The 72089-nt window shown below is 43.8% G+C and overlaps 1 protein-coding gene across 2 annotated transcripts; it reads left to right on the top strand.

Moving 5' to 3' along the window:
- Positions 1-49436: 49436 nt before the first annotated feature.
- Positions 49437-71615, top strand: smox (spermine oxidase). 2 transcript variants are annotated; one of them, XM_084155594.1, is made up of 7 exons: positions 49437-49530; positions 55005-55239; positions 56364-56590; positions 62419-62592; positions 65214-65964; positions 68578-68738; positions 70257-71615. In XM_084155594.1, the coding sequence occupies exons 2-7, from the start codon at positions 55032-55034 to the stop codon at positions 70404-70406; spliced, it is 1671 nt and encodes a 556-aa protein (XP_084011720.1). In that variant the 5' UTR covers positions 49437-49530; positions 55005-55031; the 3' UTR covers positions 70407-71615. The 2 variants fall into 2 exon arrangements, with proteins under 2 accessions (XP_084011720.1, XP_084011721.1); XM_084155595.1 differs by having other exon boundaries at positions 49442-49530; positions 68578-68822; positions 70257-70813.
- Positions 71616-72089: the final 474 nt, after the last annotated feature.

The following is a 72089-nucleotide window of genomic DNA, read 5'->3' as shown; positions in this document are numbered from 1 at the left end:
TAGACGATCTGTCTGGGAAAATAAAGTTAAAAGGGGGTGACTATTATTCTGGGTTACATTCTTACACTAAGGGATTTCAGGCTAGGCTAAAAGGTGTTTAGACGTTTGCCAAGTCTGTGTGTAATGAGTCAGAAGCAGGTGGGGAACTTTCCCAATCACATATTCTACAAATTTGGTGGTAAGGGATTTTGTGAAAATCAGGGGAAAAGGTTTTAAAGGTTATGAGAGAAAAGATCAGATTAAAATAAGTTAGGAGTAGATTAGGGTTGAAGGAACTCTGAGACAGTAAGCTAAGTTTCAAAGGTAGTAGAAAGAGAGAGAGAGAACAGTGATGAAGGACATTTTAAAGTTTAGTGGGAAGATATGGTAGGAGTTTAGATCTGATAGGGGCAAATGCATTGAGAAAGTATGTGTTGCTGAATGATAAGAGAAGATTGAGGGTGATGGAGTATCTATATTTACAGTTTCCAGCAGGGAGATCAAGGTCATTATAGGTGTATTTTGTGTAATCAAAAGTTTGAAAGTCAGGGATTTAGAGATAGGACTGAGATTTGGGGAAAAAGTGACACTAGTGGTGATGGATGGAAGTACAAGGAAAGAGTTCAAAGTCTTAGGGGAAAACTGGGGGAAAACTAGGAGTAAATAAGGACATTAACACTTCAGTCTATTAGAACAACAGGGAGAAGCAATTTAACTCTTTCAACATTGATAGGTATTAAAGTCATAAATATATTGCATTTGATTATAAGGGAACCAATACAGCACCAATTTTAGGGGGAAAAATACTTATTAGGGTTTAGGATGGGGACGTTTCTCCCATATGGAGAGATAATTATGGAGAATAAGTATTGTTATCAGGACCAGGACTAGAAGCTGTTGCACCTATATAAAGGAGGGATAGTTTGTACACCGATATGAAGTGGAAGAGGTTAGGAGTGACTGTTCACTTATTTGGCGTAATGTTACAGAGAAAGGTCAGGGAGAATATATGTGTACTTATCTAGTGCAAGCATTAGAAGTTGTTCCGGTTAGGAATTATTGGTTAAAGGGCTATGTAATTCATAAAGTGATGCCTATAATGGAAGATTTGAAATCTGTTGAAGCTTCCGCAGTCACCAAGGGAGTTCAGGAAGTGTAGATTATAGTAGTCACTCCAACAGTAGATAATACACAGAGGATAATGGGAACTTTTGCATTAGAAGTAATTAGGGTTGATACAGCAACTAAATCAACTACTTTAATGGTAACTTTGGAAGGGATTAATGATACGATGTAGGGAGTATGGCATCGACAACAACTGTTCTGAAATTAAAGGGGGTTAGCAAGAAGGACTCAGGGGTTTAGGTTACGGATGGAGAGTGCTGTCAATGATAGTACGAATGGGGTTAAAATAGGAGAACAGAGAGTAGTAGAGAGAATATAGATTCATCATGAAAGGACAGGATGAGATCTTTTGATTTTGATGACAGAGGGGGGGGTATCTGATCAGTACTGCTCGTTCCTCTGTTGTGAAAATTAGAGATAGATTAACTCATTCTGTAAGGTCAGTGAGGAATCTTGAGGGTTGATGTCTGTTGGGGATGCCAGCCCAAGACGTGTTAGACGGTCGCGCGGCCTCTATCAGGTGTGGGTAAGTCTTATGCTTTGTCATGACTGTGGTATCGGCAACAGTCATTGACAGATAAAATAATGTAGTTGTCAGAACAGTAGGGTTTAACCTCCTAGGGCTTAGTGGTCACATACGTGGACAGCACTTTTTAGCTCTTATGTCCACAATTGTGTAGAAGTTCTGTCATATTTCATGGCTTATTCTGATTTAGATATTTATAAAAGCCTTGTATATTTGTCATGACATGCAAATTTGAAAAAAAAAGTGTAAAACTAGCAACTTTGTAGGTCGCTAAACATAAAGTACACGTAAGTGTACTTATGGACTGAGGCTCCTCGAAACAGCTAATATGCTTGTAAACATGCACACACGTAAAATGGGAAAAAAGCTAGCTCTGATGCAGCTAAAAAGCTGTACATGGTCCCAATGAAATAAATAACAATTAAATCACTAAATACATACATACATACTTAAATTAGTTGTGTTGAAAATGTTAGCCTAATGCAATTCGGACCATGAATCCACATATGTGGACATCATTTTTCTCTAAAAGTACATCATATCAAAAGATGATACTTAGTTTTTATTCTAATTAGGTTCCAATAAGCCCAAATAGCAAAGAGAAATAAAAAATGCATGTAAAAAAACAGCTTGGGCCTTAAGAGGTTAAGTGTTCTTGGGTAAATGGATTACCCTATGGGAATTGTTAGATGGAAAGTAAAGTCAGGTAACAGTGGAAACTTGAAGTATTCAGGTGAAACATTGAGGGCTAAAAGTTGTTTTTGTTCTAATAAAACATATGAGGTAAAGGGTGTGTTTATGGGAAGATCAGATTGGGATGTTAGATGATAATTTTGGATAAGCATGAACATAAGGTTAGAGATGACAAATATAATGTAATTTTTAATATACCAGGGAGTAAGAAGAGCAGGACTTTGATGGTTGAACGATTAGCTTTTGACTGACAATGTAACTATGGAGAATTTTAGAGATATTTGGTGGGTTTGTGATGATAAAATATATATTCTTACATTATGGATGGAAAGGATTTTGTTACATGTCAACGTTGAAGCTTCCATATGAGGTTTTACCATTATAAGAGGGATAGCATTGGACACAGCTAAATCTAGGGTTAAAAGGGTGACATGGCGACATGTCATAGTCTTCAAGCTTATCATTGAAGGATAAGGTCGGGGAGAAGGGGGGACTTCATTCATGGTATGGTGTAACATTTGGGAAGATAATATTGATAAATATTAGTTATACTTTGAGTCCAGATAGTTCAGATAATATCACTGGGGTTATAGATGCATTATAAGGGATGCATTTGAAAGGATTTGGTTGCAAGATCAATTAGGCCCAGTAGGGGCAGTGATGGGTCAGATTTTAGTTTCAGCTTTGATAACACTGTGTGATGTTTGTAATTTGTTACTGACCTTTGAGAAAGCTATGATATTAAGATAGGTTGGAGAGTGATTCCTGGAGACAACACTCAGATGCCGATGTTGACTGTTCCTGATCTGGATAAAGATGGATGGACTACTGATGGATAAATATCATTTTTTTATGAGTTGATTATTTTTCAAATTTTTTTTCAATAGTAGGGTGATGTTGGTATGATTTATGAATCAAGGGGGGGATAGGTTAATGTGATTCATACATCATTTATAGGTCATTTTTATATTCTTAAATTGATGTTGAGGTTTAATTTGAAAATGTTGTTTTGCAAAAGATACTGTTTGGTCGTTTCTTTTCTTTTCATTCCAGAAGCATTTGGGGGAACATGTGACTCAAAGACAATATGAAGGGACAATATGACTGGAGGAGATGAAACAAGGAGGGTGTGGCTGATTCCATCATTAACAAGTCCATTGGAAGTCGAGACTACGGAGGAGATGAAGTGTAGTGGACTACATTCCAGTGTCTGCAATGAAATATAGACATATTTGATGTGTAATACATAATTGTGTCATATTCTTAGGTATTGATTTTAGTAGAATGATGTTTGATGTTATTGAATGCAGATGAGGATCTTAGATGCTTTTGTTTATTTCGATGGGGTTTAGGGAAAGGACGTTTAGGCAGGGAGAGATTCCCTTTTAGGTCCTATGGGTTGACCAGCCTGAGAGTGGATGTTTCTGGATAGGATTTTGTTTGCAGGGGAAACATGTGTATTTAATGGCATCATAGTTTCAAATGTATTTACATGGTTTATGAGTTTATCTGGAGTACCGCGGTGGTTGCCTGGGGCAGAGGGACCGTGAGAGAATTTTACAGTCTTGATGGATTTGGAACAAAGGTTGCCGGACAGGTTTTTCGCTCTCACACTCCATAAAGATTTATTCATAATTCATAGTAATGTGTTCACACTTCATGAACAGTTTGTTCATAATTCATAGTAATGTGTTAACATTTCATCAACAGTTATTCATAGTTCATAAGAAAGGTATTTACACTCTAGAGGAGAATGTTTTTGGGTTTAAGGTTGAGGATACTCAATAAGATAAATGGTTAATAGTCATAATCTTATTCTGTTTGTTTTCGAGACGTTTATTTCGTCTCGAAAGGGGGGAATATCGTATCTGAAGATTATGCCTTTGTTAAATGTTTTGGAGGAACAAAGAATGTTGTTTTATGATCTTAGTTCAAATGTAGCGTTGGGAGGGTGATGCCCCAGGGGAGACTGGTGATTGGCCAGAAGAGGGGAGTCACTCCTCTTTTTGCATTGTTTATAAATAGGGGGTAAACGATGAGACGGCAGAACGGCCATAGCAATCTGGGGAGCCGTTCTCCGGACATCGCGAGTCTGTACCTATGCTGTAAACTCGTGATTTTAATTAAAGCCTCTAACACGATGCAGCATAGCGGACTTTTTGTTGACAGCAATAATTGCCACCACTCATCATATACGACAAGATCATTGACAAGATCCTCCCGTGTAGTTCTGGGCTGATTCCTCACTGTTCTCATGATCATTGCAACTCCACGAGGTGAGATCTTGCATGGAGCCCCAGGCCGAGGGAGATTGACAGTTATTTTGTGTTTCTTCCATTTGCGAATAATCGCACCAACTGTTGTCACCTTCTCACCAAGCTGCTTGGCGATGGTCTTGTAGCCCATTCCAGCCTTGTGTAGGTCTAAAATCTTGTCCCTGACATCCTTGGAGAGCTCTTTGGTCTTGGCCATGGTGGAGAGTTTGGAATCTGATTGATTGATTGCTTCTGTAGACAGGTGTCTTTTATACAGGTAACAAACTGAGATTTGGAGCACTCCCTTTAAGAGTGTGCTCCTAATCTCAGCTCGTTACCTGTATAAAAGACACATGGGAGCCAGAAATCTTTCTGATTGAGAGGGGGTCAAATACTTATTTCCCTCATTAAAATGCAAATAAATTTATAACATTTTTGACATGCGTTTTTCTAGATTTTTTTGTTGTTATTCTGTCTCTCACTGTTCAAATGAACCTACCATAAAAATTATAGACTGATCATGTCTTTGTCAGTGGGCAAACGTACAAAATCAGCAGGGGATCAAATACTTTTTTCCCTCACTGTAGGTCTATATAAGTTGTTTGGCTACTTGAAGAGAACTAGGTCCTTTAACTCGCAGCCCACCTCTTCCAATGCATTGTGGAAAAGTGTGCATTGAATTCTACTACATGAAGAGCTGAAATGAGTATAACATCCTGGCATTTAAACCATACTTGATTTTTTTGAAAATTCACATGGGCCTACTCGATTTTTGCATACTGAGAATGCGTCATGCACGATTGGGTTGTTTCCCATTATTCGTGGATTTCGGTAGCGCATCCCTATATCTAATTGATCAGTTGTTGTCATAGCCAAAAAGAGTATGACATCCGGGCATTTAAAGTATACTTGATTTTCGAAATGTCACATACTCAAACTGCCTACTATTTAGGACCCACATATGGATATTGGGACATGACCAGTGAGTGTGAGTGAGAGACAGACAGACAGACTTTGTGTGTGAAAGAAAGGGAGAGACCACATTAACCCCATTGGATTTATTCAGAGAGATAGTTACGTTACTTACATTACTTAGGTTAAGGTCAAGAAAAATATGAGGTGGCATTTTGACCTTTTTCAGTCTCACTTGGCTTGTGTTTTAGATTCTTATCTAATGTTACTGGATGTGTGTAGTAGCATAACACCAACTGTCCAGGCCAAACCTATTTTTCTATTCAACTTGGAATGTATGGCCAATTTGAGATCAAATTACTCCAGTTTATTTGATGTTATACTGCATTCCTTCACACTCAAATGTGTGTGTGCGCTTTATGTGTGTTTTTATAATGAATGAGTGTGTGAGCCCACATGTGTGTTACGTGGCATGTGTGTACACATTTATAATATATGTACACTACCAGTCAAAAGTTTGGACACACCTACTCATTCAAGGCTTTACATTTTTTATTTATTTTTTACAATTTTTTACATTGTAGACTAATAGTGAAGATATCAAAACTATAAAATAACACATATTGAATCATGTAGTAACCAAAAAGGTGTTAAACAAATCAAAATAGATTCTTCAAATAGCGACCCTTTGCCTTGATGACATCTTTGCACACTCTTGGCATTCTCTCAACCAGCTTCATGAGGTAGTCACCTGGAATGCATTTCAATTAACAGGTGTGCCTTCTTACAAGTTAATTTGTGGAATTTCTTTCCTTCTTAATGCGTTTGAGCCAATCAGTTGTGTTGTGACAAGGTAGGGGGGGGGTATACAGAAGATCACCCTATTTGATAAAAGACCACGTCCATATTATGGCAAGAACAGCTCAAATAAGCAAAGAGATGCGACAGTCCATCATTACTTTAAGACATGAAGGTCAGTCAATACGGAACATTTCAAGAACTTTGAAAGTTTCTTCCAGTGCAGTCGCAAAAACCATCAAGCAAAGATAAAAAATAAAAAATATATATTGAAAAAAAATAAAAAAGATAAAAAAAGGAAAGATAATCAAAAATATGGAAAATAAACGATGAAAAACAAAAAACTAAGAACTGATCTACCCCCATAAAAAGAATATAAAAATATTTTAAAAAACATCAAGCGCTATGATAAAACTGGCTCTCATGAGGACCGCCACAGGAATGGAAGACCCAGAGTTACCTCTGCTGCAGAGGATAAGATCATTAGAGTTACCAGCCTCAGAAATTGCAGCCCAAATAAATGCTTCACAGAGTTCAAGTAACAGACACATCTCAACATCAACTGTTCAGAGGGGACTGTGTGAATCAGGCCTTCATCGTCGAATTGCTGCAAAGAAACCACTACTAAAGTACAACAATAATAAGAAGAGACCTGCTTGGGCCAAGAAACACAAGCAATGGACATTAGACCAGTGGAAATGTGTCCTTTGGTCTGGAGTCCAAATTGGAGATTTTTGGTTCAGACCGCCGTGTCTTTGTGAGACACGGTGTGGGTGAACGGATGATCTCTGCATGTGAAGTTCCCACCGTAAAGCATGGAGGAGGAGGTGTTATGGTGTGGGGGTGCTTTGCTGGTGACACTGTCTGTGATTTATTTAGAATTCAAGGCACACTTAACCAGCATGGCTACCACAGCATTCTGCTGCGATACGCCATCCCATCTTGTTTGCGCTTAGTGGGACTATCATTGTTTTTTCAACAGTACAATGACCCAACACACCTCCAGGCTGTTTAGGGCTATTTGACCAAGAAGTCCCCTGTAGCTCATTTGGTAGAGTATGGCGCTTGCAACGCCAGGGTTGTGGGTTCGTTTCCCACGGGGGGCCAGGATGAAAATGTATGCACATCTGTATGCACTAAGTCGCTCTGGATAAGAGCGTCTGCTAAATGACTAAAATGTAAATGTAAAATGATGGAGTGCTGCATCAGATGACCTGGCCTCCACAATCCCCCGACCTCAACCAAATTGAGATGGTTTGGGATGAGTCGGACGCAGAGTGAATGAAAAGCAACCAACAAGTGCTCAGCATATGTGGGAACTCATTCGAAACTGTTGGAAAAGCATTCCAGGTGAAGCTGGTTGAGACAATGCCAAGAGTGTGCAAAGCTGTCATCAAGGCAAAGGGTGGCTGTTTGAAGAATTTCAAATATAAAATATATTTTGATTTGTTTAACACTTTTTTTTTTGGTTACTACATGATTCCATATGTATAATTTCATAATTTTTATGTCTTCACTATTATTCTACAATGTAGAAAATAGTAAAAATAAAGAAAAACTCTTGAATGAGTAGATGCGTCCAAACTTTTGACTAGTACTGTATGTGAGTGTCACACCCTGACATTGAGATCTCTAGTTGGGTTGGTCAGGGTGTGAAATCTAATTTATATATTTCTATGTTGGCCGGGTGTGGTTCCCAATCAGAGGCAGCTGTCGGTCTTTGTCTCTGATTGGGGATCATACTTAGGAAGCCATGTTGCCTACCTTAGTTGTGGGATCTTGTTTCTGTTTGATGATTAGCCTCTTGAACTTCATGTTCTGTTGGATTTTGTTATTTTTGTCGGTGTTTATTAAAATAAACGACTGTACGCATACCACGCTGCACCTTGGTCCAATCCTTTACACAACGAACGTGACAGTGAGAAAGAATGTGAGTTTGTGTGTGTGAATGCGTGCGTTTGTTTCCCGGAAATCTGATCAGTATTTTCATATTTTAATGGTGTAGGGCTGGCTGGCGGTCTGGCTGGCTGTATACTCCACTGACTGACCTAGATGATCAGCCGTGTATTTACTTTATGGTATCAGTTTCCAACCAGACCTGGGTTCAAATACCATTTGAAATAATTTCAAATACTTTGCTTGTCGTTGATTGAGCCTCCCTGTTTCAATGGAACTAACAGAAAATATCCAATAATGTAAACCCTTCCCACCTGGCGCTCCAGGCAGGCTAAAGCAAACATTTCAAATAGTATTTGAACCCAGGTATTTTTACAACACGCCTCTCTTTGAGGAGGACTGGGAATGCAAGGCCTGTAGTTGATTACAAATTATTGTGTTGATCATTCCATGATTGGTGTGAATTTGAATACTTTTTAGTATTTAGAGTAAATAGAAATTCTGTCGATAACATTGTTGTGTTCAGTATCTGTATTAAATTTAGTTCTGATCACAATCTTATTAAGGAAAGGAAGCCACAGCTACGGTGTCCATATTAGGAGAGCCTCAGTCTCAGCAGAACTTTCATCAGTCTTATCATGTGAGACTTAGACCGTTCTAATATGGACATCGCATTCGTGGTTTTCTTCAGATTATGATAATTCAAAAATGATGCAATCATTATCATGCTAGGTAGAACTTGTCAAAGTGCAGCATTGGCAGAATGTGGACTTCAACTCTCACCCATCAATAATCTGGTCAGGCCTTTACTCCGTGGAGGGATTGTGATACTGACCTTTCCATTTAACAAATGTACAACCTTGTGTGTGTTTGTGTGTGTGTGTGTGTGTGTGTGAACAGCCGCCCTCAAAGGTGACATTTGTTCTCAAATGTGAAGGCTTTGGGAAGGTCATATGCTAATCATTTGTACACCGAGTCGACTTCATATGTAGCAACAACAGAACACAGTACACTGTGCCGTATTGAAACAGTACAGTGTGTGTGGATGCATCTATTTATGTGTGTTGCATTAGTTACAGAGAGTAATTCTTAATGTGCAGTCCCTGATTCACTTTATCACGTTAGTCTGACATCAGGCTTGTTTTTGCATCAAACCAACTCTTGAGGCAACAATTAATATGATTGTATCCTGTCTACCATAGTCCAGAGGGATGTTCTGTTGAGTTATGCACCATGACACACATTGAGACCCAGAGGTGAGGTCGCAGCTAGGGCCATTGCTCTATACGTTCAATTCTCAATTATACTGTAGTCAGTGACCTACCAACCACAACCAATTGGTCAAACACTGCCTCCAGGTCATCCTATGCCTATAGGTCAGAGGTTAGTCATCAATGAGGTGAAAGGTCACGCAAATCTCCCTTTAAGTCCTTTTCGGTGGCAGTGCCTGAGTCTGCACAGCTGAGTAACTTGGCGTACCCTCTCGTCCCTTCTGGGACATTTTGAATCAGCTGTGCTGCGCTAGTCTAGTCTTTATGTTTTGCCACCCGATAGCTCCACAGCCACAAGACCCCCTATTCCGACTGCATATAGCATTACATGGCCATGTGGCAAGGCTTAGTCTCAGATGGCAAACACAGAAGCAGACATTGTATATGGAGCAGACCTCGGTTCCAATACTATTTGAAATCTTTCAAATACCGTGTGTGTTTGCTCTAGAGTGCCAGATAGGCAGGGTTTGTAGTTCTGGGATTATCATCACTGTTTGAGGAAAACCTCTTACAGGTATCTCCAAAACAGAAACGTTTTAGGAAATTGAAAACAATTAACAAATTTTCCCATGAATTATCATACCATTTTTTGAATATTTTGAATACATTTTCTTGGTCCTAGAGTCATGAAATGTACTGAGTACATTGAGGGGAGTTACTGCTTTCAATAAATGTACAAAAAATAAACATTAGCAAAAATGCTACAAGATTTTCATCAGACAGCAACGCTATTCTATTGGTCTATTAAGCCAGGCAAGCTTAATCAAGCACAGGTAAAGTAAATGATTTCAATTAGTATTTGAACCCAGGTCTGGTGGCAAGGGTGGGTCTCGGATGACAAACAAACAGATGCTGGTCCTGTAGGCTATGTGGAGACAGACAGCCAGACAGGAGAGAGCCTAGGCTATACACAAACCAGATGAAGCCTTGGATGTACTGTACATTTTTTTTCTCCAACTGCTCTCAGTTGAAATTCAAAACCATCCTTGATGATGTATGATGCCTTTAAAAAGTCCCTCTTTTATGATTCGCACTCCCAGAATCCCTTCTTGGCTTCTGGAAACTTGAGGGAAAATCCTTCCTCTCTTCTTATGGAATATTGGCTTGCTTGCTTTGTTGTGCGTGTACAAACTGTTCCGAGCAGACTTTCATGTACTCAGTGATTTAAGCATTCTGACTGATGATCAGGTCTGGTTATTTGCAGTGGAATGGGGTTTCCCCACCTTTCCATTGAGATTCTAATTTACGACAACGGTTTCGAAACCCTCTGGATAAAAGCCATGCAGTAGCTTATTATTTCACTTACTTTGGAGACCTAGATACCAGCTTTGATTGAATATAGAGCTCTATAAAAAAGTGACTTGAAAATGAACGTAGAAAGCCAACCCACTGAGAGCATGTTCAGTAGGCAGATGTTGTGAAACGTTGCAGATAGAAATGCATGAATAGAGCTGAAATTCCTTGAATCTACATGTCAGAAAGAGATGTTTGGTCTGCATAACATTTCTATCTGCTAAACACCAAACCCCAGAAACACCAAATAGATCCCTGATGGTTGAGATAATGGAATGATGGAGTACTAAAGTGTTGTGTGTGTGTGTGAGTGAACGTGCTCAGGGACAGGGAAGCAGGGATCCTGGACAGCTGGGGAGTGGACCACCATGCTATCAGGGCGTCGCTCGCGCATCCCTTTCCTGGATGACAAACAAATATTAACCCCTGCATATGCACACCCGCACCCCTGAGACAGGTCAGTGGGTCATCTCCACCTCCTCCCATCCCCCCTTCACCCTCAGTCACCTCTTCACCATCGGATCACCGGACGAACGACATGAGGGATTGTTTGGAATGGGAAGGTCCTCCTGACGTTTTTGTCGTTTGACATTTTTCTTCCCCTTCCCGCGCCACTGACAGGACAGGAACCCAGGTTTGTTATTACAGTCCCTCCCTCCCTCCCTTTCACCCTGACTCTCTTCCCCTTCCCAACTCCCTCGCATTGGGGTCCAGCGGGGCAGAGGCCTTTCCTTTCGTTGTCCATTGGACAGAGGCTAAGAATAGCGTGCAGGGGTGAGGGAACAGGGAGAGGGGCGGTGGGCCACCCGTGCTGAATAACTCCCTGACCGGGCTGGGACAGTAAGACACACCCAGGGTAGCAGCCAGAGGCAGACTATAGACACCCCAGAGACACAACAGGGACTGAGACTGCTATAATTTATACGGCTCTGACAGCGTTAGATAACCTTTACCCCTGTGGAAAATCAAGATCAGGAACTACAAGAGCTCACTTTTGGATTGAGAACAAAATGAGAATGAGGAGAATCCTACTAATATGGCCTAAATTATCATTGTACCATGTTTGTGCCTTACTGACATTAGGGACATTAAACCAGTTTGCCGGTTTTGTCTAATTTCCTGTCCAAACTAATAGATGGGCTAACCTTTCTAATGTAGCTAAACAGCTACCTCACTTTTCTGTAGCAGGCAATGTTCTCTCTCTATTTGTCCAGTCTCAATGTATTAATCCTACCATCATCAATTAGTGTGTTCTCTCCATTGAAATGACTAAAAGGAAACATTAACATAATGACATAAACAGATGATTCAGAGCCGGAGAGGGTCATGTAGGGCCCTATAACATCTTTGATATGGAGAACGTGGACAGAATCACGGAATTTAGACAATAAAATGGAATTCAACAATATTCAAAAATGTATTGAACTTAGTAGGGAATAAACTAAATGTATTGAAAGTTTATCATAAGACATTAACAGAATGCATCAGTGATTTCATATTTCCTGCAACTTTCTGAAGAGGCAATGAGAATTCCCAGTCTGTGAATGTTCGGTGCACGCAGCTACCACTTTGTGTAGCCGTTAGCCATGATGCTAATGAAAAATCTTCTGGTAGATGGAAAGGCTTTCCCAAAAACCTTTTCAATTAAATATTAACTACAAAGTAGCCTATGCTTACCTGACAGAATGATATCATGATTATATGCATCAATCCAGTGGGTATTTGTTTTGCAAACTCTACCATCACATGTGTGCTACAGAAATATTGCTAAACAACTGCCTCTTGCTAGGTGCACACGGGAATTAAAGGGTAACCCAAAAATCTAAATGTCTCAGATTTTTCTCAGACCTCAAAAGTGGTATTAGAACATCAAATTCAGTTGTTTTTCTATTTAAAAAGTGTGATTTAGAGAGCAGGGGAAAACGGAAACCTAGAAAAACTAAACAAAGAAAATGGAATTTGGGAAACAACTAAATGGAATTAGGCAAAAAATCAAATGGATTTTATAGGGCCCTAGTCATGGTGAATAAATGCGTTGGAGGATATCGAAAGGAGAAGTGTAATCTAGTAGGGCAAAGCAGGCTGAAAGTGCTGAGTGGACAAAGAGACAAAGACAGCAAAACATACATGTGATTTTACAGGCAGATCAAGTTGGATTTTGTGTATATACCTCAGGGTGAAGGGTGAGAGAGTTTCATTGCTTCATGGAGTACTGTAACATCAGCTGGATACTGAGCAAACAAAACACATTCTCCTCACACTTATGTTGCATAAGATCTAGTGTCTCAGAGGCTGAGTCCCAGAGGCTGAGAGTCCCAGAGGTAGCTAAAAAGCCTTTTGGTCTCAATGTAATCAGTACATTTTTAAATATTAATTTTCAATATGGCTGCTACACATAATTGAAGTCTTCTGGAACTTAGGAATTTAAGGAACATCCAAATCCAACACTTATTATGCTTGTAAAGAATTTAAGATTAAACACTCTTTTATGACCGCATTTATAGCCTGCCACTAGATAATTATCTAATGTTAAGCGCCTCCCATGGGAATGTGTCCCAAATTGCACCCTATTCCTTATATAGTGCACTGCTTTTGACCAGAGCCCTATGGGCCCTGGCCAAAAGTAGTCCACTATATAGCGAATAGGGTGCCATTTGGGACACACACAAAGCCTCCCACAGCTATCTTTCCCCTGATCTTCTGTACAATCCATCCCAGAGACAGCCGTTTACTATCCATTGGTTGAGATGCATAATGCATGTCGAATTACAGTTTGTTACAGCATCAGTGGAACTAGGCCATCATATACTCTCCGATTAGCTGTGATGCCGTAACTGTGCCTTTTCGTGTGAGCTGCATGACTTCAGCTCACACGCACGCATGCATGCATGCACACACATACAGTTGAAGTCGGAAGTTTACATACACCTTAGACAAATACATTTAAACTCAGTTTTTCACAATTCCTGACATTTAATCCTAGTAAGAATTCCCTGTCTTAGGTCAGTTAGGATCACCACTTTATTTTAAGAATGTGAAATGTCCGAATAATAGTAGAGAGAATTATTTATTTCAGCTTTTATTTCTTTCATCACATTCCCAGTGGGTCAGAAGTTTACATAGACTCTATTAGTATTTGGTAGAATTGCCTTTAAATTGGTTAACTTTTTGGGTAGTCTTCCACAAGCGTCCCACAATAAGTAGGGTGAATTTTGGCCCATTCCTCCTGACAGAGCTGGTGTAACGGAGTCAGGTTTGTAGACCTCCTTGCTCGCACATGCTTTTTCAGTTCTGCCCCACAAATGTTCTATAGGATTGAGGTCAGGGCTTTGTGATGGCCACTCCAATACCTTGACTTTGTTGTCCTTAAGCCATTTTGCCACAACTTTGGAAGTATGCTTGGGGTCATTGTCCATTTGGGAGACCCATTTGCGAACAAGCTGACTGATGTCTTGGGATGTTGCTTCAATATATCCACATAATCTTCCTTCCTCATGATGCATTCTATTTTGTGAAGTGTACCAATCCCTCCTGCAGCAAAGCACCCCCACAGCATGATGCTGCCACCCCTGTGCTTCACGTTTGGGATGGTGTTCTTCGGCTTGCAAATATCCCCCTTTTTCCTCCAAACATAATGATGGTCATTATGGCCAAACAGTTCTATTTTTGTTTCATCAGACCAGAGGACATTTCTCCAAAAAGTACGATCTTTGTCCCCACGTGCCGTTGCAAACCGTAGTCTGGCTTTTTTATAATGGTTTTGGAGCAGTGGCTTCTTCCTTGCTGAGTGGCCTTTCAGGTTATGTCGATATATAGGACTCGTTTTACTGTGGATATAGATACTTTTGTACCTGTTTCCTCCAGCATCTTCACAAGGTCCTTTGCTGTTGTTCTGGGATTGATTTGCACTTTTCGCACCAAAGTATGTTCATATCTAGGAGACAGAACGCGTCTCCTTCCTGAGCGGTATGACAGCTGCGTGGTCCCATGGGGTTTATACTTGCGTACTATTGTTTGTACAGATGAATGTGGTACCTTTAGGCGTTTGGAAATTGCTCCCAAGGATGAACCAGACTTGTGGAGGTCTACAATTTTTTTGGCTGATTTCTTTTGATTTTCCCATGATGTCAAGCAAAGAGGCACTGAGTTTGAAGGTAGGCCTTGAAATACATCCACAGGTACACCTCCAATTGACTCAAATGTTGTCAATTAGCCTATCAGAAGCTTTTAAAGCCATGACATGGAATTTTCCAAGCTGTTTAAAGGCAGTGTATGTAAACCTCTGACCCACTAGAATTGTGATACAATGAATTGTAAGTGAAATAAACTGTCTGTAAACAATTGTTGGAAAAATGACTTGTGTCATGCACAAAGTAGATGTCCTAACCGACTTGCCAAAACTATAGGTTGTCAACAAGAAATGTGTGGAGTGGTTGAAAAACAAGTTTTAATGACTCCGACCTAAGTGTATGTAAACTTCAGACTTCAACTGTATATACAAAAATATAAACGCGACATGCAACAATTTCAAAGATGTTACTGAGTTACAGTTCATATAAGGAAATCAGTCAATTGAAATACATTCTTTAGGCCCTAATCTATGGATTTCACATGACTGGGCAGGTGTGCAGCCATGGGTGGGCCTGGGAGGGCATAGGCCCACCCATTTTGCAGCCAGGCCCACCCACTGGGGAGCCAGGCCCAGCCAATCAGAATGAGTTTTTCCACACAAAAGGGCTTTATTACAGACAGAAATACTTCCCACCCCCCCCTCAGACGATCCCGCAGGTGAAGAAGCCGGATGTGGAGATCCTGAGCTGGCGAGGTTACAAGTGGTCTGCGGTTGTGAGGCCGGTTGGACGTACTGCCAAATTCTCTAGAATGACGTTGGAGGCAGCTTATGGTAGAGAAATTAACATTAAATTATCTGGCAACAGCTCTGGTGGTCATTCCTGCAGTCAGCATGCTAATTGCATGCTCATTCAAAACTTGAGACATCTGTGGCATTGTGTTGTGACAAAAATGCACATTTAAATTGGCCTTTTATTGTCCCCAGCACAAAGTGCACCTGTGTAATGATCATGCTGTTTAATCAGCTTCTTGATATGCCACACCTGATGGATTATCTTGGCAAAGGAGAAATGCTCACTAATAGGGATGTAAACATATTTGTGCACAATATTTGAGAGAAATAAGCTTTTTGTGCGTATGGAACATTTCTGGGATTTTTTTATTTCAGCGAATGAAACATGGGACCAACACTTTACATGTTACGTTGATATTTTTGTTCAGTGTATTTAAGGAGATTGAGATTGTACTTTAGGACTAGAGTTTGGGAAACATCATCTGTGTGTAGATGGTTGAGTCCCAAATGGCACCCTATTCCATAGGGCTCTGGTCAAAAGTAGTGTATTATATAGGGAAAAGGGTAACTTTTCTGGAAGCATACGAAGTCTGGTAATTGGCCCTTCTGATATGATAGAGAAAGACAACAATATTTTATTGAGGAAGTCACAGCTATTATAATTCAACCCTATTACTGGGATCTCTTGTTCAAGTGCTGCGCTTTCTCTCTCTTATTATTTCTGTCTTGTGCTGAATATATGGATTTCTTTATCACAATTGAAGCCATGCACACACGCACAACCTAATTCTCTTTCGCTCTCTCTATCGCTCTCTCTCTTTCTCTCTCTCATGCTTTCTCATTTGACCCCTCAAGATTCACACAGTTGATTTAGTATCAGTTCTACATTTACATTTTAGTCATTTAGCAGACGCTCTCATCCACATTTTTCATACTTCTTGTGAGACAAGTTGTTTGTTAAGCTCAGTAGAACATAGTAAAAGCTAGTAAAACTCAGTAGAACACAGCAGGAACACCTTAATGACAGCATACTTTGATTTAAATCCGTTGTAATTCACCAAACAATTTTTCAATGTAGACCAGATCCAAATTAATCCCCCTAGACATGATGAAAACATTGCGGTCTAATACAGTGTTGTGGGATTTTAGTGTACTGGCATTACCATAATACAGGGATCATCAACTAGATTCAGCCGCGGGCTGATTTCTTTCTTGAGCGGAAGGTCAGGGGGCTGGAACATAACTATAAATAATATGCAAATTGACCCCAAAAAGCCCAAACAGATATAATATTTGACTAAAACATAATCATTTCAAACCTTGCTTACATTTGTATACGATCACATATTATGCGTGGGAATACTTTGGAACAAATTTCCAAAATTAAAATCACTTGGAGCTGATTTGCTGGTGTTTTTACAGTCTCTTATGTTCAACTACTTTTTTATTTTTTTGCTCAAAACTTTGGCCCGCCAGTTGGGGAACCCTACCATAATACATTCAGCGATCATAGGATGCGTTCCAAATGGAACCCTATTCCTTATATAGTGCATGACTTTCAACCAGGTCCCATAGGGTTCTGATCACAGATAGTGCACTTGACCTCGATCCGCTCTTAAGCAATAACAACATTATTCAAATGTACTGTAGGTACACTAGGCCTATACATGCAGTAATTCAATTAAACTGAAAAACTCCCAACTGTGAGTTATTTTGGAGTCCATGAGGAATTGTTGATATACAATGGGGGGAGGATCGGCGAAGGGAGGGGGCATATAAAAAGTGGCCTTAATTTTTTCCCCAGCCTGAATGACATAAGATGGTTATGCCCTTAGGTTCCCATATGCAAGCAAGGCAGCTTACTAGTCTGCACCTTATGCTCTTTTCAGGGTGGTTGGGAGACGTCACATTGTGTTTGCGCTCCAAATGGCACTCTATTCCCTACATAGTGCACTACTTTTGACCTGAGCCATATGGGCCCTATTCCCTATGGTATAACATTAGTGTGAGTTGCAAAATTCCCGTAACTTGAAAACAATCCTGGTTGGAAGAATTGTGGAATCAGGAGGGAATCAGTAGGAAATCCAGGATACCTCTAACCTTTCTGAAAGACAAGGAAATTTGGGAAAGTTATTGGAATATTGCAACCCTAAGTGCACTATATAGGGAACAGAGTGCGATTTGGGGCGCAGTATTGTGGGGACAGGATTAGGCGTTATACGGGTGTCACAGCATTCTGTGTATCCCAACACAACAACTGTCACGCCCTGACCTTGAGAGGTCTGTTGTCTTTAGTTAGTTTGGTCAGGGCGTGAGATTCTATGCTGGAGATTCTATGTTTGGTATCTAGGTAGTGTATTTCTTTGTTTGGCCGGGTGTGATTCCCAATCAGAGACAGCTGTCGCTCGTTGTCTCTGATTGGGGATCATACTTAGCCTGTTTGCCTACCATAATTGTGGGATCTTGTTCCGTGTTGGCTTGTATTGTGTATAGCCTTGGACTTCACGTTACATTGGTTTGTTGTTTTGTTTTGTGTTTAGTATTTAATAAACATGTTCGCATACCACGCTGCACCTTGGTCTGACCCGTCTCTCAACGAGCGTGACAACAACAGAGAGAGTGACTTCTGGCCAAGAGAATTGCGCAACTGGTGGTGTGACTGAGTGTAGACAAGGAGTGGGGGAGAGAGAGAGCATGAAAACAATAGTCTAGGGTTAGGTTGCCGATTTGTACTTCAGACAACGTGATAGCTATGACATATCTGTGCCCGTTTGTATGGGCTGAAGTGAAGCAGAGGTTGTGTTTTTTCAGGTCCTCACATCTAACCTGTCTCATCTAACCTGTAATAAGAGTTTATGGCAGCACTTTAAGGGCAATCTGGTTGGCACCACTTCGGGAGTGGTCGAAATGTACACAATTGTTACAATTTTTTCAATTTCAGTTAGGGGGAGGGTTTAGTATTTTTCAATTTAGTCCAGGGGAGGGTCATGTAATTTGTAATCGATGAAATGTCATATTGCTCAGGGTTTCAGAATTAGTTGCTTATTATAGTATCTTGATGTGTGCCCGACGATGCCCGTCATCCCTGATTCTCTGCACGGCACGCAATATCAAGTGCGCCTAGTGTGGTTTCAATAAAAAATGTAATAGCCTATACTATAGGCCTAAGCCATATGAAGAGCATGCTCAGAGAAGCACAGGGCAAAGTTATATTTCTAAGAAAATGTACTTCCTTCCCAAGTTTTTGCACTGCTGGGATGGTGTATATAAAACTAAGTTACACTGTACTACACACCGCAATGGATAGGCGTTAAATGGACCTGATTATATAAAGCGATCTATAACGACGCTTTAGTCCGCAATGCTTTATGCTAGAAACAAGTTGTAAAATGCCAGAGAATGACGTGACTCCGATGCAAATGGGATATATTTGGTTTGTCTCCATGACATTCAGAGGCTGCGCTACAACCTTCTATGTACTTTGGTTGGGAATTAATGTGTGATTCTGTCACTATCAATTGATATTCGACATTTCAACAGGCTATTAAACAACATACTAACTCTAAATCAGTCAGGGGAAAGCCAGGTGGCCTAAGAAGGAACGATTTAAGAAATCAATTGTGAAGCATTTGTGACACGCTACAGGCTGGCAGGAGTGTACGGCTTTTCAACAACATATCAACAACAGCAATTCAACAACATGCCTATAAATTTCGCATTTAGGCTGTATAAAATAATGATTTGAAGTAAATAATAATGGAATCAAAAATGCCGTATTAGGCTATACAGTGCCATTGAATTCACTTTTAAAAAACACGAGTTTGGCCAGTCTTTGGTTTGAGGATCATGCGGTGAGCTATGCATGCCTAGTTTGTTAATTTAGCCTAGCAGATGCCCTAATCACAATCAACACAAATCTATTTTGTAACAATAATATCATGGAATAAAATATAATAAATTAGAAAATAAGTTTCCCCAAATGAAAATAAGTTATAAGTGCTTATAGGCCTACCTGATGATATGCGGCTGATCAGATACTTCAGTTGTAACTGGTTCAGTTGCGCTTAATTTTTACAGTTGATAGACTACAACCCCTAAAGGCTTTAAGAACTGGTCTTCTAGTGCGTTGGGTACATAGAATAAAGGGGGCAGATTTCCGGGTGTTGTAGAATAGATTCAGGGCATTATGTACAGACAAGGATATGGAAGGATATGAGTACAGTGGAGGTAAACCTAAGCGTTGGGTAACAATGAAAGAGAGAGCATCACTGGAGGCACCGATTGAGTCGGTGTCCGCGTATATGGGGGGTGGGACAAAGGAGCTATCTAAGGCATGTTTAGCTGGGCTGGGGGATCTACAGTGAAATAGTACAATAAGAAATAACCGAAACAGCAATAAGCAAACCATATTGACATGGGAGAGAGGCATAAAGCAATCACAGGTGTAAATTGAGAGAGCTAAGACAACAGCTGGTAATGGCGACACAGTTTGGGCTGAGGCTAAACATAAACAGGATGCGGTACCATAAAAAGGAACAGTCCAGCAGGCATCAGCTGTATAGCTGAGTTATCATAAGGTCCGGTGAACAGCATTAGGATAGTTCGGAGGTAGTTCGGGGGCTGCTAAAGCACTAGCGAGCAAGAGGCCACGGCTAGCGTGTGCTAGCGGGCCGGGGCTAGCAGATGGAATCTTCGTGGTCGATGTCGTAACGTGAAGCCTGTTGTAACCACATCAGACGATTTCGTCGGCAGACCAGTCGTGTTGGATTGGCGGGGCTCCGTGTCAACACTAGGTGGTCCCGTCCGGTTTACAGAGAGGTAGATAGCCGGGAGATGGGCCTGGCTCATCTCATGGGCCTGGCTCAAAGCTAGCTCAGGCTGATTAGCCAAACCACAACGGCAATTTTGTTGCAGCTAGCTGATAGCGATGTATCCGGTGTTAAAGGTCCAGTGATTCAGTGATTCCGGCAGAAAAAACGATATGTTCTGGGTCGATAACGCGCTGTGCAGACAGTGCAGACTGGCCGAATAATAGTCCAGGCTAGAGCTGGCTAGGTGGTGCAGGCCACGGACAATGGTGAAAAACCGCTAACGGTAGCTAATAGCAAGTAGCTAGTTAGCTGGCTACTCCCGTCCGGTAGACCGAGAGGTAGATAGCCGGGATATGGGCCTGGCTCTAGGCTAGCTCGAGGCTAACTGGTGCTTGCATCGGGGGCAGTGGTGATTAGCCAAACAGCAACATCCATTCGGTTGCGGCTAGCTAGTTGCGATCCGGTGATTAATGTCCAGTGATTAAATTATTCCGTAGGAAAAATCCAATGTTCTGGGTGAAATGCCGCTAACTGTGGCTAATAGCAAGTAGCTAGTTAGCTGGCTAGCTAGTTTCAACAGGAGATTCTAGATAAAAGGTAAGTCAATAATAGAATCCGTTCCACATTGAGTGAGGCGGGTTGCAGGAAAGTATATTTTGTAGAAGGATGAAAGTCTGATAATGAAATATGTACGAAAAAAAAACAAAAAAAACAGAGTATTTACAGGCTATTTACAGACACACAACAAAAACAGGACTGCACTGCTACGCCATCTTGGCTAACAAGTTCTACCTCATAGTCCATTAAACTCTACAGTTCATTAATAATAATTCACCACACCACTCCTTTGTTGCCTTGGCCGTGTGTTTTGGGTCATTGTCATGCTGGAATACCTGTCCACAACCCATTTTCAATGCCCTGGCTGAGGGAAGGAGGTTCTCACCCAAGATTTGACGGTACATGGCCCCGTCCATCATCCCTTTGCTGCAGTGAAGTTGTCCTGTCCCCTTAGCAGAAAAACACACCCAAAGCATAATGTTTCCACCTCCATGTTTGACGGTGGGGATGGTGTTCTTGGGGTCATAGGCAGCATTCCTCCTCCTCCAAACATGGTGAGTTGAGTTGATGCCAAAGAGCTCCATTTTGGTCTCATCTGACCACAACACTGTCACCCAGTTCTCCTCTGAATCATTCAGATGTTCATTGGAAAACTTCAGATGGGCATGTATATGTGATTTCTTGAGCAGGGGGACCTTGCGTGCGCTGCAGGATTTCAGTCCTTCACGGCGTAGTGTGTTACCAATTGTTTTCTTGGTTACTATGGTCCCAGCTGCCTTGAGATCATTGACAAGATCCTCCCGTGTAGTTCTGGGCTGATTCCTCACCGTTCTCATGATCATTGCAACTCCACGAGGTGAGATCTTGCATGGAGCCCCAGGCCGAGGGAGATTGACAGTTATTTTGTGTTTCTTCCATTTGCGAATAATCGCATCAACTGTTGTCACCTTCTCACCAAGCTGCTTGGCGATGGTCTTGTAGCCCATTCCAGCCTTGTGTAGGTCTACAATCTTGTCGCTGACATCCTTGGAGAGCTCTTTGGTCTTGGCCATGGTGGAGAGTTTGGTATCTGATTGATTGCTTCTGTGGACAGGTGTCTTTTATACAGGTAACAAGCTGAGATTAGGAGCACTCCCTTAAAGAGTGTGTTCCTAATCTCAGCTCGTTACCTGTATAAAAGACACCTGGGAGCCAGAAATCTTTCTGATTGAGAGGGGGTCAAATACTAATTTTCCTCATTAAAATGCAAATCAATTTATAACATTTTTGACATGCATTTTTGTTGTTATTCTGTCTCTCATTTTTCAAATACACCTACCATTAAAAGTATAGACTGATCATTTCTTTTGTCAGTGGGCAATTGTACAAAATCAGCAGGGGATCAAATACTTTTTTCCCTCACTGTATATGTGGTTATTTTAGAATGTTTGGGAATTACCTATACTAAGGCATTTATGAAAACTCTAAAGCAAAATAGAGTGGGAAAGTGGCCGTCCGTTTGGACAATTAATAGACACTGCAGTAAATAAAACCGAATAATAACATCTGTCTTGTCCAGGACCGGAGTATACAAAGACCGGTGCGCTATAGCCAATCAGAGCTTACATACCTGCCATCATTTACCCCTACCATTGTCTGCGGTGGTCTGCGAATCCACAGCCTTCTGGCTCCCTTGCTTACAAAATGCTTACGAAACTTCAAAAACTGCATATCTAAAGCTCTGGTCTGTCCTAGGAGTGAGAGTAAACGTAGGCATGTTCTCTGCTATCCACTTTTATGTTTTAATTATTATTTTGTGTATAAGAGAGGGTCACTTGTTTTTTTTTAAGTGTTCAGGGAGGGTCGGGTAATAATATATTTTATTGCCTCCCGAGAGGCGCAGCGGTCTAAGGCACTACATCGCAATGTTGCGGCGTCACCCCAGGCTGTGTCATTACCGGCCATGACCAGGAGTCCCATAGGACGGCGCAAAATTGGCCCAGCGTCGTCTGGGTTCGGGGAGGGTTTGGCCAAGGGGGCTTTACTTGGCTCATTGCGCTCTAGCGACTCCTTGTGGCGGGCTGGGCACCTGCAGGCTGACTCTCGGTCATCAGTTGAACGGTGTTTCCTCCGACACATTGGTGCGGCAGGCTGGCTTCCGGGTTAAGTGAGAGGGTGTTAAATAGTGTTGTTTGGGAGGACACATGACTCGACCTTCGCCACATTATTCTGCAATGTAGAAAAACCCTTGAATGAGTAGGTGTGTCCAAACTTTTTACTGGTACTTTTTTATTTCTCCAGGTATCCCTCATTATAAATAATGTAGTCCCTTATTGCTGAGCTACTGTAGGGCTATTTGAAGTGATTGTCTCTTGCCTCACAAATCTGTAGCAGCTTGGCACAACTGTGTGTGTGTTACAGCTGTGCCTGAATTGGCTGGGCTTCCTTTATTTGTTCTAGATTTATTCCAAGATAAAGCCAACTACACACGCACTTACACATGTACACACACACACACACACACACACCCCCACACACACACACACACACACAGTGGTTGGTTAGCGGTGTTATGGTGCATTCGTAACCAAGTGGGAAGTTGGAATTTACCACATCTTACAACAATATAAACGTAAAGTTGGCTGTTTTGTCCTCTGTTATGTGATGACATTTAGTAATTAATTTAACATCTGAAAAATTCATAATAATAAAACAATAACTATCTTTTTATTTTTAAAACATTCTTTATTAAGAGCTGTATTTTTATTGTGAGGAACACTTGTTTTATCAGAAATGTTTTCAGTTCTGTCCTCTTATGTGAGTCACTCACACACACACACACACACACACACACACACACACATACATACTGTACAATTTGATTACATGGAAGTGATCTTTGCCTCCGGTCTGTCTTATGTTGGCAATGAGCTGACTGTCGACATCACAGGGTTCTGTGTCCCAAATGGCACTCTATTCCCTATGTAGTGCACTAAGTTTGACCAGGGTCAATAGGTTCCTGGTCAAAAGAAGTGCACTACTGGGGAATAGGGTGCCATTTGGGATGCAAACAGTGTCAATTTGTGTCCGTTGCATTTCGGAACTCAGCCAACTTCAGCAAATGATGGCTTGGAATTCTAGTGAATGAAATCTTATATCCAAGTTGTTGTAATAGAGAATGGAGAATACTAACTGTATCCTCTTCCACATAACGTAATGTAACACAATTAAGACATTATACTGCATAATATTAGAATGTTTACACCTCATGTTTGTTAGAACAATTCAAGTGGGCAGAACAGGTTGAAATTACATTATTATAACCAGATTACAACTGGTTGTAATGCCATTTCAACCAACTTTGCTCACTGCGTTTAAGAGACAATTGAATTTTAGACTGAAATAGAATAGCATTGGTTTGTGCTTTTCTACTCTAGTTGGAATTTTTTGATACGCCAGCCTGCTTGTTCGTCGTCAATGGGACATTTGCGCAACAAATTGTATTATGCAAGCAGATCTAAAGTAAGTCTTTGTTCCTCTGTTATTATCTGTCATTATTTTTGACCTACTTTTGTTGTTCTTACTGTATTGTACTGCCTTTTGACGGCTTGTCAAAAGTAGTGCACTATAGAGTGAATAGAGTGCCATTTGGGACGTACACTGAGGCTCCCTGGTACAGGGAGCACACTCAAAAAAGGCCCTTCCTGCATGTCAACCAATGCTGATTACGCAATAACAAACAGCCATCAAACACTGGCCCTCTGTCCGGTCCATTTCCCTCCTTCCATGCCCCCATGCCCTGATGGAGCTGGTAAAATGCCCAGGATTCACATCGGATGGTTCTGGAGAATCGCTTGATGGGCGTGCAAAAGCCAGTTGTAGCCGGCTAACTAACTCATCTTCCACCAAGTTCCTGCGCATGGTCCCACCAACCCCCCCTCCCTCCCTCCCTCCCTCCACCCCACCCATGAAAAGGCACTTTCTTTCACTCTTTTGTGTGTTGCATGAGCATTTGAAAAGGGGGGAGGGTGGGATGGAGAGAGTACAGTGTGTACCCAAACCGGGCCAGACTCACAATGTGTCGTCTATACACCCCACTGGAGACACAAACAGAGAGGCCATTATTCAGAATCAACGGCTCGACCAATCTCAAGCCAGCAATCCTCTCAGTTCCTCTTTACTCAGCGAACACATGCATATTCACATGCCTATCACGTAACACCGGCTACTGCACCTTCTGTAAACTAATGAAGATAACAAGGAAGCATTTGCTGCAAGAGGATGGAAATAGGAAAGAGAAAAGACGAAGGAGATGTGTTGCCAGTTAATTGTGTAACTGCTTCAATAAAATAATGTCCACAGGTTGTTTCTAATGGTGTGAATATTGCTGTGGGAATACCCCAAAGCTGTATACGTAGTCCTTTACTATTTTAGCTGGGAATACCCCGAGGCTCTGCACTGGGTCCCTTACTATTTTTGCTGATCTTAAATGAGACTAGGATACCCAGGCTCCATCTCATGTCAAACTGCTGATTACATTAATAGTGCTTCTCTAGTACTGTATTACTGTGTATTACATCCTGCCCTTAGGCCCCTTTGATTAACTCAAAGGCTGTGTCAGTCATGCAAATTGTTGTCCAAACAGTTAGAAGACAGGCTTCAAGCTTACATATCTGACAAAATAACACCATCCACACACCATGTCATTATATGATGGGTCGAGTGTAGGACAGTCAGTTCCCCTCAGCAATCAAAAAGTTGTAATACTCATGACTGGACATTACGACAGTGTACTACAGAGCTCGGTATTATAACGTGATAGAGCCTTCATAAAAACGTTATCTTTCCATCATACTACAGCATACTGCTGGAGGCATGATGTTTCACAACAAATATCTCCTTGGAATTCCAATGCAATTTCTGCCTTTGCCATAAGGTGAAAGTGACACTTCAACACTCTTTGGGGGTAATGTAGAATGTATGTAGTATAAAGTGTATACAGGTTATTTTAATAAGTATGTATGGCTGCCGTCTTGCGTGCTCCGACCCAACTTTACTATTTTGTGATTCTTTTGGCGGTTATCTTTAAATTTTTTGCACAAAATGTATCCTCCATTTCCTATGATCAACAAAAAACTTTGAACATCAGATCGGCAGTTACTAACCTCAATTCCGGCTTCAACTTTGACTTCGACTCATCTTCCGAGCTGAAAAAGGCCATAAGCAAACAAGAAAATGCTCATCCAGAAGCGGCGCTCCTAGTGGCTGGGGACTTTAACGCAGGCAAATTTAAATCTGTTTAACCTAATTTCTACCAGCATGTCACATGTGCAACCAGAGGGAAAAAAACTCTAGACCACCTTTACTCCACACACAGAGACGCATACAAAGCTCTCCCTCGCCATGCATTTGGCAAATCTGACCATAATTCTATCCTCCTGATTCCTGCTTACAAGCAAAAACTAAAGCAGGAAGTACTAGTGACCGCTCAATACGGAAGTGGTCAGATGATGCGGATGCTACGCTACAGGATATGTCCCAGGATATGTTCCAGGATTCATCCAATAGCATTGAAGAGTATACCACCTCAGTATACCAGTATACCTTCATCAATAAGTGCATCAACAACGTGGATTACAGGCAACATCTGCACCGAGCTAAAGGCCAGAGTTGCTGCTTTGAAAGAGCGGGACACTAATCCGGACGCTTATAAGAAATACCGCTATGCCCTCAGACTAACCATCATACAGGCAAAGCATCAATACAGGACTAATATTAAATCCTACTACTCTGACGCTCGTCAGATGTGGCAGGGCTTGCAAACTATTACGGACTACAAAGGGAAACCCAGTAGCGAGCTGCCCAGTGATGCGAGCCTACCAGACGGGCTAAATGCATCGATCGGTCCAAGCCAGGATAGCGCTGGTGATTTCGCTACTGAAGGGAAAGGCGCTGGATTGGGCCATGACAGTCTGGGAAGGAGGTGAGGCTGCGGCGCTTCCCTACTCCACCTTCCTCGCTCGGTTCAGGGCGGTGTTCGATCATCCCACAATGGAAAGGATGGGGGTGAGCAACTCCTCCGACTACAACAGGGAGAGGAGGCCGCGTTCAAGCGCGCCCTGAGTGTCTTCCGGTTGGAATGAGCGAGCTCTGCACACGGCCTTCAGGAGAGGCTTACGGGAGGCCATCACAATGGAACTCGCATGTCGGGATGACGAGATGGACCTTGATACCCTCATCGCCTCGTCCATTCGTCTTGACGACATGTTGAGAGACAGACCACGTTCCCAACACCACCCGGAGCCTCGACGTTCACCCCATCTGAGCTATGGAAGCCGCCCTGCCTCCGAGTCCTCACCCATGGAGGTGGGCAGCACCCCTTACACCACCACGGACCACAGATCTCCTGGCGGGTCCCTATCTCCCGTCGGCACTTCGTGAGTGTTCCGTCATCACCTGTCACCAAACCGTTGTTTTTAGTTCCCCTAACGGTGAATGGTTGTTCCTTCTCTTCACTTTCCACGGCAATGATAGATTCCAGATCAGCGGGGAACCTTATCGATAGGGAGCTGGTCTCTGAATGGGGGTTGCCCACCGTGCTACTGCCTTCTCCGCTACACGTCACATCGCTGGACAATAAACCACTTGGATCAGGCACCATTACGCACGTCACTCTCCCCATAACCATCACCATTCCCACACTACCGGAGCACCACAAGGAGCTGTCCTTCCACATAGTCACGTCACCCCTTCACCAGATCGTCTTGTGATTGCCCTGGCTCAGACTACACAACCCCACCATCAATTTGATCACCAAGAGGATCACAGCCTGGTCCCCCTCATGCCGGAGGACCTGCCTGCTGGTGGTTTGTTGTTCCACGTCCGGAGTCCGCCCTCCAGCCCAACATTCCACGTGCGTACGCAGATCTCTCCGATGTCTTCTCTGCCTCCAAGGCTAAGTGTCGCCCTCCTCACAGGCCCTGGGACTGCGCCATTGACCTGCTGGAGGGACAACACCCCCCGAAGGGTTGCATTTACTCCCTCTCCATAACAGAGGCTGAGGCCATGGAGAAGTTTGTGGCGGAGACCCTGAAACAGGGGTTCATCAGACGCTCTACCTCTCCTGCCTCTGCCAGCTTCTTCTTCGTGGCCAAAAAAGACGGAGGACTGAGACCGTGCACTGACTACCGGGGGCTGTACGCAGTCACCACCAAGTAATGCTACCCCCTCCCTCTGGTTCCATTGGCCATCGAGCAGCTGTGAGGGGCCCGGTACTTTACCAAGTTGGACCTGAGGAGTGCCTACAACCTGATCCGAATTCGGGAAGGAGACGAGTGGAAGACGGCATTTAGCACTACCTCAGGCCACTATGAATACTGTGTCATGCCCTACGGCCTCGCCAACGCACCTTCCGTGTTCCAGTCCTTCGTCAATGACGTGTTCCGAGACATGCTGAGTAGACAAGTGGTGGTGTATATCGAAGATATCCTGATCTACTCGGCTACGTTCGAGGAGCACGTCAGGGACGTCCGAGCGGTCCTACTTCACCAACAGGAACAGCCTGTTGGTGAAGGGGGTGAAATGCAAATTCCACCAACAGGCCATCTCCTTCCTGGGATACAGGATCAGTCCTCAGGGGGTGTTCATGGAAAGAGCAAAGACGGACGCCGTCAGTTCATGGCCAGTCCCCACCACCATCAAGGGCCTACAGAGCTTCCTGGGCTTACTGGGCAATTTTCTACCGGCTTTCTATCAGGTCCTTCAGCTCCATAGCCGCCCGCTCACCTCTCTCCTTAAGGGTGGGCCTCAGAAGCTGGCCTGGAACCCTGAGGCTGACGCCTCCTTCAAGAGACTGAAGGAGAGGTTCATCACAGCGCCCCTTATAAAACACCCAGATCCAGCTCGTCCTTTCATCCTGGAGGTGGACGCATCTGAGGAGGGCGTGGGTGGGGGTCCTCTCCCAGCGGCAAGGTAAGCCAGAGAAAATGTATCCCTGTGGCTTTTTCTCGAAAAAGCTTACCCCCGCAGAGAGGAACGATGGAGTTGGAGACAGGGAGCTGTTGGCAGTTGTCCTCGCTCTGGAGGAATGGAGACACTGGCTGGAGGGCGCAGTCCATCCATTCCGGATTCTCACTGACCAGCGGAATTTGGAGCACATACGGGCAGCGAAACGGATGAACTCTCTTACTCGCTTTAAGTTTATTCTGTCCTACCGCCCAGGATCCCAGAATGTGAAAGCAGACGCACTCTCCGGGATGCACCATACCGGAGAAAGGAAGGAGTCATATCCTGCCTCCTTCTCTCATCGTGGCACCTGTCGTTTGGGATATGGACGAAGACATTCTGCTGGCGGCTCAGGAGGACCCAGCGCCTGCAAACGCCCCTCCTGGGCACGTGTATGTACCCACCAGGGTCCGTGACCGCCTGCTGATCTGGGTGCACACCACCCTTACGGCAGGGCACTCCGGTAATACGCGCACCCTACATTCTCTCTCACAAAAATACTGGTGGCCCACATTAGCTACTGATGTCTCCTGCTATATCAACTCCTGTTCTGTATGTGCCCAAACGAAGACACCTCGGAACGCCCCGGCAGGCAAACTAGTTCCTCTCCCAGTGCCTCAGCGATCTTGGTCACACCTGTCCATAGAGTTTGTCACCGACCTCCCACGTTCTGATGGCTTCACCACAGTCCTGGTGGTCGTAGATCGGTTCTCCAAATCATGCCAGTTTTTTGCCACTAACTGGTCTTCCTTCTGCTCTCCAGGTTGCTGAGGTCCTGTTCCAACAGGTCTTCCGGCATTATGGACTTCTGGAGGACATTGTCTCAGACTGTGGCACCCAATTCACCTCCCGAGTGTGGAAGGCTTTCCCGGAGAAGATTGGGGCCACGGCCAGGGTATAGGCCTCAGTCGAATGGAAAGGTGGAGCGCATGAACCAGGAGCTGGGGAGGTTTCTTCATTGCCACTGTCAGGACCGGCAGGGGGAGTGGGTGAGGTTTCTTCCCTGGGCAGAATATGCCCAGAACTCCCTCGTTCACTCCTCCATGGGGCTCACTCCCTTCCAGTGCGTCCTGGGGTCCCAGCCGGCCCTGGCCCCTTGGACACCCAGCCAGACCAATGCGCCCGCTGTCGACGAGTGGTTCTGCAGGGCCGGACAGGTCTGGGATGCCGTCCATCTCCAGAGGGCCATTCCTCGGCAGAAGGACCAAGTCGACCGCCACTGCAGTGAGGCCCACAAATTCCAGCCTGGGGATCGTGTCTGGCTGTCCACTAAAAACCTCCCTCTCCGCCTGCCCTGCAAGAAACTGAGCCCCCAGTTTGTGGGACCTGTTGCATCACTGCCTGGTAAGGCAACTGCTCGGTATCCAACCGTAAGATGCTACAGAGGGTAGTGCGTATGGCACAGTACATCACTGGGTCCAAGCTTCCTGCCATCCAGGACCTATATACTAGGCGTGTCAGAGGAAGGCCCCAATAATTGTCAAAGACTCTAGTCTCCCAAATCATAGACTGTTCTCTCTGCTACTGAACGGCAAGCAGTACCGGAACTCCAGTCTACGGCCAAAATGCTCCTTTCTACCCCCAAGCAATAAGACTGCTGAACAATTAATAAAATAGCCACCCGGACTATTAGTGGTTTTGGATGTATTTTTTCTTTAAGGTGAAGAACCGGCCACCACTTCCCTCCATTTAATTGGTCAGTTGATAATAAGATGGTTGACCTCTGACCGCGGATTTACTATCAACGGGACTCTCGTAACTGCAATATTCTCCGTTTATAGCCCCCATGGCTATCAAACTTTGATGGATTCTCCGTTCACTGAGTGGACAGGACATCGGATTCAGGAAAATCCAGAGGGGGAGGGGTATGTCTCTTTATCAACAGCAAATGGTGTGCAGACTTTAGCGCAGTGGAAGTCTCAACCTATTGTTCACTCGTTTTGGATTACCTGATGGTCAAATGCCAACCCTTCTACCTCCCGAGAGAGTTTTCATCTGTTATCGTGACTGCTGTATATATTCCACCTCAGGACAACAACAACAACAAACTGGCACATGACGAACGGTACGATGCCATAAACAAGCAGGAAACCATGCAGACGGAGGCTCCTTTTCTTGTTATTTTAATTCTGAGTCAATAAGAGGTGATGTTCAACTTCTATCAACATGTCTCCATTACCACTAGGTGCGCTAAAGTCCTAGACCACTGTTACCCAACCCACAAGAAACCATACAAGGTCCTCCCTCGTCCCCCCTTTGACAAATCAGATCATGACTCCATACTCTTGCTTCCTGTTTACAAACAAAAACTCAAACAGGAAGTACCCATGATGCTTCTCCTTTGAAAAATGTTATACCGTAACAGAGACTATGCTGCAGGTCTGCTTTGCTACCACTGACTGGAATATGTGCCGATAGCATCAATGAGCTATCCACTTCCGTCACCGGCTTCATCAGGAAAAGCATCGCTGACGTTGTCCCCTCAGTGAAGGTTCGCTGCTTCCCCAATCAAAAGCTCTGGATTAACACTGAGGTGCGTGCTAAGCTAAAGGACAGAGCAACTGCTCACAGGGCTATCGCAGGTAACCCTGAGGCTATGGCTGAGGACACAAACGTGTACAAGAAGTCCCTCTACGACCTCTGCTGAGCCATCAAACAGGTAAAAGGACAGTATCAGAACAAGGCGTAGTCCCGTGTAGCTCAGTTGGTAGAGCATGGCATTTGTAACGCCAGGGTTGTGGGTTCGATTCCCACAGGGGCCAGTACTCTGGATAAGAGCGTCTGCCAGAAAATGACTGAAAAAAGGTGGAATCCTATTATACTGGCTCCGATGCTCTACGCATGTAGCAGGGGATACAGTACATTACTGACTACAAAGGAAGCTGTGATCTTCCCAACGATGCCTCTCTACTAGATGAACTCAATAACCTTTATGCACACTTTGACAAAAACCACACAGAGCCCTGCATGAGGGCCCCCGCTGATCCGGAGGATTTTATGTATTTTATTTTACCCTTATTTTACCAGGTAAGACTGGGTGAGCTCTCTACCGGGGCTGATGTGAGTAAGGTTTTTAAACGGGTCAACACTCTTAAGGCCACAGGGCCAGACGATATTCCATGGCGTGTCATCAGGGCATGTGCAGACCAGCTGGCAGGCGTCTTCACAGACATTTCAACCTCTCCTTGTCCCAGTCTGTAATCCCCACATTTCAAGCTAACTACCATCACTCCTGTTCCCCAAATATCTTAAGTCATCCTGACACAATGACTACCACCCTGTAGGACTCACATCTGTAATAATGATGTGCTTTGAAAGGCAGGTCATGGTACATATCAAATCCATAATCCCAGACACCCTGGACCCACTCCAATTTGCATACCGCCCCACAGACAATGACACTGCCCTCTCCCACCTAGAAAAGAGGAATACCTATGTGAGGTTGCTGTTCATCGACTACAGCTCAGCGTTCAACACCATAATAACCTCCAAGCTCGTCACCAAGCTCGGGACTCTGGGACTGAACACCTCCCTCTGTAACTGGATCCTGGACTTCCTGACTGCCCCAGGCAGTAAGAGTACACAACAACACCTCCGCCATGCAGACCTTCAACATGGGGGCCCCCCAGGGGTGTATACTTAGCCCCTTCCTGTACTCCCTGTACTCCCATGACTGTGTGGCCACGCACGACTCCAACTCGACGACACATCGGTGGTAGGCCTGATAACCAACAGCGATGAGATCGCCTACAGGAAGGAGGTCAGAGACCTGGCAGTGTGGTGCCAGGTTAACAACCTCTCCCTCAACGTCAGCAATACCAAGGAGTTCATCGTGAACTACAGGAAACGGGTGGGTGCACACCCCCATCCACATAGACGGGGCTGCAGTGGAGAGGGTCAAGAGCTTCAAGTTCCTCAGTGTCCACACGGTCCTCTCACACCAGCACAATCGTGAAGAAGGCACGGCAGTGCCTCTTCTCCCTCAGGAGGCTGAAACAATTTGGCATGGCCCCTCATCCTTCAGAACTTTTACAGCTGCACCATCGAGAGCATCCTGACTAATTGTATCAATGTCAAGTATGGCAACTGCACCACTTTCGACTGGAAGACCCTACAGAGGGTGGTGCGGACAGCCCAGCGCATCACTGGGTGTGAGCTCCCAGCTATCCAGGACGTACATGCCAGGCGGTGTCTGAGAAAAGCCCCAAAAATTACCAAAGACTCCAGCCACAGAGACATGGACTGTTCTCCATGCTCCCTTCCGGCAGGCTGTACCGGTGCATCAAGGCTCAGATCAACAGACTCCTAAACAGCTTCTATCCCCTGGCCATAAGACTGTTAAATGGCTAACTACTACTCCCCCTCACACCTACGCTGCTGCTAAAATGATTGTTGATTAGATGTATTACTACCACTATGCTGCTGTTCATTGATTGAGATTACCATTAGTATCTATCTATTTATCCTACTACTGGTGGTCACTGTTACTCCTGTTAAGATGTATATATTACCATTAGTATATTACCATGAGTATATATATATATTCCTGCTACCAGTCATGTTTCAGCCCTGTTAACATGCATATCTGCCTATCACGTCTACACTGACACTCTTGCACACACACACTCACACTTACATACACACACTCACCACCACACACACACACCCACCCACCCACCACTTATGCTGCTGCCATACTATTTACTATTATTATTATTATTATTATTATTATTTATCCTGCTACCAGTCACTTTCTCCTAATCCATGCCTACATGTACATATCTACCTCAATACTCCAGTGTCCCTGCACATTGCAAATTTGGTACTGGCACTGACCCTGTATATTCTGTAGCTTCCTTTCTTATGTATTTTTCCTTGTGTTTTTTAATACATTTTTTCTTATTAGTTATACTTTTTTGATATTGAATACTGCACTGTTGGGTCCGACAAGTTAAGCATTTCACTGTACTTGTGCATGTGACAAATACAACTTGAACTATAGATTGTATATGAATAGGTAGCCACTGGTTTGGTACTGGAGGTAATGAGGTTAAAAAGTGATGAAGTGTCCCTTTAAACAGACCATGGAAAAATGTAGATATGACAATGTGCTCTCCTGCTGATGTGGCGTGATGGAATGGCTACATTTTCCTTCACTGTAGCTTCACTATTTGAACATGATGTCCTACTTACTCACATGCTGTTATCCTCCTATCTTCCTATTCTGCCATAATCTACAAGTACTGTATCTTCAAGAGATACGCAACAGCTCCATATGTTTTTTTTCCTAGACTTGGAACTCCAGTTCGAAATGTGAACCAGAGTCACATCAAAGTCAAAAGACCATCTGGCGTTTCACTTAAAGTGGCCTTCTGTAGTTCAAACAATAACAAAGCGGCCACCCCACCATTGATTTGGTAAACATATGAGGGATGGGGCTGGTGGAAATGTAACCTCTCTCAAATTCATAGAGCTATGGATGCAAGGACTGACCATCCATGAGATCAAATGTATAGTTTTAACCATGTTTTGAGGCTATACGGTGTTTGTTTACAGTTACATTGTTTACAAACATAAAAAAAGCTTATATTTGGGGTTCTGATGGGGTACGACAGTTGGACTATGCTCATGAAGCATTCGTAAGTTATATTCTTCAAGAGTCACTGGTTATATACGGTAACATTAATATAAAAGTTCAAAGGTTGATGTAGTGTATGGAGAATTATGACTTTGCTAATGTTTTTAAGTGGAACCTGAGAGGATGTTTAATCAGTTTCAGAGGGAGCCGTTTTAGAGTGACACCTCATAGAACAGAGGGAGTCTGTTTGTTGGAGACAGGTGATTGGACAGTAGAGGGAGCCACCCATATTTTGGGAAAGATTATAAGTACTGGGTTTGAACAAAGAACATTAGAGCAGACATATTCTTTTCGGACACTGCTCTCCGGATGACCTTGACATCTGTAAACTTATGCTGAAATCTTGGGATATGAATAAAACTTATGATCAAAGCTCAGTATAAGCGGACTCCTTTGTTTCATAGCATAATTAGCAACATTAACTAGACACTACATTGACTTGCAATCGCAGACTGACTCTTTAACAGAAAGTTTTACCACAGAAAACGGAAGTGTTTCAACAGTCCTTTGTAGCTCAGTTGATAGAGCATGGCGCTTGTAACACCAGGGTAGTGGGTTCGACCCATCCATACGTAAAATGTATGCACGCATGACTGTAAGTTGCTTTGGATAAAAGCATCTGCTAAATGGCATATATTATATTATTATTTAGATGCTGTGAGAATTTCGCTCTTTTCAATGGAATGGGGGAAACACTTATTTCAGGATATCTTTGGCTCCAAAAACTGCATTTAAGTCAATTATACTGGTTAAAGGAATGGCAACTTACATGTGGTTAAGTTCCTAACTACTAATTTTAGCAACATTATAGCACAAGGGTGGGTAATGAAATAGAAATCTTTCAAGTTTTGCTGATGTGAAACAAGGGTATTTTAAAATGGGCATGGTTTATGGTTATAAATACGACACTTGAGCTATGATTATACTCAGCTATGTTGCTATGTTTGGGGCATAAGTACATGCATGAAAATTAAAGCTGTGTGAAAGTCTGAATGTCTGGAATGTACAAGCAAATCCTCTTGTTTCCTTTCAAAGCCTGACCAGAGAGTCGGCTTTTATCACATGACCCTGAATAAACCAAAGGATTCATTTAGATTTTAGATTTCCCTCTTCAACCTCTTTTCTCTTTGTGTGTGTGTGTGTGTGTGCGTGTGTGTGTTAAAAACCACAGCTTTTGCACTCTCCTCTGTCAGCCTTGTTTGAGAATCTGTGCCCCCTGTCACCACTGCCCACTACCCCTTTCTTCCTCCAGCTCTACAGGAGACTTGTCATGTGGTCGTCATGTTATTCCCTTTCCTCCTAAACTACCCAATGAAACACACTGACCTTTCCAAAACCCAGTGCATGTAAACACTTTTATGAAAACTCAGTGGCCGACCACTCAAATGGAGCCATATATGGGGCTTAATGTTCCACCACTGGGCTTTTCAGGCAGAGTGAACCTACCTGTGCAGACTTTGTTCAAGAAACAGCATCTGTAATTTCTCACCACATTGTGAGAATGCGATTTCTGGTTAATTTATTTTGGTCTATTGGTACACAAACAAGGGGATAGTACAGTCAACCTTCAGCTCCTTGCGAAAACACCCATAGAAATAGAAATAGCATCCGCCAACCTACATTGAGACAATTTTCGAAAATAGGATTTATTATTGAAGCCTTTCTTAAAAAATTGCATTAATTCAATTGTTTTCTTTCTTTAGAAACTAATCGGCTCGTTTGATAATAGCACACTTGGCTGTCACATTACCTTTGAATAAGTATTGAATTGTCACAGATTGTACCCTTTTGAAATTAAATTGTTCCTCTGAATGCATCCAGCGTTCTGACGAATGTCATCCGAGAAGAACAAAACAGGTTCAAATCATTCAATTTCATCCCAGACATTTCAATTTTCTTGTCTAATAGTGATCGTTGTTTGTTACAAGCTGTACAAATTCACTTTAACAAACACAATTGCATATGCAGCTCCTAGATCTGCTATTTCTGTGGGTGATGGTTGACTGTTTCCATGCCTAGGTTCTGATCTCTGCGCAGACAGACAAACAGACAAACACAGAGTGACAATAGATCACACGTAACAAGACAAAAAGCTGTAGGATAAGTGTAGTTTGCTTCTGCTCTGAGGCTGAACCTTCTGCATAATCAGATGCCATGATGAGAGAGAAACCAACAGAGAGGGAAAAAGATTGAAGAAGAGGAAGAAAGAGGAAAATAAAGTGATATGGCGTGAATGACTGTGACAGTTTCCAAGTCCCGTAATAGTTTTCAATGTTCAAAATCTGCTTTCCAAAACGAAAACAAAGATTTGTCTGCATGTTCTTCTTTTCAATACGAACACAAAGGAACTCAACTGTCATACCTGTGATGAATACTACCCCTATGATAAACTCTGAACAAAGGGACAAAACCAGGGCAGGATGGGAGTCGACCTGAGGGACCTGAGGGATGAAACGTTAAAGGGTCAGTTAGTACAGGGCACGTCCCCTACTACCTGAAGGCCCCAAAGGGGAGTTTTCTTCTCGTTCTCAGACACATGCATGCGCACACACACACACCCTAACCCTAAACAGAACCCTAACCTGGCGCTGGAGAAGATGGGTGCCGTTTTACAGCCCTCTGGATATCCTACAGACACCCGACAAGGCCCAAATCCCCGTCAATCGCATGAGAAAGAGACAGAGATATCGTGGACGTAGGTCGGGGTGCCTTGTTAGGATCCTACGGCGAACGAGTAAACTGCCTGTTCCATCAATCCTATTAGACAATGTTCAATCATTTGAAAATAAATTGGACGACCTAAGATTAAGGTTATCCTACCAACGGGACATTCAAAACTGTAATATCTTATGTTTCACCGAGTCGTGGCTGAACGACGATATGGACAACATACAGCTGGCAGGATATACGCTACATCGGCAGGATAGAACGGCTGACTCCGGTAAGACAAGCGGTGGCGGTCTGTGTATATTTGTAAACAACAGCTGGTGCATAAAATCTAATACTAAGGAAGTCTCAAGGTTTTGCTCGACTGAGGTAGAGTATCTCATGATAAGCTGTAGACCGCACTATTTACCAAGATAATTTTCATCTATATTTTTCATAGCTGTCTATTTACCACCACAAACCAATGCTGGCATTAAGATTGCACTCAATGAGCTGTATAAGGCCATAAGTAAAAAAGAAAACGCTCATCCAGAGGCAGCGCTCCTAGTGGCCGGGGACTTTAACGCAGGGAAACTTATCATTTCTACCAGCATGTTAAATGTGCAACCAGAGGAAAAAAAAACTCTAGACCACCTTTACTCCACACACAGAGACGCGTACAAAGCTCTCCCTTACCCTCCATTTGGCAAATCTGACCATAAATGTATCCTCCTGATTCCTGCTTATAAGCAAAAACTAAAGCAGGAAGCACCAGTGACTCGGTTAATAAGGAAGTGGTCAGATGACGCAGATGCTAAGCTACAGGACTGTTTTGCTAGCACAGACTGGAATATGTTCCGGGATTCTTCCGATAGCATTGAGGAGTACACCACATCAGTCACTGGCTTCATCAATAAGTGCATCGATGACGTCGTCCCCACAGTGAATACAGGACTAAGATTGAATCATACTAAACCGGCTCCGACGCTCGTCGGATGTGGCAGGGCTTGAAAACTATTACAGACTACAAAGGGAAGCACAGCCGCGATCTGCCCAGTGACACAAACCTACCAGACGAGCTAAATCACATCTATGCTCACTTCAAGGCAAGCAACACTGAAGCATGCATGAGAGCATCAGCTGTTCTGGATGACTATGTGATCACGCTCTCTGTATCCGATGTGAGTAAGACTTTTAAGCAGGTCAACATTCACAAGGCCGTAGGGCAAGACGGATTACCAGGACGTGAACTCCGAGCATGCGCTGACCAACTGGCAAGTGTCTTCACTGACATTTTCAACATGTCCCTGACTGAGTCTGTAATACCCACATGTTTCAAGCAGACCACCATAGACCCTGTGCCCAAGAACACTAAGATTACCTGCCTGAATGACTACCGACCCGTAGCATTCACGTCTGTAGCCATGAAGTGCTTTGAAAGGCTGGTCATGGCTCACATCAACACCATTATCCCAGAAACCCTAGACCCACCCCAATTTGCATACCGCCCCAAAAGATCCACAGATGATGCAATCTCTATTGCACTCCACACTGCCTTTCCCACCTGGACAAGAGGAACACCTACGTGAGAATGCTATTCATTGACTACAGCTCAGCGTTCAACACCATAGTGCCCTCAAAGCTCATCACTATGCTAAGGACCCTGGGACAAAACACCTCCCTCTGCAGCTGGATCCTGGACTTCCTGACTGGCTGCCCTCAAGTGGTAAGGGTAGGTAACAACACATCTGCCAATCTGATCCTCAACACGGGGGCCCCTCAGGGGTGCGTGCTCAGTCCCCTCCTGTACTCCCTGTTCACCCATGACTGCATGGCCAGGCATGACTCCAACACCATCATCAAGTTTGCCTACGACACAACAGTGGTAGGCCTGATCACCGACAACGATGAGACAGCCTATAGGGAGGAGGTCAGAGACCTGGCCGTGTGGTGCCAGGATAACAACCTATCCCTCAACGTGATCAAGACATTGAGATGATTGTGGACTACAGGAAAAAAAGGGGACTGAGCACGCCCCCATTCCCATTCTCATCGAATGGTAGCATCCACATTAATGTAGAAGTGTTCAGACAAATCTATTCTTATTTACAATAAAAGTGACTCCAAAATGACACAATACATTATTCACCATTCAGTTACTACTGGGCAAAACATAATCTGAAACCGAACCAAAACAAACTGCAAATGAATCATAAGCTTGATGTAATCAGTGCGTACTAGGAATATGGGACCAAAAACAAAATGTTTGACTACTTTAATACACTATAAGTGAATTTGTCCAAATAATTGATTAAAATGGGGGGACTAGATACATAAAGTGCTTTCATTTCTTTAAATGGTAAAACAGATATGTGTGAAAATACCCTCAAATAAAAGGTGACATTCTGTACTGTCACCTCATATGAAACATTCAATCTAAAATCCAAAATGCTGGAGTATAGAGCCAAATTTACACATTTTTGCTTCACCAAATAGATACGTAGGGGAGTGTAGCGGTCCTCAGATCCCCTCTATCTTCTAGTCTAGTGCTCTCTGAAGGGAGGGTTGAAGATACTCTTTAATCAACTAATACTAAAAGGTTTATCTGATTGCAGTGCTGTCCATAAGCTATTATTGTCTCTCTGGAAACAAAAGTCAGATTAGTTCCCGGCCCCCTGGAACACCCAATGATGGATGATAGGCACTGAAAGGGCTTTGCTTTTGCCAACTGCCCACTCTTATCCTCAGACAAACTCTGACAAAGACCTCTTTGTAGGGACAGACTGTTTATAGTTTGGCCATGATGGTTGCTGAACACACTGAGAACACATATTTCAACAGTACACCGTGCTACAATGGTTGTTGTTTTAGGCTATCTACAAAAGCATTTGGTTATTATCAAGGTTGGGGACAATTCCTTTTCAATGCAGTTCAAGAAGTAAACTGAAAATCCAGTTCCAATTTTCCACAGTGCTTCTCTATAAGAAAAACATGGAATAGGAATTTCAGTTTTCCTCCTGAATTGACTGAATTGCAAAATTCCAGTAACTTTTCCAAAATTCCCAGGTTTTCCTGAAATCCTTGTTGGAATCCGAATTTCCTACTGACACGCACAAGATGGCGTCGGCAGACATGGTCACCCTGTTTCTAGCTCCTAGCCAACTTTGCATTGTTTATTATGAAATGTTTGATTTTTTTTGTGTTATTTCTTATATTATTTGCTCAGAACGTTTCTTGCATTATTACCTACAGACGAAAATAACTTTTTGATATTAGATCGGTGGTCACTCACCAGCATTTCGACCAGAAATTCGACTTCCCTGAATTGGATCCTTTGTTATAACTCCCAGAGGCAGTTCCATTCATCCCGGGGGCTGAACCAAAATGCCGACGCCGGAGAAGAGGAAGAAGGAGTGGGCTCCTAGTCAGACTCAGGAGGCGTGCATACCATCCACCGCTTCCAAGTATATTACTCGCTAACGTTCAGTCCCTGGACAATAAAGAAGACGAGCTCAGGGCGAGGATCTCCTTCCAGAAAGACATCAGGGACTGTAACACACTTTGTTTTATGGAATCATGGCTCTCTCCGGATATATTGTTCCCGTCAATTCAGCCAGCGGTGTTCTCCGTCCATCGAACAGGAAGAAAGAACTCTCCGGGAAAAATTAAGTTGGAGGTGTCTGTTTCATGATTAACTACTCATGGTGTGATTGTGGTAACATACAGGAACTCAATTCCTTTTGTTCTACCAATCTGGAATACCTTACCATCAAATGCCAACCGCATTACCTCTCGAGAGGAATTTCTTTGGTCATCGTCACTGCTGTGTATATTCCCCCCTAAGCCGACACCGTGACAGCTCTCAAGGAACTACACTGGACTTTGTGCAAACAGGAAACTGCATATCTTGAGGCTGTATTTATTGTAGCTGGGAACTTTAATGAAGGAAATCTCCTGTGCTACTCGCGCATCGAACACTCATTGGATCATTGCTACTCCCCATTCTGGGATGGCTACAAGGCCCTCCCCCACCCTGTTCAACATTGGTCTGACCAATTGGAATCTACACTTCAAGATTGTTTTGATCACTCGGACTGGGAAAAGTTCTAAGTTGCCTCTGAGAATAACACTGACGTATACACTGACATGGTGACTGAGTTCATCAGGAAGTGCATAGAGGATGTTGTCCCACTATGGCGATTATAACTTACTCAAACCAAAAACCGTGAAGAGATGGAAGCATTCGAGCGAACCACTGAATTTAACCACGGCAAGGTGACTGGGAACATAGACATGTACAAACAGACCAGCTATGAGCGCCGTAAGGCAATAAAAGAGGCAAAACTACAGTACAGGGACAAAGTGGCATCACAATTCAATGGCTCCGACAGAAGACGAATGTAGCAGGGACTCCAGACAATTATGGATTATAAAGGGAAAGCCAGCCACGTCGCGGCACCAACGCCTCGCTCCTGGACAAGCTAAACACCCTCTTTGCCCGCTTTGAGGAAAACACAGAGCCACTGACGCGGGCCACCAACGCTCACAAGGACTGTGAGCTCTCTTTCTCTGTGGTCGACGTGAGTAAGACATTTGAGCATTTGAACTCTCGCAAGGCTGCCGGTCCAGACGATATCCCAATCCGCGTTCTCAGAGCATGTGCATACCGGCTGGCTGGAGTATTTACGGACATATTCAATCTCTCCCTATCCCAGTCTGCTGTCCCCACTTGCTTCAAGGTGTCCACCATTGTTCCTGTACACAAGAAAGAGAAGCTAACTGAGCTATATGACTATATGACAGTTATAGTAAGTACATTTATCCTCAATAAAGTAGCTATCAGCAAAGTCAGAGCTAGGAAGGGGGGGGGGGGAAAGAAAAAAAAGAGGTGGGAAGGCCAAGAGACCAGAGGTGGCAGAATGGAGTGCTCGGGTTTGGGTGTAGGGTTTGAGCATAGCCTGAAAGTAAGGAGGAGCAGTTCCTCTTGTTGCTCCGTAGGCAAGTACCATGGTATTGTAGTGGATGCGAGCTTCAACTGGAAGCCAGTGGAGTGTGTGGAGGAGTAGGATGACATGGGAGAAATTGAACAACAGGCGGGCTGCAACCGCCTGGATAAATTGCAGTGGTTTGATGGAACAAGCGGGGAGCCCAGCTAACAGCGAGTTGCGGTAGTCCAGACGGGAGATGAAAAGTGCCTATATTAGGAACTGCGGCGCTTCCTGTGTGAGGTAGGGTCATACTCTACGGATGTTGTAGAGCATGAACCTGCAGGAGTGAGTCACTGCTTTGATGTTTGCAGAGAACAACATGGTGTTGTCCAGGGTCACGCCAAGGTTCTTTGCACTCTGGGATGGGGACACCGGGGAGTTGTCAACCGTGATGGAGAGGTCTTGGAGCGGGCAGGCCTTTCCCAGGAGGTTGAGCTTGAGGTGGTGGGCCGACATTTCTGCCAGGCACGCAGAGATGCGTGTCGCCACCTGGGTGTCAGAAGGGGGGAAGGAGAAAAATAGTTGAGTATCATCCGCATAGCAATGATAGAAGAGACCATGTGAAGTTATGACTGAGCCGAGTGGTTGGTCTATGGAGAGAAGAAGAGAGGGCCTAGAACCGAGCCCTGGGGGACACCAGTAGTGAGAGTACGTGGTGCAAACACATTCCTCTCCACATCACCTGGTAGGAGCGGCCTGCCAGGTAGGATGCAATCCAAGAGTATGCAGAGCCTGAGACGCCCAGCCCTGAGAGGGTGGCGAGGAGGATCTGATGGTTCACGATGTCGAAGGCAGCGGATATATCTAGAAAAATGAGAACAGTGGAAAGAGAGTGCGGAGAGCCTCTGTGACACAGAGAAAAGCAGTCCCGGTTGAGTGACCTGTCTTGAAGCCTGGTTAGGGTCAAGAAGATTGTTTTGAGAGAGATAGCGAGAGAGTTGGTCAGAGACAGCACACTCAAGTGTTTTAGAAAGAAAATAAAGAAGGTATACCGGTCTGTAACCTTTGACGTCAGAGGAATCAAGTGTTGGTTTCTTGAGGAGTGGAGCGACTGGCCATTTTATAGTCAGAGGGGACCAGCCAGTGGTCAGGGATGAGTTGATTAGGGAAGTGAGGAATGGGAGAAGGTCTCCAGAGATGGTCTGGAGAAGGGAGGAGGGGATGGGGTCGAGTGGTTAGGTTGTCGAGCGGCCAGACCTCACTAGTCAAGGTGAATGAGCAGTGGATGTTGTCAACCTTCTTTTCAAAGTGGGTGACAATGTCATCCGCAGAAAGGGAGGGGGAGGGGTGGATGATTAAGGAGGTGGAAAGGAGTATCCTAGGGTTAGAGGCAGGAGCTTGAAAGTGATAGAAAGTGGTTTTAGCAGCGGATACAGAGGCAGAGAAGGTAGAGAGGAGGGATTGAAAGGATGATAGGTCCTAAGGAAGTTTAGCCACGTAGCACTCACTTCTGTCATCATCCACCTTACCCGACACCTGAGACCCACTGCAATTTACATACCGCCCCAACAGATCCACGGACTACGCAATCGCCATCGCACTGCACACTGCCCTATCCCACCTGGACAAGAGGAATACCTATGTAAGAATGCTGTTCATTGACTACAGCTCAACCTTCAACACAGTGGTGCCCTCCAAGCTCATTACTAAGCTTGGGGACCTGGATCTGAACCTGGCCCTGTGCAACTGGATCCTGGACTTCCTGACGGGCTGACTCCAGGTGGTTAAGCAGGAACACCTCCGCCGCACTGATCCTCAACATGGGGGCCCCATAGGGGTGCATGCTATGCCCCCTCCTGTACTCCCTGTTCACACATGACTGCTTGGCCACAATGTAAGCTAAATAGGATGTGGCTGTCTATGGTTCTGATTTGTGTGTGTGTGTGTGTGTGCGTTCGTGCAAGTAGAAAAAACTTGTTGACTACGCCATTCTCCTCTCTTTCATTTTGACGAAACGGTCTATGACTATAATACAGTACACACTTTTATTTTTTGTTGTTGTAGGCTACCTGGCTAAAATGCTTGCTCGCTAGCCTAACATCCTTTCATGGGCAACGTTATCTAGTTAACATTAACCTTCTACACCCTTCCTTGAAACTTAGTTAATGTTACTAGCTGCCTACCACCCAGTACTCTACCCTGCATCTTCGAGACTTCTGCCCAATGTACATAGTCACTGAACACATATGGAATCATGTAGTAATCAAAGAAGTGTTAAACAAATCAAATACATTTTATATTTTAGATTCTTCTTCCCTTTGCCTTGATGTCAGCTTTGCGCACTCCTCCATGATTCACAGTTGGAACCACACATGCGGAGATCATCCGTTCACCTACTCTGCATCTCACAAAGACACGGCGTTTGGAACCAAAAATCTCAAATTTGGACCAAAGGACAGATTTCCACCAGTCTAGTCCATTGCTCGTGTTTCTTGGCCCAAGCAAGTCTCTTCTTATTATTGGTGTCCTTCAGTGGGGGTTTCTTTGCAACAATTTGACAAAGGCGGCCTGATTCATGCACTCCTCTGAACAGTTGTGTCTGTTACCTGAACTCTGTGAAGCATTTATTTGGGCTGCAATTTCTGAGGCTTGTAACTCTAATGAACTTATCCTCTGCAGCAGAGGTAACTCTGGGTCTTCCTTTCCTGTGGCGGTCCTCATGAGAGCCAGTTTCATCATAGCGCTTGATGTATGCACGCATGACTGTAAGTCGCTTTGGATAAAAGCGTCTGCTAAATGGCATATTATTATTATTATGGTTTTTGTGACTGCACTTGAAGAAACGTTCAAAGTTCTTCACATTTTCCGGATTGACTGACCTTCATGTCTGAAAGTAATGATGACTGTCGTTTCTCTTTGCTTATTTGAGCTGTTTTTGCCATAATATGGACTTCGTATTTTACCAAATAGGGCTATCTTCTGTATACCACCCCTCCCTTGTCAAATGGCCGAGCTGCTGCACACAAGCCTAAGATCACCATGTGCAATGCCAAGCGTTGGCTGGAGTGGTGTAAAGCTCGCCGTCATTGGACTCTGGAGCAGTGGAAACGCGTTCTCTGGAGTGATTAATCATGCTCCACCATCTGGCAGTCCTACTGACGAATCTGGGTTTGGCGGATGCCAGGAGAACACCACCTGCCCGAATGCAAAGTGCCAACTGTAAAGTTTGGTGGAGGACGAATAATGAACTGGGGATGTTTTTCATGGTTCGGGCTAGGCCCCTTAGTTCCAGTGAAGGGTAATCTTAACTCTACAGCGTACAATGCTTCCAACTTTGTGTCAACAGTTTTGGGAAGGCCCTTTCCTGTTTCAGCATGACAAATCCCCCATGCACAAAGCAAAGTCCATACAGAAATGTTTTTTTTTCGAAATCGGTGTGGAAGAACTTGATTGGCCTGCACAGAGCCCTGACCTTAACCCCATCGAACACCTTTGGGATTAATTGGAACGCCGACTGCGAGCCAGGCCTAGTCGCCCAACATCAATGCACGACCTCACTAATGCTCTTGTGGCTGAATGGAAGCAAGTCCCCGCAGCAATGTTCCAACATCTAGTGGAAAGCCTTCCCAGAAGAGTGGAGGCTGTTATAGCAGCAAAAGGGGGAATAACTCCATATTAATGCCCATGATTTTGGAATGAGATGTTCGACTAGCAGGTGTCCACATACTTTGGGCCATATAGTTTGTTAGGTACACCACCCTGTTCACGAATAGGGATTGCTCCTAAAGATGGTGAGTCACTTTGCTGTGGCTTTTAATATAAAACAGTTAGACAGGCATTGAGGCATTCAGTTACTGTTCGATTGAACGTTAGAATGGGCAAAACAAGTGACCGAAGCGACATGGATCCATCCTGCCTGGTGTCAACGGTACAGGCAGATGGTGGTGGTGTACCGCCATTCAATCTGCAGCAACTGCATGATACCATCACGTCAGCATGGACTATCATTCCTGTGGAACGTTTCCGACTTGTAGAATCCATTCCCTTAAGAATTCAGCTGTTTCTGGGGACAAAGGGGGGTCCGAACCGGTTCTAGATGGGTGTACCTAATAAACTGGCCGGTATATATACACTGAGTATACCAAACATTAGGAACAACTTCCTAATTTTGTGTTGCACCCCCCCAAGGCTTAGGCATTTTTGTGTGTTGTTTTGTATTGCTAGGTATTACTGCACTGTTGGAGCTAGAAACACAAGCATTTCAATGTGCCAACATCTGCAAATATCTGTACGTGACTAATACAATTTGATTTGATTTTGATTTTATTTAAATTAATTTGATTCCTTCCTTATTCCAGGATTCTTCCAACCTGGATTTTTTTTTAAACTGGGATTTTTAGGGAAGTTTAGAATTTTGGAACTCTTTCCCTGGTTGTAGTTTGGGTGATACATTGTAAACCAGCACCTGCAGAGTTAATTTACTGTAGGCCTTCTAAAATATTACCTTTTGTCCTTTATTTTTTCTCCTTTTCTATTGAACACGTTTCACTAGAGTCTGACACGTGAATAGCTCAGCTGTGGGCCTATATACAATTACAATTTGTGGTGTCTCAAATGAACCTTTCTCAGTTAGCCATTATGGGCACTCACCTCAAATCAAATCAAATGTTATTTGACACATGCGCCGAATCAACGGGGGGTTGTTTGTAACACTACAGTTACAAGCCTGTAGTGCCTTGCGGTCGGAGGCCGAGCAGTTGCCATACCAGGCGGTGATGCAACCAGGCGGTGATGCTGTCAATGGTACAGCTGTATAACTTTTTGAGGATCTGAGGACCCATGCCAAATCTTTTCAGTCTCCTGATGGGGAATAGGTGTTGTCATGCCCTCTTCACGACTGTCTTGGTGTGTTTGGACCATGACAGTTCGTTGGTGATGTGGACACCAAGGAACTTGAAGCTCTCAACCTGCTCCACTACAGCCCCGTCGATGAGAATGGAGGCATGCTCGGCCCAACTTTTACTGTAGTCCACGATCATCTCCTTTGTCTTGCTCACGTTGAGGGAGAGGTTGTTATCCTGGCACCACATTGCCAGGTCTCTGACCTCCTCCCTATAGGCTGTCTCATCATTGTCGGTGATCAGGCCTACCACTGTTGTGTCATCTGCAAACTTAATGATGGTGTTGGAGTTGTGCTTGGCCATGCAGTCATTGGTGAACAGGGAGTACAGGAGGGGACTGAGCACGCACCCCTGAGGGGCCCCTGTGTTGAGGATCAGCGTGGCAGATGTGTTGTTACCTACCCTTACCACCTGGGGGCAGCCCATCAGGAAGTTCAGGATCCAGTTGCAGAGGGAGGTGTTTAGTTCAGAGTCCTTAGCATAGTGATGAGTTTTGAGGGCACTATGGTGTTGAACGCTGAGCTGTAGTAAATTAATAGCTTTCTCACGTAGGTGTTCCTTTTGTCCAGGTGGGAAAGGGCAGTGTGGAGTGCAATAGAGATTGCGTCATCTGTGGATCTGTTGGGGCGATATGCAAATTGTGGGTCTAGGGTTTCTGGGATAATGGTGTTGATGTGAGCCATGACCAGCCTTTCAAAGCACTGCATGGCTACAGACGTTAGTGCTACAGGTCGGTAGTCATTTAGGCAGGTTACTTTGGTGTTCTTGGGCACAGGGACTATGGTGGTCTGCTTGAAACATGTTGGTATTACAGACTCCGTCAGGGACGGGTTGAAAATGTCAGTGAAGACACTTGCCAGTTGGTCAGCGCGTGCTCGGAGTACATGTCCTGGTAATCCGTCTGGCCGTGCGGCCTTGTGAATGTTGACCTGTTTAAAGTTCTTACTCACATCGGCTACGGAGAACGTGATCACACAGTCATCTGGAACACCTGGTGCTCTCATGTATGCTTCAGTGTTGCTTGCCTCGAAGCGCGCATAGAAGTAATTTAGCTCGTCTGATAGGCTCGTGTCAATGGGCAGCTCGCGGCTGTGCTTCCCTTTGTAGAACGTAATAGTTTGCAAGCCCTGCCACATCCGACGAGCGTCAGAGCCGTTGTAGTAGGATTCAATATTAGTCCTGTATTGACTCTTTGCCTGTTTGACGGTTCGTCGGAGGACATAGTGGGATTTCTTATAAGCGTCTGGGTTAGAGTCCCGCTCCTTGAAAGCGGCAGCTCTACCCTTTAGCTCTAGTGCGAATGTTGCCTGTAATCCATGGCTTCTAGTTGGGGTATGTATGTACGGTCACTATGGGGACGACGTCATCGATGCACTTATTGATGAAGCCAGTACCTGATGTGGTGTACTCCTCAATGCCATCGGAAGAATCCCGGAAGATATTCCAGTCTGTGCTAGCTAAACAGTCCTGTATGTTAGCATCTGCGTCATCTGACCACTTCCTTATTGAGCGAGTCACTGGTACCTCCTACTTAGTTTTTGCTTGTAAGCAGGAATCAGGAGGATAGAGTTATTGTCAGATTTGCCAAATGAAGGGCGAGGGAGAGCTTTGTACGCGTCTCTGTTTGTGGAGTAAAGGTGGTCTAGAGTTTTTTCCCCTCTGGTTGCACATGTAACATGTTGGTAGAAATGAGGTAAAACGGATGTAAGTTTCCCTGCATTAAAGTCCCCGGCCACTAGGAGCGCCGCCTCAGGCAGTGTGGGTTGGGCTGGTCTTCTATTGACAAGTCAGGGTTGCTCATATTAATTAAGCACCAATGCAGTCTTTTTTTATTTTATTTTTTTAATCATCACTGTATGTCTAATAAATCACTGTGTGTGTTTATTTTAATGAAAATAAACACAAATATATTTCAATTGCCATTTAAATACTCAGTCTGATCGTGTGGGTGTGTTGATACAATTGCAAATATATTTACATACACAGTCCTGATTGGCGGATAGGATTGTATAGACTCTAGAGCCTACCCGCATATCTGTTCAAAGTAAGAGGATACATATGCATATATATGATGACTGGTCATTGGTCAGAATAATCAGATTTTGATGTCATGGTCTAGGCTGAATACTCCATGATCTGTGCTATCTGGGATCCTTGGGAAATCCATACACTAACCATAACCTTAACCTTAGCCATAACCCTTACCTAACCCTTACCATAACCATTGTAAATGTCAACTTCAATTTCGATCTCATTGTGTGGAAATATCATTTAAAAAATAAGGAAAATCGTTTTAGATTGCACTTCTCCTTTAAGCGGGGAGCAGCCGCAACAGGGAACTGGCTGCTTCTGGTTTCAAGGCACATATAAATACCAAGCGGAGCCGGGTACGACGAAAACACAAAGGAAAGAGGAGAATTCTCACGTTTAAAACTGAAGACTATCGGAGTCAGGTAATGAGCGCCTCCTGAAATCAAGCTTGTTTCCTAGAAGGTTAAAAATGTAAAACGCCATTCGTTGCAGTCCAGTCATGGTTATAATATTAATCAACATTGTGGATAGCAAAGAAGTAAACAGCTGAGCTGCAGCTGTCAGTAGGCTACGGTGTGTACATGTTGTAGGCGAAGTGTATTTATGCCTAATGTTGAATTATGTGCCGCTGTATTAGGCTACAAAAAAAATAGGTAGCCAATAAAATATAAAGCAAATTATCCTAATTCGATTGTTTACATCGCTTTGTAAAATGATGCAGTTGGATATTCAAAACATTATTGCCATAGCCTAAGTTTCATTCTGTGTAAAATGTGTATTCTATTGTATTTAAAATTTCTCCCCATTGAATGTTTACAGTGAATCAGGATATCTGACAGAAAAATAACTAGTCGTTCTTCTTTGTATCAAGCTGTGGTCTGGTGGTCTGTGTTGCCACTTTGACTATTACGTGGCAGAGGATGAGATGTACACAGCCGTGGGTTTCCTGTCTGGAACTCAACGCTACTTTCTCTGTGGTCAGCAAAAGAAACTTGAGATAACTTCAATTACATTTAGTCTCTCTTTCTGTCTCTGTTGCCTGTATTATTTATCCCTCTCTTAATTATTATGAATAGAATAGAATATGAATGGAACGGCATATAATTGAATTCAATTGACTTGTTTTACAATGTTAATGTAATTTGATTACATCCCAGCCCCTTATCTGTAACCCAATGAATAAGAAAAAAATCATTACAGCTGTTCTTGCGAAATTCCTCTAGTTTATGCATTAATAATTACCAGCATATGCACATTGCCTGAAGGTGTAGTACCCTTGTTCTAGGAAATAAGTCAATGCTTATCGTTACGTAAGGTAAAGAATATGATCTGTCTGGACTCAATGCTGTCAGGGGTATCCACATATCTTCGCCATTCTGAATCATCGCTCTTTGTTTTCAACCTTTTCAAAAGGCACTACTGTCCATTGTGCACCACCTGATTTGATAATCTCCCTTCCTGTCCCTGCCCTTTTTGCTTGTGAATGAGTTTATTGCAACCTGGGTCTTATTCACTAGGCACCAAACGTAAGAAAACAGACTGAAATAGGGAGGGACTAATCTGAATTTGTCCAATAAGAAACACACATTTTTTTTTCGGTTGCAAAACGTTTTGGTATGGTCTGCACTAATGAATACCGCTGTGAAGGAGCCCATTGTAACCTGTTCTCCTGGTGGGTAGTACCCTTTTAACTTCTGCTTACCTTTGGCATTACCACTCTAGTCCTAGGGGCACCGCACTCCTGTTTATACAGCTCCAGGATGGATGACACCCAAGCATCAGCTATAGCACTGCCAGCCAGGGGCCGTCCCCTAGCCCTACTATCCCAGCTCTGGAACACCGGAGCTGGGTGAGAGGTGTGGAATTTCTGAGGCCTGTCTGGCACGGGGCCCGGGCCCCCAAGGCTAGAGCGCTCTTGTCCTTTTTGATGTCTGAGGTCTTGAGGAAGTGAGACGTCATGTTGCCACGCTAGCGAGCACTGTAGTGCATACTAGGGGTTTGATCCAGGCCAGGTTGTCGGATATGGCATGAAAGCAGCTGTGGAGTGGACTGAAGTGCAGACGGGGAGGAGATGGATGGAGGAAGGGAGTGTGTATGCTTTAGGAAGGCCGTTATTTGGGAAGGAAAAGGGTGGGGGTTGCCTTACAACTCAACAAATGACATGCTGACTTCTTTTTAACCTTACAGTTCCTTTTATGCCCTGGCCTGCCCCTGGAAAGAGCGACCTCGAGCGACGTCAGTCAAATGTAGGCTAGGTTGCTCGTTTGTAGGTTACACGTTGTAGAGTTCCCCACCCCAGGTCCAGCCCAACCTTAATCTGCATGCTGCGGCATGATGGGTGTGAGAGGAGTGGTGACGTGGTGAGTGCGTTAACCAGCCAGCGATAATGGAATCACAGCGGCTCTAAGTCTAGGTCCAAGGAGGGAGAGAGATATATGTGTGTGTGTGTGTGTGTGTGTGTGTACATGCACGCGTGTGTGTGACAGAGAGTGTATGTGACCTGGGAAACACCAACCCCATTCTGTGATCCTCTCTCTGCAAATCTTACAACTGTTCTGTAGTAAAACCATAGTATTACTATAATAGTACTACAGTAGGCAGCGTTACTGTATATGCAACACTGTAAATGCACAGTTCTGGGACGTTCAATACCTTTTTACTCTCATGTGATTCAGAAAGTAAGGCTGAGTGCGTGTTATGCCATTTTACCCAGTGATTTATAGTAGTGCTTGCATACAAATCGCTTCACATGTAAATGTGGATGTAGGAATAAAGCTTTGGAGAAGCATATATCATGAGCAGGCTTTTCTGTTATTTCAATCAGAAAGAAAGGCAATCTTCCTTCAGAATCACTGAAGGAATCTGGGGCCCACTAACAGTTTTTCCCAAATGGCACACTATTCCCAATATAGTGCACTACTTTTGACCAGGGCCCTAACTAGTGCACTAATTGGGTGCTATTTGGGACCCTCTGTGTCCCATTTATTACATAGTCACAGGCCCTTCTAGCCTCTGGTAAAGGGGATACCTAGTCAGTTGCACACTGAATGCATTCAACCGAAATGTGTCTTCTGTATTTAACCACTCTGAATCAGAGAGGTGCGGGGGGATGCCTTAATCAACATCCACAGCACCCAGGGGAGCAGTTGTTGTTGGAGGTTAACTGCCTTCGTCAGCTGTGACAAATACCACAACTTTGTTGATAGAGTTTATTGAGTCCAGTAAAGGCATCACCGACAAATTAATGTGAAGAAATAGATGCAGACAGAGAATACATCCCAAATGACACCCTATTCCCTATATATTACACTACTTTTGACCTTTGAAAAGGGCTACGAAACAGATGCAGAAAGTGGATACATCCAAAATGGAACCCTTTTCCCTATGTAGTGCACTATAAAGGTAATACAGTGCCATTTGGGATGCACACAGACTCATTGAAAGGTCTAGCCAGCTAGGACTTGTCCAGACATGTTTTGCTTCCTTCTCAGCCGCTACTATTATAATTTCTCACTACTCAACACTCTCAGTCTTGTGATGCAGACAGCTGTGAGGTTAAAGGTGAACACAGCTGGGAAGAAGGTTCTGAACTTCTAGTGTTGCAATCACTGCAGCTTGTGTTTGAAATGTATCTAACCTTTCTGCGACATACTGTGAACTATGTTAGTTCCCATAGTCTGTACAGCATTTTGAATATGATCCACACTGCAGTTGGTGCCTGAAATGTTGGTGTCTAACTTTCCTGAGATATTTCGGCTGCGTTTACATAGGCAGCCCAATTCTGATATTTTTTTCCACTAATTGGTCTTTTGACCAATCACATCTGATCTTTTTACATCAGATCTTTTTCAGAGCTGATCTGATAAGTCAAAAGACCAATTAGTGAAAAAAAGATCAGAATTGGGCTGCTTGTGTAAACACAGCCACTGTATTCAAGCCTTATTACACACAGCTAGTTTGAAACCGGTTTCGAAGAGACGTCTTGCCCACGGCACATAGTGTGAAGAGACAGTATGTTCCCATAGTCTCTACACAGCATGTGATATAATTAAGCAATAAGGCCCGAGGGGGTGTGGTATATGGCCATTATACCATGGCAACGCGGAGTGCCTGGATACAGCCCTTAGCTGTGGTATATTGGACCACAAACACCAGAGGTGCCTTATTGCTATTATAAACTGGTTACGAACGTAATTAAAGCAATAAAAAATGTTTTTGTCATACCCGTTATATACTGTTTGATATACCAAGGCTTTCAGCCAATCAGCATTCAGGGCTGAAACCACCCAGTTTATAATCCACATTTTGGTCTGGGTGGTAGTAAGTGTACTCAAATTGGTTTGTTGTTTTAGCTGCGTCCTCTTGTACTTTTTGTACCAATATGGTGTCATTTGAAACAGCTAACCTTTGGGGAGCTCAGATGAGCAGCATGCTCCAGACGCAGCTGTAGTTCTAAATAGATGGGGTAATGGATTCACTGAACCGGTTTGACCATTTGACCCTGGTCCGGGAGAAACCACCTTTTTCTTGTGTGTGCGAGACGTTTCTCAGTATGGAACCGCAGCATTGCCATGTGCAGCAGCGTTGCCATGGTGACAGAGCGGGGATGTTTTGTGGGGGAGAGGGGAGTGCGTCACATCTAAGAACTGGAGGTAGCATATGGTCTTACCTCTCAGAGGAGGGGGTAGGGGGTGCACTCAGGGATGGAAAGATTAGGAAAATGGAACACGGTACTGCTCTGTTTAGTCTGCTTCATAATGCATTTCCCTCCTTGATCCCTCCATCCCCTCTTCCTCTTCCTCACTTTTTCTCTTTGTCTTGCTTTTCCCCTTTTTTCTTTCCATCAGACTCTTACCATCTCCCCCTTCCTCTCTTTCTCTCTCTTCTCCTCCTGTGTCCTTTCTTCCGCTGCCTGCTTTCTGTCAAATGTGCTTATTTTCCATTTGGCAAGGTGCCTTGGTACAGCACTTCAGCCCACTTGCATATACAAACACTACTTCAATGAGAGAGGTGGAAGGAAGTCCGTGAGAAAAGGAAACACATTTTGTTTCATTTCACCTCAACATTTCAACCCCGCGATGCCTGGTCGCCCCCAAACAGTCAATTAAGGACTCGCATGGGCCTCGTTCATTTGGTGTTGCTCAGCGTTTCGTTTTGAGACGATACTAGATTAGTATAATGTGATCAGCGAGATGTGCTTTAAATATGCTCCCTTTTGCATTTGTTTCCTCAGACACAGTTGTCTATACGTTAATATAATAAGCCCCCACTACATAGCACAGCTACATGTTAGCCATGCAACGGTAAGGTGTTTAAATAAGGTCTAGGATAGATAGAAAGGTCTAGGATAGGTATGTTTTTCAGAGACAGTGGCTTAGACAGCCAGACCACACTAGGCCACAAATACATTTTTGAAATAGTGACTGTTTTAATAACGTGATGAACCTGTTCCCCTTTCACACTCAAAGTATGCATACTTAGGAAAGCGTGATGAAATTCTATTTCCAGAATGGATTGATGTCATAACGGGTATTTGATCTGAAAGAGTGTTTGTGTACTGTATTGTGTTTGTACGGAGGCCTTTACTTTGAACTGAAAACACTCAATGGAGTATCCACTGATACGCAATGATGCTACTGTATCTCCCCCTGTGTGAAAAGATACTTTCAGTCCTCATCTTGCCTGAGGGAAACTGACTTGCTTTGTTTTTTGTGTGCAGTCCCATTCATTTGATGTTTATTGGACAGGATAGTGAGAAAGGAAGAATGAGAGCGCAATGAGTCAGATTCGAACCCATGCTGGCAGCGGTACGCGTTCCAAAGTCAGCGCTTTAGACAGCTAGACCACCAAAGGCTCGCATTGTTTTTAACTAATGGCTTCTCTGTTTCTCCCTCAGACCCCCTAGAAGAGGAGCTTGGACGGCATGCAAAGTTGTGAAATATCTTCAGACAGCACTGATGACCCCCTTAGTAGAGACCTACGCACTCGTCGACAGCCTCGAATAGTAGTGATCGGCGCGGGCTTGGCCGGTCTCGCAGCTACCAAGAGCCTCCTGGAAAGCGGCTTCACCGATGTCACAGTCCTAGAGGCGTCAGACCGCATCGGAGGAAGAGTTCAAAGTATTCAGCACGGTAAGAAATGATGCTATGAACCTTATACAGTACAAACAAAGGGTGAGTGAGAAACAATACATGGAGGAAATTACTCTAAACCAGACCCTGGAATTTAATGGGTTATGACTCTTGTAACCGATGGGTGTTTGTTTCTTAAATAGTTCCCAAATCCTTGTTTACATTTTCTGTAAGCTGAAAGCTCCAAACCTCACTCACTGAGACATTCGACATGTCTGTGTGAGTGTGTAATCATCAGGTTGTTTCCCTCGCACTCACATCTAGCTGTCAAAAAGTGCCACCGTCTATTCTCTATGGGGCTACGCTATCAGCGCTAATGCTAAAAGCCTTCCCAAAATAACACTGGATCAGACTGTGTGCTTTGGAAAGCCCAATAAAGCTTTCCCAATTCAAAATGTGAAACGTGATTGGGGAATTTGTCTCTTATCTCTCGGATGGATGTGTGGTTAGTCCTGCGAAATCCCCTTTGAGCTGAACAAGTTAGAAGATTACTCCCATTGCCACACATGGCTTCAATTCAATATTTAAAAAAAGAAGAGATTCATCCCTATTCTCAACGAAGCCATTTCAATAAGAAGTATCTCTCCAGTAGGTGGTTGTAGCATCCTCAAGATGTCCAGTAGGCTGCAGAGTCACATTCATTGAATTGACTCCCTCTAACTGCAGTTCCTTTCACTTCCATTAAATTAAAACAACTTCCTGTTCTAATTTCTCTGCTTATTTCATTGAATTCAAGTTCCATTCCATTCAACTTACTCCCAAATAATCAAGTTCTTGGGGGGAGTAAACAAAGTTTGTGTAAGTGTAACCCCAAAGGTGCATCTGACATGGCACGTTATTTCCTACTACTTTTGACCAGAACCTAGGCCTGTCCCAATAGCCACACTAGCACACTACTTGCATGGCCAATACATTACTTAATACTACAGAGTGCACAAGTTTGGGTATTGGGACAGAAACTAAGTCTATTATATATTTATATGCCATTTAGCAGATGCTTTTATATGAAGCATACACTTTGTATGTATGGTCCCGGGAATCGAACCCACTATCCTAGCATTGCAAGCGCCATGCTCTACCAACTGCGCTACAGAGAGGACTACATTCTTCTCCATTTATTCCAGGACAAACAACTTTGGAGCTCGGAGCCACCTGGATCCATGGCGCAAACGGGAACCCGGTGTACCACCTGGCGGATGACAACGGGCTGCTGGAGCACACCACGGACGGCGAGCGCAGCGTGGGCCGCATCAGCCTGTACACCAAGAACGGTGTGGCCCACTACCAGACCAACAGCGGTACCAGGATCCCCAAGGACCTGGTCGAGGAGTTCAGTGACCTCTACAATGAGGTGAGGGGAGAGAGGTGTATGGGAGGTGTGATGTGTGTGTCCAGATTACCACTGATATGTGCACATGAAGGGAGCCACCCATGACTGAATGTAGATACTGTACGTACACAGTGGCACATACAGTACCAGTCAAAAGTTTGGACGCACTTACTCATTCAAGAGTTTTTCTTTATTTTTACTATTTTCTACATTGTAGAATAAAAGTGAAGACATCAAAATTATGAAATAACACATATGGAATCATGTAGTAACCAAAAAAGTGTTAAAAAAATCAAAATATATTTTATATTTGAGATTCTTCAAATAGCCACCCTTTGCCTTGATGACATATTTGCACACTGTTGGCATTCTCTCAACCAGCTTCACCTGCAATGCTTTTCCAACAGTCTTGAAGGAGTTCCCACATATGCTGAGCACTTGTTTTCCATCACTCTGCCGTCCGACTCATCCCAAACCATCTCAATTGGGTTGAGGTCGGGGGATTGTGGAGGCCAGGTCATCTGATGCAGCACTCCATCACTCTCCTTCTTGGAGGTGTGTTGGGTCATTGTCCTGTTGAAAACAAATGATGGTCCCACTAAGCCCAAACCAGATGGGATGGCGTATCGCTGCAGAATGCTGTGGTAGCCATGCTGGTTGAGTGTGCCTTGAATTCTAAATAAATCACACAGTGTCACCAGCAAAGCACCCCCACACCATAACACCTGCTCCTCCATGCTTTACGGTGGGAACTACACATGCGGAGATCATCCGTTCACCCACGCCGCGTCTCACAAAGACAAGGCGGTTAGAAACAAAAATCTCCAATTTGGACTCCAGACCAAAGGACAAATTTCCGCCGGTCTAATGTCCATTGCTCATGTTTCTTGGCCCAAGCAGGTCTCTTCTTCTTATTGGTGTCCTTTAGTAGTGGATTCTTTGCAGCAATTCGATTGTGAAGGACTGATTCACACAGTTCCCTCTGAACAGTTGATGTTGAGATGTGTCTGTGACTTGAACTCTGTGAAGCATTTATTTGGGCTGCAATTTCTGAGGCTGGTAACTCGAATGAACTTATCCTCTGCATCAGAGGTAACTCTGGGTCTTCCATTCCTGTGGCGGTCCTCATGAGAGTCAGTTTCAACATAGCGCTTGGTGGTTTTTGCGACTGCACTAGAAGAAACTTTCAAAGTTCTTGACATTTTCCGTATTGACTGACCTTCATGTCTTAAAGTAATGATGGACTGCCGTTTCTTTTTGCTCATTTGAGCTGTTCTTGCCATAATATGGACTTGGTATTTTACCAAATAGGGCTATCTTCTGTATACCCCCCCCTACCTTATCACAACACAACTTATTGGCTCAAACGCATTAACTTTTTAAGAAGGCACACCTGTTAATTGAAATGCATTCCAGGTGACTTCCTCATGAAGCTGGTTGAGAGAATGCCAAGAGTGTGCAAAGCTGTCACCAAGGCAAAGGGTGGCTATTTGAAGAATATCAAATATAAAATATATTTTGATTTGTTTAACACTTTTTTGGTTACTACATGATTCCATATGTGTTATTTCATAGTTTTGATGTCTTCACTATTATTCTACAATGTAAATCGTAGTAAAAATAAAGAAAAAACCTTCAATTAGTAGGTGTGTCCAAACTTTTGACTGATAGTGTTTGCACAGGTGTGTATAGTACAGGTGTGCGGGGAAACTTATGCACACACACACGCACACACACACACACACACACACACACACACACACACACACAATCTGTTTACTGTGGTACAGTGAAGCGTGTCATGCCCTGTTTAGCTACCTCAGAGCGTTGTGTTATTCACGCAACATTAGCTTCCCCCCACTACCATTCAGATCAGTGTAATTAGACACGGTGCAGAGGAAAGGGGGACGCTTTCTACACACTTCCCTAGTTGTTCAGTTACTTATTGGCTCGAATCTAGGTTGTGCTTTTAGATTTCAAGAAAATGTACATGTTATTACTCCAACATGGTGAAAGTGACAAACTGACACGTTTTCATTTTCGTCAAAAATCACTTCATGTCTAAGGAGTGCCTTTGATTTGACGGCCTGCACATGCACAGTTCGGCATGAGATGACCGTTATACCCGATAACGTGTTTCTGCGCATGAGCTTAGCTAGCCAATGTCTCCATGACATCGCCTAGAAGCGTGATTGAGGATTTCTATTGGAGAAGCAGTTTCTACATATCTTCATACTAAACCATCTTCGGTAATAATTAGGGAGCTGCAACATACAGTGTGAACAATGCTTCTATCCTGATTGCATGTGTGTCAGTCTGTGTACCTCTATGCTGTATTCCCTTGTATGAGCAATTTCCAAGATGCCAATCACTTTGCAGTGTAGCAGCAGCATCAACACAGCAGAGCTACGCTATGCGTTAGGCTAACCCCCACCGTGCATCATTACAGCAGCGCTAAACGCTTATCCCCACCATGTATCATTACAATTGCGCTAATCCCCACCGTACCTCTGCCTGGAAATCAGCATAATTAACTAAGCAGTAGGATTAGCATAATGAGGTTGACTTGTTGTTTTGTTTCACATCAGGATTTGAGGTACATAGAAATCCTGTCTGTTTAGATCTAGTGTTTCATGAGTGTGAGGCAATGGACAAGAAATAGCTTTACAATTATTTGTCTTTGAAAATGTGTTTCTTGATGATCACATTTCAACCGGAGGCTATTTTATATGATCAACAAAGGTGTGCTGCATCCTGGGTCGGGTTCATTAGGGCACGCAACGGAAAACGTTTTCAAGTTTTGCAAAGGAATTTGAAAATTCGCTTTTCGGGTAGTCCCTCCCTGTTTCAGTCTGTTTTCTTCCATTTGGTGCCTAATGAACACAAGGCTGGTCTTTGTATGCAAAATGTTCCATCAGGTAGGGAAGACAAGATGATAAGGTTATGGAATTGAAAGCATGTCATATTATCACGACCTTTGTGGCTACACTGTAACTCAGTGCAGCAATGATAAACATAACCATTCTGATTCCATGGGAAAAGAATGTGAACTTCACTCTGGGACAGCTAAAGCAGTCATTTGGACTGCTCATGAATAAAACCATTTTTATTACTCATGCCCCCCTCCATCCTTAACTTTTCCTAAATAAGTCTATATACCACACTGCTGTTGTTAGAATCTTAATATCACAAACATAACTGGAGCTATAACCAGTGTTAGGAGGGCATGTCAGGCCTAAGCGCAAAAAAGCCCGAACGGTGCGCACTGAGCAGGTGCCCGAGCCACCACCAAATCAAATGGTGAGACAGAAGAGAGGAAGGGACGGCGCCGTTTGGATAGAACAAGCCAGTGACAATGCTACGGGACGGTTATCATCACAAAATGTCATCACTGAGAGAGCAGGCCCTCAAGCAAAAAACATCAGTAACGCACTCACCAGCTTTCATTGTTTGTGACATGGACATGCTCCAACTGATGCCATTGCGTGAAGACACACACCATGTAAGCACGACCTGACAATAATTGACTATTTTTTACTGCTGTCATATCGACACTTATATTAATTATAATGCCATTATTGCTTTATTGCTGATTTTCACTATTTATCAAGCACACTTGGCGCTTATAAGGATGTTTAGGCTAAACTCTTAGAAAAAAGGGTTCCAAAAGAGTTCTTCAGCTGTCCCCATAGGAGCACCCTTTTTGGTTCTAGGGACAACACTTTTCCTCTGTGGAAAGGGTTTTACATGGAACCCAAAAAGGTTCTACCTGGAACCAAAAGGGTTCTACCTGGAACCAAAAAGGGTTCTTCAAAGGGTTCTCCTATGGGGACAGCTGAAAAACCCTTTTAGGTTCTAGATAGCCACAATTTTTCTAAGTGTAAAGGGCGGCAGGTAGCCTAGCGGTTAATAGGTTGGGCCAGTAACTGAGAGGTTGCTGGTTGGAATCCCTGAGCTGACTAGGTGAAAAATCTGTCGATGTGCCCTTGAGCAAGAAACGTAACCCTAATTGCTCTGGATAAGAGTGTCTGCTAAATGACTAAAATGACATGTTTTCATTTGGTCTTGCTGACCATGCGTCTTGGTGGTTGGGGTATTATTATTATTTTTGTCGTTATAAAAATAAGCTGTTACCGCGTTTCCAACACATGATTTCTGTTTCATAGTTTACGTTATGGATCCCAATTTTGTTTAAACTTTTAACGTTTAAATGTTCACATCCCTACATGACACATATGTCTTTATACTGTATCGACCGTGACTTTGGGTCCTTGAAAAGCGCTATATAAACACCTTATTATTATTATTATTATTATTATTATTATTATTATTGCACACAATTATGTGGTTACAACACTCTCATACCTTGGCAGAATCACATCACCTACACACATGTGAGGCTACGGAATAGGTGGATGCCTTTGGCTTCAAGGCAAGGCATGACATTGCTCATGCCACATAGGTTTGGTGCTGTATCATCCAAAGATATCATTCTGTGGTAGTCTACCCCCATCAACCTCATACGTGGGCAGAAAATCCACACACAAGTAAAGGCTACTGAATAGGTGGACGCCTTTTGGCTACTTTGTGGTAGCCTACCATAGATCTTATTTCCCAGTGCCAGTGGTGTCTACCTGTTGTAACCCGGCACTCCCTAGGAGTGGCCCCCGGGTGATCACCAGTCTCGTGACTGACTGACGGCTCGGCTCCAATTCCCTCCTGCCTCTTTGTTCAGCTCACCGTTTCACTTCATTAAATAAGACACCTTCACGGTTGCATTTATTTTACGGCACAGAAAAGGCTAGGGCTGCGTCCCAAATGGCACCATATTCCCTATACTGCACTACTTTTGACCAGAGCACTATGTAAAGTAGTGCACTAAACATGGAATAGGGTGCCATTTGGCATCATCCCAGGTATTTACTGAGACATTACATGTGAAATGGTGCACAGTAATAATCTTTGAATTACTTGTTTGTTTTTAAAACAGGCACCATTTGTTACCAGGTCATAACCAATTGTGTTGAATTATTGGAACTAAGTACCAAAAAGTATTAATTAAAACAACATAATTTCCTAGTAAATTCCATGGAAATAGTGCTACCCGCTTCACTGTATGACCACCTACACAATGATACTCCCCCTATTGTACAATGAGTGGGCAGTTCCTTCTAAAAGAGGTGTGTGCTTTGGATAAAAAAGCTCTGTCATGCATGTCGCTATGTATCCTGTACTGTAGACGTCACGGACCTCGGAAGAAAGTGTTGAAATATTAAAAACGATTCGTTGTTGAATAATGTACTAAGTTCCACCCTCCCATGCAGCCATGCCAAGGTGTTAAAGGATGTCATAAATTCTCACCTGGCTGCGCCCTTTTAAAGGGCACATTTGTGATTCAAACAACAACAACAAAGCGATCACTTCACAGATTGCCCCTTTAAAGTTTTAGAAGCACCCCAGTAGATTCTGAATGTTCAGACACCGTTATAGCCACAGTAGCAGGTACACTCTATGCTATTTTAGATCGCTTGGCTGTTGGACAAGGTACTAGCAAAACACTGCCTGTCTATACCAATGAAACTCTGGGTTGTCCAGTGTAGAACCAGCATGGAAACAGACTTGCACCCAGACAAACCCTGGTTGCATCCCAAATGGCACCCTATTCCCAATATAGTGCACTACTTTTGACCAGAGCCCTATTCGCCATGGTCAAAAGTAGTGCACTATAAAGGGAATAGGGTGCCATTTAGGATGCAAACCCTCTGCACATTCATTACTGCTTATACCATAGCCGTAAAACTCAAATTTCTCTCCCGTCTTGCCAATCCCCCCTACCCCTGCCCCCCCAGGTGTACGAGCTGACTCAGGAGTTTTTCCAGAATGGGAAGCCTGTGTGTGCTGAAAGCCAGAACAGCGTTGGGGTGTTCACGAGGGACGTGGTGCGCAAAAAGATCACGCTGGACCCCGACGACTCGGAGAGCACCAAGAGACTCAAGCTGTCCATGCTTCAGCAGTACCTCAAGGTGTGTGTGTGTGGAGGGTGGGTAGGGGTGTGTGTGTGTGTGTGTGAGGGGGGGGGGGTCCTTCTGAGAGGCTATAAAATATACTAGAGCTCTAGTTTATGGTTGGAATGCAGTGATAAGTCTACGCAAACATTATGCAAATCCAATAAGCTAGAGCAAGTAATGGTTTCCTTCTAGGGATGCCATTATTGCTTTTTTGCTGATTTTTCACTATTTATCAAGCACACTTGGTGCTTATAAGGATGTTTAGGCTAAACTCTTAGAAAAAAGGGTTCCAAAAGAGTTCTTCAGCTGTCCCCATAGGAGCACCCTTTTTGGTTTTAGGGACAACACTTTTCCTCTGTGGAAAGGGTTTTACATGGAACCCAAAAGGGTTCTACTTGGAACCAAAAGGGTTCTACCTGGAACCAAAAAGGGTTCTTCAAAGGGTTCTCCTATGGGGACAGCTGAAAAACCCTTTTAGGTTCTAGATAGCTACTGTTTTTCTAAGTGTAAAGGGTGGCAGGTATCCTAGCGGTTAAGAGGTTATTGCACACAATTATATGGTTACAACACTCTCATACCTTGGCAGAATCACATCACCCACACACATGTGAGGCTACGGAATAGGTGGACGCCTTTCGGCTACTTTGTGGTAGCCTACCATAGATCCTTAATAGTGCCTGTCTATACCAATGAAACTCTGGGTTGTCCAGTGTAGAACCAGAATGGAAACAGACTGGCACCCAGACAAACCCTGACTGCGTCCCAAATGGCACCCTATTCCCTACATAGTGCACAACTTTTGACCAGAGCCCTATTCGCTATGGTCAAAAGTAGTGCACTATAAAGGAAATAGGGTGCCATGTAAGTTTGCGCTATGTGTTCCAGAAAACCAATAAGTCCCCGAGTGGCGCAGTGGTCTAAGGCACTGCAGCGCAGTGCTAGCTGTGCCACTAGAGATCCTGGTTCGAATCCAGGCTCTGTCGTAACCGGCCGCGACCGGGAGACCCATGGGGCGGCGCACAATTGGCCCAGCGTCGTCCAGGGTAGGGGAGGGAATGGCCGGCAGGGGTGTAGCTCAGTTGGTAGAGCATGGCATTTGCAACGCCAGGGTTGTGGGTTTGATTCCCACGGGGGACCAGTATAAAAAATAATGTATGCACTCACTAACTGTAAGTCGCTCTGGATAAGAGCGTCTGCTAAATGACTAAAATGTAAATGTAAATGTAAAAATCGTCACGGAAGACATTACTTTCTTTTTTTCCATATTAAATCTACAGTGCTGTATACTGATTCACTCATCTCTGGAGAGAATTGGTGCACCTCTATGGCCTCTCGCTCAGTTCTGGTTCAAACCAGTTCTTTTTACGCAGATAAATGACGGAAGTAACGCATGTGATGCTCCTGCTATGTTTAGACTTGCACTCTCACACAAGTCTCACACAATACAAGAGTTTACGGCATGCTTTATGACTCAACTGAACAAGCAGGTCAGGAAATCAGGTGTAAAACTCTGACTAACATCCCAAATGCTAATGTTAGCATTGCTGTTAGCTATAGCTTCATTAGCTTGTTAATGTTATTGCTCCATCTGTGATCCTTGCTCCTTGTAATTATACCCAATGACTCATTGGATTCCAATTAGTGTTGATCACTTCAAGGTCAGTTTGCTAATGAAATAGAAACATAGCGGACAACAAAATGGACGCCCTTTATTATGCGTCCAGGGTACAGCAGGGCATCCAGGGAAGAGGAAGATAAGGACGACAACAACAATTTACCTCAGAAAATGTAGCTATTACAAGCCTTATTATGTTTGTATATTTATTCAATTCATTTCCTGGTCCGCCGGCACTCAATTATTAGGGCTACATCCCAAATGGCACCATATTACCAATGTAGTGCACTACCATTGACCAAAACCCTATGCACTATCTAGGGAATAATGTGCCACTTGGGATGCATCCCCTGATGTCCAAAGTTTCCTTTAGTGGCAGCCAAGGCCATGATTAAGACTTTTCCTCAGGGAAACATTAGGCTCTATTGTTGAGGCTACAGAGACACAGATGCAGATGACATCCGTAATGTCGCTCTAGTTAGGTAAACAAACTATTGGGTTCATAGACTTGAGCCAAAAAACGATAACCCCACGAAAGTTGAATAAGACGTAATGGCCAATAAATAGGTAATTCAACTAGGACTAAGTAGCACTTTGATAGAGGAGGTTAATTTTGCCTCAATTCAATAAGGCGTATTAGCCAATCAAAGAGTAACAGAAAAAAAAATCTACTTGAACAAAGTAGATAGACCAAGATAGAGGAGATACATTTGACCAGAACTGAACAGACTTGTTTGTCTGTGTTTCTACATAGTACAGCCAGCGTCTGGTTCCTTTTTAGGTTTCTTCCATCTGAAGATTTTTTCCACTGTTCTGCTGCTTGCTCTGTGGGCTTCTAGGCTGGGTTATTAAAAAGAGCTTAAATACATTTGACTGATTCATTGATTGATGAGTTAATTGATTGATTGATCGAAAGAGGTGGAGAGTTGTGAGAGCAGCTCATAAATATACTTTTGCTCATAAAGGGGCTCAATTTGATCTGAGTCAAACTGACTTTGTTTGTTTGTGTGTTGTCCCCCAGGTGGAGAGTTGTGAGAGCTCGTCCCCCAGCATGGACGAGGTCTCGCTGAGTGAGTTCGGTGAGTGGACGGAGATCCCCGGGGCACACCACGTCATCCCGGGCGGCTTCATGAAGATCGTGGACCTATTGGCGCAGGACATTCCGTCCCGCATGATACGTCTGGGGAAACCCGTCCGCCGCGTCCACTGGAACTACTCCGCCCAGCAACAGGAGGAGATCGCACACGGCGACAACAACAATCGGCACGATGACGGCGACCATAACGACGACCGACGTTGCCATGGTGAGCCCAACCCCAATCCGGGTCACGCGTACCCCATCAGTGTAGAGTGCGAGGACCTCGAGTCGCTCCCCGCCGACCACGTGATCGTCACCGCCTCGCTCGGCGTCCTCAAGAACCGCCATGAGGCGCTCTTCTCACCCTCGCTGCCCGAGGACAAAGTCCTCGCCATCGAGAAGCTCGGCATCAGCACAACTGACAAGATTTTCCTGGAGTTCGCCGATCCCTTCTGGAGCCCAGAGTGCAACAGCATCCAGTTTGTGTGGGAGGACGAGGCGCAGCTGGAGCAGCCGGTCTACCCCGAGGAGCTGTGGTACCGTAAGATCTGCTCGTTCGACGTGCTGTACCCACCTGAGCGCTACGGCTACATGCTGAGCGGCTGGATCTGTGGTCAGGAGGCACTGCTCATGGAGCGCTGCGACGACGAGACGGTGGCCGAGACCTGCACCAAGCTGCTGCGACGCTTCACAGGTCAGTCTAGCACTAACACTCTAGAGTTCAGCTACTATAAGTCTTAGTTAATGAATCAAATCATGTGTTCTTGATGGAGTGAGGAACACTGACCTAAATAATAACTCACTGAGATAGGCCATCATCAGCATTACCTCACAGAGTATGAATCAAGCTCTGCGCTTCAACTCATCAGTATAGGGCAGGAATACTGTTACACACACACACACACACTGTTACGAGTACACTGTAACCTTGAGGGCTGAATGAGTGCATCGCCACTGTGCTCCCAGTGAGTCACGGTGACCCATTGAAGAATAATTCCACTTATTCAGCCCTAGTGGGCCTCTAGTTATACATTAGAAACAGGAAATGACATCATCATGTGACATAATTCCGAGCCTTGAGGTATATGGCCTTTCACAGAAGGGGGTTTTGGGGGCTGATGCTGAATGAGTCACATAGATGTCTGGCAGAGTGGTGGTGTTGAATACATGTACACCCCATAACAACTGAGACTCATGGGTATTTTTTAAGAGAAAACCTGACAGAAAATAAATTGTTCGATTCGACAGGTCTACATGAGACGGGAAAAATTGCTCTCTTACATTAAGGCCATATTAAGGTTACGTTCCCTGGAAAACACTGTAAATGAGAGTGTAGACAAGACAAACGCACACTTTTCCTTGGGCTGCCCTACACCATGAAGAAAATTATGACTATTGATAGAGATTAGCCTTGTGGCTCTGTATGGCTTCAGTCTTTTTCATATTGACAGAGAAAATAGGTTAAGAGATCTAAGAAGGCATTCACATAAAAGGCTTTTGACAGGGTCACCATTACACTATAGACGGGTTGGTTGTTGAGCTACAAAACCGACGCTTGAGCAACTATGGGGCAAAACAGACAGGGTTAGCTTAGAATGTTGACAACGTAATCTATATTTTGTCTCCAAAGTTTATTGAAAACAAATACATTTGCACAATGAGAACTTGTCTCAAATACATCGTTACAGTTCTTGGTTAGCTAGCGAATTGTAGCCATATTAGCATTGGCATGAAATCAGTCAAACACCTCAAAACAAGACATGGTATCAAGAACAAGATGAAACTAGCTGAAATTAGCCACTTACTATTCCCCACATGGCAGTTTCTTGTCATTGTTGCTAGCCATTTGGCCATCTACAATCACAACAACTCACAGACTTCTGCCCCAATTAAAGCGTGCACATTGCTTTTCGTGACGTTGTCAGCTAACCCATCTATGGTTGCGTCCCAAATGGCACCCTAGTCCCTACAGAGTGCACTACTTTTGACCAGAGCCCTATGGGCCTTGTTCAAAAGTAGTGCACTATATAGGGAATAGGTTTCCATTTGGGATGCATCCCATCTCATGGGTGGACAAAGCTCGGTATTGTGGCTGACAGTAAGTGACTGTTGTCCTCCTTCAAGGACTAAGTTATCCTCTGGTCAAGCCAGTTAGCTGACAAATAGGTCATAGTAGAGTCAGGTCTAAGCTTATCATATGTCTCCGCCCCGGTTACCATCACTTAATGATGATGTCAGAGGCTTTCCTGGACACACACACAAACACACACACCTCACTGGGGCTTTACAGTTACTCCTCCCTATACAGCCAAGGCAACTAAAACAATAAATCATAAACCCTGCCTTCCGCTCTGAGCAATACTCGCTGCCTGCCCTCACACTGTTTACTTCCATAGGAAGTACACCCTCACGGAAACTCATTAACCCACACACTGACACACTCCCCTGATGTAGGTCAGTGCGGTTTAATCCCCTACAAAGCAGATTCATTACAGCTAGACTAGAGTGTGTGTGAGAGTGTGTATGGCCTCTGAGAGGGACCATAGCTGATTAGTACCGATACAGGAGATTGGATTGGATTGGATGTGTTGGAGGATCACCTATGGGAGATTGGTAGAGGATCATTCACCATGCATCGCCATTACCTTAGGAAGATTTCAATGGCTTATTTCCACTTGCGGAAGAGTTGTAAGAGAGGGTGTGCCTGAGTGTGTGTTAGTGTGTTTGGCCTCTGAGAGGGACCATAGCTGATTAGTACCGATACAGGAGATTGGATTGGATTGGATGTGTTGGAGGATCACCTATGGGAGATTGGTAGAGGATCATTCACCATGCATCGCCATTACCTTAGGAAGATTTCAATGGCTTATTTCCACTTGCGGAAGAGTTGTAAGAGAGGGTGTGCCTGAGTGTGTGTTAGTGTGTTTGGCCTCTGAGAGGGACCATAGCTGATTAGTACCGATACAGGAGATTGAATTGGATTGGATGTGTTGGAGGATCACCTATGGGAGATTGGTAGAGGATCACTCACCATGCATCGCCATTACCTTAGGAAGATTTCAATGGCTTATTTCCACCTGCGGAATTGTAAGAGAGGGTGTTCCTGTGTGTGTGTGTGTGTGTGTGTTTGCGCGTTTGCGTGCGCGTGCGCGTGCCTGTGTGTGAGAGCGAGTGTGTTGGTGTGTGGATGTTGATGTTTCCGTGTCCATCCAAAGGGTTAAATTGGACTCACCATCCTCACTGTCCTCACCGTCCTCAGCATCCACCTCACCATTCCTCTCTCTTCCTCTTTCTCTCCCTCCTTCAGGGAACCCCAACATTCCGAAGCCGAGGCGGATCCTGCGCTCGTCGTGGGGTAGTAACCCTTACATCCGGGGCTCCTACTCCTTCACCCGGGTGGGCTCCAGTGGGGGTGATGTGGAGAAGCTAGCCATGCCCCTGCCTTACACCAAGAGCACCAAGGCTCCGGTAAGAACCGCATCTGGATCTGGATGCAGACTTGGGTTCAAATACTATTTAGGGTATTTCAATTACTTTTAAAGACATTTTAAAGTAAGTATTTTGCATTTTTTTCTTTGAAAATACAAGTAGTTGAATGTTGGAATGCATTTGGAAATACACTTGGAAAGTATTGGCTTGTATTTGAAAATACTCTTAAGTATACAAATATTTAAATACTCTATGCATTTTAACCCAGGTCTGTTTGGTCCTAAGGCTATTTGAAAATAGTTTTGTATATTTATAGGAAGTTGTTTGAAAATACAAATAGAAGAAGTTGATTTGGCCACATTATTTGAAAATACTCCAACAGAAAATAAGTATTTAAATAACACATACTTAAATATGCATGTATTTGAACCCAGACTGGATGTAGTGTATATCAGCTGGGTCGTGTTAATTAGGGCACACCGTAGCAAGACATTTCAAAACATTGTACAATGGAATGGAAAAACTAGCGTTTTTATTGGACAAGTTCAGGTAGTACCTCCCCGTTTCACTCAGTTTCAAAATGTTTTCTCCTTAATGAACATGATGATTAGCTAAGGTGCTGTGAAAAGTAAGGAGCAATGTGTCAACCACAGTGGGTTATAGGATGAAAAGCCTTCCCCAATGACTAAGTGGTGTTTGTGGCACAGTATGTTAATGACAGTGTAATGAGAATGTATTTACTTTCATTGGTCTCTGGAGGCGTGATGCTTGTTTACAGTCACCAGAGGTACTCGTAGCATGTTGTCAATGTGCCTGTGTCATCACTATGCCACCTAATAAGGCAGTAGGGGACATGACAGTCACAGTGTTGGATGGATTATGAATCATGGGTCTTGGCCAGCAGTGTAGCCCCTGAAACCTGACGCATGTGTCCTTATCTTAGTGTGTGTGTGTGTGCGTGTCTTCTGTGTGTGTGTGTGTGTGTGGCCACTTAAAGACTGTTAAAGGAGCAGCGTGACCTTAGAGAAATCCCCCTCCCGTCAAAAGAGCGACAGATCGTCACAAGCAGCCTTCTTACATATAGACAGATATGATAAAATAGCTCCCCATGCCTGCATCAAAATGGCTCAAAATTCCCTATATAGTGCATTACTTTTGCCCAGGGTCCATAGGGCTCTCGTCAAAGGTAGTGCGCTATGTAGAGTATAGGGGGCCATTTGGGATGCAGCCCATGGCTCGGAGGCAGTAATAGAGTACACATACCATATGTTGGGTCATGCCGACGTTCACTGGTTTGTTTAGATCTTGTCTTTTTTTTTCTCGCCCCCTCCTCTCTTCTCTATCTCTGCCCTCTACTCTATCCACCCTATCTCCTTCTCTATTCTATTCTTCTGTATGTCATATCTCTTCTCTATCTCTGCCCTCTACTCTATCCACCCTATCTCCTTCTCTATTCTATTCTTCTGTATGTCATATCTCTTCTCTATCCTCTCCTTTTTCCAACCTCTCTCCTCACCCTTCCTCTCCTCTCCTCTCCTCTCCTCTTTACCCTCTCAGCCTCTACAGGTGTTATTTGCCGGGGAAGCCACCCACCGGAAATACTATTCCACTACCCATGGTGCATTGCTGTCGGGACAGAGAGAGGCCACTCGTCTTACAGAGATGTACCAGGACTTGCACAAAGAAACCACAAAGCCTAACATGTAAAAATGACAAATGAACCACTGACTAGTGATAAAAAATAAACAACTTGTGTTTTATGCTTGATATATTTTAAGTTTTTTAGATTACGTTATAAATGTAAAAGCATAGTAGGGGCATTAACAATTATAACGATGATAATGATGAATACTGTTTTTACTGTATTGTAGATATATAGAGCGTGGTAGATTTTACCACTTATATGAGATGTACTGTAAAAAGGCTGCAAAGGGTGCCGTCATCTCTGGTCCTTCATCAATCTGTTTAAAAAAACAAAAAAAACATTAAGTTAATGTTTATATAATAACAAGTCTATAATTTAACTGTTTTTTGTAAGTGCCTTCTGTATTTAATGTCATGTTATTGAAAAACAAACAAAAAATAATGGCAAGAATTAATAAACTTGTATATTAATGTGAGAAATGGTCATGTTTAATTGTAAATGTAATACCCTTTGAATGTGTCCCAGACGGTGCCAGTCGAGGACAGACATTGGCAGACATTGACACTGTGTTCCTTATCTCAACCAATCATAGACGAGGACACTGAGGCACACTGTAACTGTGCCAAGGTAGCAGATGGCAATGGAGCCTCAGTCAAGTCTTCACACCTCTCAGATGTGTTATTATGTGTGTTTGTTCTTTCCTTGTGTGTGAAATGAAACAACGTGTTGTTGTGCATGCTACATCAGGTAGTTACCGTTGCAAATAAATATTGTCTCAGTTAGCAGAACTAGACCTGAGGGATGCAATGCAACAAAACTGGTTCAATTCCCTCCAACAGGACTGATCACAAACAATGGCGCCGGAGGAGATGGCTGACGTTTCACGGGCTCCTAACCAATTGTGCTATTGTGTGTGTTTTTTTCGCATTATTTGTAACTTATTTTGTACATAATGTTTCTGCCACCGTCTCTTATGACCGAAAAGAGCTTTTGGATATTAGGACAGCGATTACTCACCTCGTACTGGACAAAGATTTTCTGGGACGCAAAGGATTTACTTCAGACACCCGACAAGGCCCAAATCCCCGTCATTCGCATGAAGAAGAGACGGAGATATCGGGGACGTAGGTCGGGGTGCCTTGTAAGGATCCGACGGCGAATGGGTAATCTACCATCAGTCCTATTAGCCAACGTACAATCATTGGATAATAAAATGGATGAGCTCCGATCAAGAATATCCTACCAACGGGACATTAAAAACGGTAATATCTTATGTTTCATGAGTCGTGGCTGAACGTTGACATGGATAACATACAGCTGGCGGGGTTTTCGGTTCATTGGCAAGATAGAACAGCTGCCTCCGTTAAAACAAGGGGTGGCGGCCTGTGTATATTTGTAAATAACAGCTGGTGCACGATATCTAATATTAAGGAAGTCTCGAGGTTTTGCTCGACTGAGGTAGAGTATCTCATGATAAGCTGTAGACCACACTATTTACCAAGATAATTTTCATCTATATTTTTCGTAGCTGTCTGTTTACCACCACAAACCGATGCTGGCACTAAGACCGCACTCAATGAGCTGTATAAGGCCATAAGCAAACAAGAAAATGCTTATCCAGAGGCGGCGCTCCTAGTGGCCAGGGACTTTAATACAGGGAAACTTAAATCTGTTTTACCTCATTTCTACCAGCATGTTAAATGTGCAACCAGAGGAAAACAAACTCTAGACCACCTTTACTCCAC

Source organism: Coregonus lavaretus (genome assembly GCF_964263955.1).
Source record: "Coregonus lavaretus genome assembly, chromosome: 38".
Lineage (NCBI taxonomy): Eukaryota > Metazoa > Chordata > Actinopteri > Salmoniformes > Salmonidae > Coregonus > Coregonus lavaretus.
Note: the sequence above shows the minus strand (reverse complement) of the source record. Positions and strands in the feature narration are given on the sequence as shown.

Bases quoted from the DNA above. Each gene is read 5' to 3' on its own strand.
- smox (XM_084155594.1), top strand. From the start codon at position 55,032: ATGCAAAGTTGTGAAATATCTTCAGACAGCACTGATGACCCCCTTAGT. The intron at 55,240-56,363 runs GTAAGAAATGAT...CATTTATTCCAG, and splicing joins AGTTCAAAGTATTCAGCACG to GACAAACAACTTTGGAGCTC. The intron at 65,965-68,577 runs GTCAGTCTAGCA...TCCCTCCTTCAG, and splicing joins GCTGCTGCGACGCTTCACAG to GGAACCCCAACATTCCGAAG.